The sequence below is a fragment of the Pyrgilauda ruficollis genome, unplaced genomic scaffold (genome assembly GCF_017590135.1).
Source record: "Pyrgilauda ruficollis isolate IOZ18807 unplaced genomic scaffold, ASM1759013v1 scaffold31, whole genome shotgun sequence".
Taxonomy (NCBI): Eukaryota; Metazoa; Chordata; class Aves; order Passeriformes; family Passeridae; genus Pyrgilauda; species Pyrgilauda ruficollis.
The window spans coordinates 7550508-7622596 of record NW_024524489.1 but is presented as its reverse complement, the minus strand read 5'-3'; the positions used below and the strand labels follow the sequence as shown (position 1 = coordinate 7622596).

The window sequence follows — 72089 nt, the reverse complement described above, 5'->3', positions numbered from 1 at the left end:
CATAACATTTTTTTTTGCCCTTTGGTTGGATGACTTCGGTATCCACAGGATAATCCTAGATTTACAATATTTTTATGTAGGGAACTTTAATTTTTTTTTTTTTAGGCTGGCTTCTGCCTGGAAAGGTGTTATATGAGTATATTTTGATTACATATTTAATGCCTGTACAGTGGTGGGAGTGAAAAACATCTTTCTAGGAACCTTGTAAGGAAAATTTCAAAGGCTGCCTTTTATTGTGAGGCCTTTTCCTGCAGGAACAAGAATACTCAGTAAAAAAAGATGGGAATTTAGAAGAAAAGTGGTTATGCTTAAAACCCAACTACAGACCTGCCATTGTTGGTGCTTTCTTACAGAACACCTCAAGTCCTGAATTTTTTAGACTGTATTAAAACCACATGTAGGGTATTTTAGTGCAAATTCTCTGTTTTAACATTTGGAGTTTCTATGTAGTGAATTTTGAACTAATTGATCCCTTGCATCTAAACTTATATGAAAGCTGTAAATGTGAACTTCTCAGCTTGTGAAAAATGAGGTTTTATGTAATGGAACCCCAATTTTTATCTGTTCTGAGCCATGAGAATGGACTGCATCCCATACATCATAAAATATTTGATCAGTAAGGACCTGCATTCTGCCTTGCATCACAATATTTGCTGCTAATAGTCTTGTTTAATTAATAGGTGACTTAAGAGGAGGAATCCAAGCATGGAAATTGAAGATGGAGCTATTTCTGGGGAGTGATTAGGCAGTATTAAAGCACAGTTTAGGAAACTGACAGTCTTCATTACTTTCAGTAGAACTTATTTAGCATTTGTGTATTTTGCTCTCTCACCTCTTTTTGGAAAGCAAAGTTTTTTTTAACACAGAACACTGCCATCCACTTCTACAGTCTCATTCTCCACTCCTTTTTTTGGATTTTTCTGACAGGTTTCTGTAAGAACTCCACTCTAACTGTGAGACTGTGAAGAAAGGGTTTATGGAACAGTTAGCTCCCACTCCCAAAACCAACCTGTATCTTTGAAGATAAAGTCTCCATTCATACACTCAAACACAAGACAATTGTTAAATACCACAGTCCTTCTTTCCACACAGGTTTGCAGGTGTCTTACATTTTGGGATAACTTTTCATACTGGATGACATATTATCACACAGAAAATATAATTCATAATGAATGAGGGCTGCTACTGAGGAATATTCTACTGACCTATTGGGCTAAGTGAGATGACAGCAGACCAGTGGTGCAGTGCTAAGTCTGAGATAGAGAATAAATTAGTTAAAAAAAAAAAAGCAAAAAAAAAGCTGTCCAGTTTTTACCCAGGGAAGGGTAAACATGCAAACACCAAGCTTTATTCTAGTGCAAAAAATGTAATTTATAGGACCACATTAACATTTGGCCAATTTATCCTTCCTCGAAGAATTCCAGATCCAAGTTTCTCAATGTGACAGTCTCATGATGGAGATGAGGACTTGCCTGTCTGGGACATGTTGTTTCCTGCATCTATGAACTGCTGTGGGACAAATTTGTCCCAGATACGTGCAAGGAAGTGACTGTGGTCTCTGCCAGATAATCAGTGAATTTATTGATATCTAGATAATAATTATACACTATTATCTAGGCAGTAGGTAATCACTGCTCTGTTATCACCTCCTCTCTCACTTTCTCCCATCTTCCTGAAAAGTGGCTGCTGGTCCTGTTCTTTCTGATTAGTCCCTGAATAAAAACATGGAAAGTTCCTGGACAGCTTTGAGGCTGAAGGTCTCTGAAAGAGCCACACTGAGAATGCTGAGGTAGCTGTGACATCTGGCTCAGACTGCTGGCACGTCAGGAAACCTGCTTTTTTTTTGGTCAAAGACCTGAAATAACCCTTCAAAAGAATAGGCTGCTAATGTGCATGTACCAGGAGAAAGAAGTTATGGCAAATAAATACCAGGAGAAGAAAGAAGATAAGGAATAGAGTGACTTTTTTGCTATGTATTTTTTATATAACCAGTGCTCCCCCGTCCTTCTTTTTGTGCAATGGAATTCTGGCCTGGAAGAGAAACTTCCTAAATTGTGTATTGATCTTTTCTGCTCCTGTAGGAAGTGCATTTATAGCCTGGCTCTGCTGCTAAAGCAAAAAGAGGGTGGCAGAGATACAGAGACTTGTGAACAAAACTCTAAGCATGCTGCATCAGAACTCACAAGACAGCAGCTCAAACTGTTCCCTGATCAAAATATTTGTCCTTATGGAAGTTTGGCACTACTGTTCTGAGCTCTTTTTCATTTTAACTAAATGGCATTATCATTCCTTTATTAAAGCTTTAGTCAAATTTCAGTGTCAGTGTGAAATTCATATAAATTAATTTCTTTCTCAGTTTGCAGGTACCAGCAGCACAGAAAATACCCTCAGAATTGGACAACCTTGTCAACCTTGTGGTCAGCTCAGCTGGCAGACCATTTCCTGCTGGCAACTGGAAGGCTGCCTAAACATTATACAGAGATTAGCAACAATTAGCACATAATATGGTAACTCTTACTAAAAAAATATATTTAAAAATAAGAAAAGAGGGGGGGGAAGCCATGTAGACTGTGATTTTCAAATAAGCACCACTTAGTGATCTTAAAAATCTGTAAGAACATTTTCCATTTTATGAGAGCTGAGCTTTTGCCCTAAAAGGCAGAAAATCCCAATTCTTTTAAAATAAACTCTTATGGCTGTTGAAGGCCTTGCCTTGTGCAGGATTCATTTTGTCTTCTGAGTTTCGTTTAAGATGTACCCACAAATGCTGATGTGCATCAGCTCTGCAGACCTGAAACCCAATTTCTAGTGATCTGCAGGGCTAGTCTAGGACACACAAAGGGAAGTCTTAGGATATACTTCAAACAGTATTAACAAAGAAGAAAGATGAGTTTTATTTTCTTTAAAAGCATGGATTTCACATACTTTGCTAGACAAACTACTAATGTTGGACTCCACTAAAATGTTCTGTGTGGCAATTTTTGAAAAAGCCAGAAGGAAGAAGCACATATTGGCAACAAATCTGCAGTCAGGTCCCTGGCCCAGCTGTAGGGATTTTTAGTTTCAGAAAATGAATGTGTTCCATGTAACACATTGAAATTCTTCAAGGGAAAGTATTTTGCCAACATCTTGGGAAAATGTTGTTGGTCCACAGCTGACTATGGCTTTTTTTACTACTGAAACATGTTTAAAGCAGCAAATAAAATAGACAGCTTTCATTCCACAGAACTTCAAGAGGTTCTGAAAGAGCAAAACTAGGAAAAATATTCAGGAGAAGAGGAAAATTTAGTAAGTTGTTATCCCAGGATTTTATTTTGAGAAAACAGTATTGTGATCCTCCCATGGATGGTTATGGAGTTATTTGCCTCTATCTCTCAGCAGCTCCAGGGAAATCAATAGCTGTCAGAAAATGCCCTTTGCCATCTGTCATTACAGGTTATTCATAAACCTGATGCAATGCTGAGGAAGAGTCTGGGCAATCAATGACTAAATGCCTGGTGCCTTGAATAGAAATATTAAATAATAATTAAAACTGTCAGGCATTAATGCATAAATACAAACACGCTCATAGAAATTTTTTTTCTGATTTTCATTTCCAGATTGCTGAAAGAATATTGAGCTGACAAAGATATATACCACTGATTGATTATTCATGCCCATCAATGTCCTCATTTCTCTGGGCTGGAAGACTCGAGCTGAAAGCAGCATCATGAATAATTTTTATATTCATAGAGCAAACTGTGCATTTGTGATCCAGTAAAAGGTTGCTGCTGTTGGCATTGATCATCCACAGGGGAAGGGAAGGTTCCAAGGGTATCTTGCTTTTATTGTCCATACAATACTTTCTGTTAATAATGTTGTTTAATTAATAGGTGACTTGAGAGGAAGCTGAGAGGAGGAATCAGCTGATTTGCCTCAGCTCTGCTCCCTCTCTCCCACAGTACTCAGGGGAGCTGATGGACAGGAAAGTTCACCTTAAGAGTAACTAGGAGACACCAGCAACGTTTCTCATGCAAGGTGATGATAAATAAACACCCCCACATGTTCCCTCAGACAGAACACTCCTGTGTGCACAGGGCAGCACCAACAGCCTCATCCTGCTCCCCTCTCTTTCTCCCATCAGGAGGAAGGTCCATTAGTGGAAAATATAAACAAGCATATCCATCACAGCCCCAGCAGCTGGCCCTTGGATTCTTCCAGCCCCATTTCCCCCCACACAGAGAATCAGACCTACAAACTGGTGCCAGTCAGCCCCAGCCCCTGGGCTCTCACTGGAAGCTGGCTTGGACCTCCTGGTCCCTGCAGTAGCCACCTTGTGATGCTGATCTCTGCAGTACAAGGGAGCTCCCTGCTCCCAAGCCCCTTGTCCCGCTTACCACTGGTCCTGCTTGATACTGCTGGTGACACACCTGGCACATGCAGCCAGGCAGCAGCTGTGGGTCCCCATCCCTTCCACTGGACACAGACACTGGATCCCCATCCCTTCCACTGGACACAAGGACATTGGATCCCCATCCCTTCCACTGGACACAGACACTGGATCCACTGGATCCCCATCCCTTCCACTGGACACAGATTCTGGATCCCCATCCCTTCCACTGGACACGAAGGCCCCTGTTGTGACCCATGGTCCCCACCGGAGCTGCTGGCATTGAAATGCACACACACAAGCACAGAACAGAATGCCTTCCCTCAGGACAATAGTCAGAGATGGAGTTTAGTGTCTGCAATGTGTCACATCCCCCCAGGAGATAACCTCTGAGGTATTTGGGCTTCCCCCACCTGCCATGGTGCTTCTGGGCTTCGTTGTGCCATAGACATGAGCCTTGGATCACATACCCTAAGAAAACCTGTTTAAAAAACCCCAAAAGTTAATTATGATTAATGTATTGAGTAAATTCTTATTAGATAGTTAACGATTTATAGGTGCTTCCTCTAGAAGATGTATATAAAGGTCACTTTCTGAGATACAGTTATTTTCATGTAGAAATCTGACAGTTCTCACTGATATTATAGGTATATTCTTAAAGGATTTCACCATTTGAAACCATATAAAGGACAAGGAAAGGGGGGTTTTAATATCAGGAAGCAATTCCTGAATTAGCACAACAGACCAGTTCTGCATAAAATCATCCATCAACAGAGTGATCAGGGACTTATTTTTCTCATCTCCCAGGAACACTGAGTGTTTATTTAATTTCTTTTGCTGACAATTTTTTAGTTAAATCCTGTCTGGGTCGCCTCTTTTGCAGGCTTGATAATTACTATGGGCATTTCTAATATAAATTACATCCTAAATTGTTGAATGCAATTTCAAACTGTTGGTCTAATTAAGGAGCTTCAGACTCACAAAACATTAATTAATCATGGAGTATCTGGGCAGTGTGTGTGTGTATGTTCATGCTCAAAATAAAGCAGCTAGAAAATCTTTCCTTGGTAGTTGTGCTTTTTAGACAATTCATTACAATGATCACTAGTTCCTGAGTGCAAAAGGCATTGTTTTCCTGGCAAGTTTGCCCAGACAAAAAAACCCAAAAAAACCAAAAAAACAAACCACATTCCCATTCCCAAGAGTCAGCAGGAGAGCAGCTTTGTGAGGTAGGAGTGCTTTGTTCCTCACCCCTTCACACTCACACACACACACACACACACATGTGATATCAAACACAGCAGGACCTGCCCTCTTCCCCTCCTTCAGCAGAACAACAACTCTCATCTCCCTGCAATCCTGGGAATATGGGAATTCTTTGCTCTGGCTGCATCACAACACCCTGCAAGTACAAATTTCTCCAATGATTAAGGGCAGTCTTGTCAGCCTCCAGTAACATACACCAGAAAAAGCAAAATGTATGAGAAAATTTATGAACTATAATGCTGGGGGGGGAAAAATGGGTATGAAAAACTGCCTCTAGGCTAAGTTAAACAGAAAAACATGAGGGTCTTTCTGGCATTAGAAATAGAAAAGTAAATTTTCTAGGCTGACCTGGGCACATTTAACAAAGCCACAGTGCTAACTGGAGAAGAGTACAGGAGATGTGGTCAAGCTGAAAGTGATGAAAGTGAAGTTGTACCTAATTTTGTCATTTACTGCTGTTATTCATTGAAAATGATAGGTTTCTCATCCAAAATCTCACCCTTATTTTATTGTGATTTTGCTCACAAAGAGGACAATATATTACTGCAAATATGCAATTAATCTTCATTAAAGATGATTAAAGTGGTTCAACAGCATGTTTTTCTTTGAAAAACAAGCAAGTTGAGTGCAAGCTATAACAAATTATTTTTTTTATGAACATTAGTTAGACAGAGACCACATTAATTAAAACAATGCAGAGGCCTGTACTCACATCTCATAAATTGGTTTCAGCCAACTGAAATTGATATCTCAGTGAAGTCCAGTGCCAATTAAAATATGAACATGAACATGTAGAGCAGTAGCAGGGGTGTGACAGCCTCTGTGTTAATGAATTCTAAGAACAAAGGTTATTTTTACTCAAAGGGCCCTTTGTACTCAAGAGAGAATGTATCATATGAAATCCATAAAATATGCCAGACCACTGCGAAACCACTGTATTCCTCACAGACCATCACAAATAAAAAAAAAAAAAAAAAAAAACAAACCCAAAAAAACAAAAAACCACCAAAAAACCCAAAACAATAAACCACATTCCCATTCCCAAGAGCCAGCAGGAGAGCAGCTTTGTGAGGTAGGAGTGCTTTGTTCCTCACCCCTTCACACTCACACACACACACACACACACACACACACACACACACACACACACACACACACACACACACATGTGATATCAAACACAGCAGGACCTGCCCTCTTCCCCTCCTTCAGCAGAACAACAACTCTCATCTCCCTGCAATCCTGGGAATATGGGAATTCTTTGCTCTGGCTGCATCACAACACCCTGCAAGTACAAATTTCTCCAATGATTAAGGGCAGTCTTGTCAGCCTCCAGTAACATACACCAGAAAAAGCAAAATGTATGAGAAAATTTATGAACTATAATGCTGGGGGGGGAAAAATGGGTATGAAAAACTGCCTCTAGGCTAAGTTAAACAGAAAAACATGAGGGTCTTTCTGGCATTAGAAATAGAAAAGTAAATTTTCTAGGCTGACCTGGGCACATTTAACAAAGCCACAGTGCTAACTGGAGAAGAGTACAGGAGATGTGGTCAAGCTGAAAGTGATGAAAGTGAAGTTGTACCTAATTTTGTCATTTACTGCTGTTATTCATTGAAAATGATAGGTTTCTCATCCAAAATCTCACCCTTATTTTATTGTGATTTTGCTCACAAAGAGGACAATATATTACTGCAAATATGCAATTAATCTTCATTAAAGATGATTAAAGTGGTTCAACAGCATGTTTTTCTTTGAAAAACAAGCAAGTTGAGTGCAAGCTATAACAAATTATTTTTTTTATGAACATTAGTTAGACAGAGACCACAATAATTAAAACAATGCAGAGGCCTGTACTCACATCTCATATATAAATTGGTTTCAGCCAACTGAAATTGATATCTCAGTGAAGTCCAGTGCCAATTAAAATATGAACATGAACATGTAGAGCAGTAGCAGGGGTGTGACAGCCTCTGTGTTAATGAATTCTAAGAACAAAGGTTATTTTTACTCAAAGGGCCCTTTGTACTCAAGAGAGAATGTATCATATGAAATCCATAAAATATGCCAGACCACTGCGAAACCACTGTATTCCTCACAGACCATCACAAATTCTTATCAGCCCTTTTCCCATCAAACAGCTCTTGATAACAAACAGCACCAAGTGCAGGGTAAGGAACTGCAGACCTGGACTTAGGAACAGGACAAGGGGCAATGTTTTTAAACTGAAAGAAAGTAGGTTCAGGTGAGATATTAGGACGAAATTCTTTGCTGTGAGGGAGGTGAGGCACTGAAATAGGTTTCCCAGAGAAGCTGCGGATGCCCCATCGCTGGAAGTGGTCAAGGCCAGGTTAGATGGGTCTAGGAAAAATGCTCCTGTCCATGGCAGGGGGGTTGGAACTGGATGATCTTAAAGGTCCATTCCAATACAAAACATCCTGTGATTAATATTAGGAAATAGTTTTTATGACAAATGACCATTATGTAAAGCTAATTTCAATTAGTTTATGTGTCAGGATATATTTTGCTGGTAAAAGAAAAAAGGGAGTTTTATCAAGCCATATAAACATCATCAGTTCATAGTTTGCATTTTGTGTTGCGGAAAAAAGATATCCACACTGCAAGAAGAATAAAACAGTTCTAAGTCAGTTTGGGGAAAAAGAACAATAATATGCAAAAGGTAAATTAATTATTTTAAAGAAAAATGTTGCCTCAACACTGCCTCTAGGGACATAATTCTGGATTTTTAACAAAAGGGAAATCCAGAATGTTAAGGCTTCTCCTCAAGAAGGTAAGAAACGGTAGCATCTAGTAGTCACTGATGCACAGAAGCACAAACCCCTCAAAGAAGTGACCACTTTCACTGCTGAGTCCCTTTAATTCTTTATGCAAAATTCAGGCTATGTTGAAGTTAATGAACACAAAAACAAAGTGAGAAAAAAGAAGAGTCAAAAAAAAACCCTAGAGGCCCAAGTCTGAGTGGGCAGAGCTGAGCCTCATTTGGTTCTCTGCACTGTTCTTCTGCCCCACACTTCCATCTACAGATCTTTCTCAAGCGTGGAAAGAACTTGTGAGGTCCTTGTGGGTGCACGATTTCCGTACAGCCTCTGAGTTGTTAAACCTGAAATCAGAAACACAACCCCCTAAGGCTGGAAATCCTGATAATATTGGTACTGCTGCAGGTATTCAGATGCTCTGCACCAGTGGCTGTATGATTGCCTCCATAAATAGCTAATCAGACCCGTTACACTTAATAAAAACAAGTCAAAGTTTAAGTCACCGTGGAACATCCAGCCCTTGGCTTCAATGCATGAATGAGTTTGAAAGGAGCAGGCTGTTACAATAAAAATAACAGATTTAGTTACTAGCTGGTTTTTCCAGGGAAGAAAGCATGACAGAGCAGTTTGGGCCTAGCATTTTTGATGGATTAAAAGAACAACTTTGGGTCTTATCTTTGATGTCACGTAATGTGGGATTTATAAGCAAATTTAATTAAATAACAGATACAGAATGATCAGACTTCAGTCATGACAGCAACAAGCTCCTGCAGTGCTTATAATTATCATTTATTCTGTGCCATGCACAGGTCTGATTAGAAATTGAAATGAGCAAGCTCCAGTTCAGCACTTGTCACGATTATTTCGCTCCTGTGCTCTGAATAATTGCAGTCTTCCCAGTCTCCACACTTGGAATTGTGTTTTCTTGGAACTCAGATGAGCAGTGAGAAACATACAATGGACAGACAGAACAGATTTATTTATCATTTCAAATTCCCCTTGCTATCTGTCTGTCCTTCTCCATTGTCAAGTGGATTTTTGCCTCTCTTCCATCAATTAATTTTGCCTGATTACCTGCCTGCTTCTCTCCTACCTTTACTCTTTCCTCCTATTCCAGAGCACAGATGTTGAATAAATGCCTTTATCACCAGGTCCTTCTAGTTCAGTGAGACACTATGAAGACCCACCAAATATTTATGAGTTCTACTCAGCTGTTGTGGTAATACATAAGTGAGACAGCAGCTCTTGGAAGCAGCAACTGCTGACCCTTGCCAGGCAACTCTGAATTCCACTTAGGCAGCTTTACATGCCAAGAAATAAGTCACAGTCTGTTGCACACGTTGGTTTGTGTGCAGATTTTGCCATTCACACAAGTGTTCTATCTAACAGTTAACTCCCTGTATACATCACTGTACAGCTGCATTTAGGCATCCACTTAATATAGACCACAAACTTAAATTCCATTTCATATGTGGTATTTCCTAAATAATAAAAAATCCCCAGAAAACTCTGATGTTTTGTTAAACATGTTTCCTCTTATTTGATTTACATTATAATGAAGCTGTCAATGTTAGTGCAGCACTTAAAAGGTTTCCTGATCCCTCCTTCTCCTGGAAGCCTCAGTCTGGAATATGAAGCACAGCATCTGCATTAGTATTCACTGTGTGCATGGTATCATTGACCTTGTGCCTCAAGTGGTTTTAATATTTTAGAGACATGAGGATTAAACTCCATGGGAACATAGAATGGAATAGTGGCAGAGCAAGAAGTGATGAATTAAAAAAGGTTTAAAAAAAAAGTCCTAAGTGATCAGACATCTAAATTAAAGTGATTTTACTGTCAAAACAATCAGTTAACTATGCGAGTAATTAGGCAAACGGTGTCATTATTCTTTAAATTTCTCTGAGAATGTTTGATGTGCTTAGTGGATAGCTGATAGAGTGACACTGATAGCTCAGGGGATAGCTGATGGCTTTGTTTAGCTCCTCCACAACCTGCTGTTCAATGCCCAGTGTGCCAAATGTCAGCACTTCTTGGGATGAGGAACCTGGATCATCACAGTCCTCAAGCAGGCAGCAAATGTCTCAGCAGTAAGGTGGAATTTTTAAAGAAGTTGGAGGGACATATTTGGAAGTCCAGAGTTTGTCCTTCACCCCTCTGACTTCTTGAATCTCCATCATGAAGTAGGGATAAGACCCAATGTGTGGTGTGGGAGAGACCAGCACTGCCCCTGCGTCCCATCTCTGGTACAACACCAACACCAGCTGGAAGGCCTGAGATTCTATGAAGTCAAGTACAGCACATGGTGGGTTCTGGGGTTTCAAGCCATTTTTGATGTTTTGGTGGGTTTCAGCAATTTCAGCACGTTTTATCAGAGCATTTTTAGCTTTTTTTGTGTTTGGAGTTCTTTTGTGTGTGTGTATTTTTTACCTTTTTTCCCATTTTTCAGTGGTTTTAGCAGTAAAGCTTCTTCCTTTTGCCTTTCCCAAGCTTCTTAGAGGCAATAAAAACAGCAGGGAAGTGAAACTGTCCTCTGGCTAATCATCAATTAACTCCTATGTGAAGATGAGCCAGCATATTTTCCCCAAGATACCACCAAAGCAACAGAGAAAAACATTTTCAAGAACAGTGTATCTTTTAAATGTATAAACAGAAATTAACATTTGTTTCTTATTTTTTTACCTCTTGTCTCTAGCAAGTGTTTATAAACCTTTCCCTCTTCAAATGACTGGAAAGAACTTGGAAACAAGAAAGCCAAATTAGGACCTAGGCAGAATATTCTCAAATTACAAATAACCCAATGAAGAGTTCGATCTCATTGTGAAACCAAAATTGTTTTGTCTGAGAACAGAGATATAAAATTAAGTTGTTTGGGATCCATCACAGCTTGGGCTCAGACAGTAAATTTAATGTAGACAATTAAGAGTAATTCTACTCTTACAACTGTTTCAGAGAACAAGATAAGATAGTAAAAGTTTATAGATATTGCCTCTGAAATATTTGCTGCTATGGAGATAGGAAGGGACTTGCAATTCCTACAATAAATGAAATCCAAACCAAATCAACTTTAACTCAACTATGTTCTTTACCCTAGGATTTTAAAGAGCTCTGGAAATTCATGCTTTAGCACATCACTGGTGAGAATCATTGAGTCCCACCTTGGGAGCTGCAGTGCAAAATTCAGAGAACAGAACTAGAACATCTCCTTATGGACTTGTCAAGAGTTAAGATAAACTTTTTGATAGCATAATAAATAGCCAGTATGTCATGACTTTTTTGGTTTTACCTGCAATTTTTTTTAGCTAGAAATATAATGGAATTGCTATACCACTGTGCAAGCCTAACTTGTCTAATAAATTAAATACTCCAAATGAAAATTAATGGATTTTTGATCCACTATAAGAAATTGTTTCTGTAAGTCAGAACTCAACCTGCTGTGCTGCTGAGAGCAAAAAGTGCACTTTGGTAATTGAGAAGACTGATCACTTGTCAGGCATCAATGTTGGTTATGTGAGTTTTCATTCTCAGATCCTCCAGGGAACTGATTTCCACAACACAAATTACAGGATTACAGGAGCACTGTTTTACAGAGAGTCTTTGTCTCCCCCTTTGCTTGATGAACGTGAATAAAACGAGATAACGAGATAACTCTGAGAACAGCCAGCCAAGCACCATAATCCTGGGAGCCATCCTGCACTCAGACCTGGAAAACTTCTATGCCCTGTGGCACAACCCTCATGTCTGTGGACTGCTCCTCAGAACAGCAACAAAATGCATTGGTTTTCTTGCAAGCAGGATCTGAGCAGATGAACTTGCTGGGCTATTATGCAAATAAGGACTTACAATTTATTAAAAACAATGCCATCATTTTCACAGTACCATTTTTAAGACTTCTGCTGCCAAGGCAGTTTTCATAAGAAGACATGCAATTTGTTAACCATTCAAAATCCTCTGAAGGGTATGCAGCACTTGTGAGCTGTGATAATGTGCTTTCCTCTCTGGTATTCTCCATCTGGAAATTTCCTTATGCATTACAAAGCAGGATGTTTCAACACTCAACCAAATTTGAAGAGAGGGGAAAATCACTGTCCTTAAAAATGAAGTGATGCCTCATTGACAATAAGTCACTAGGGTAATCAGAAATAAACCAAGACTCCCCTGTGAAGTATTTGAAATATTAAAATATGCTGCCTCTCTTCATTAGAAAAGGATTTTTTTTACTAGTGAAATGTGCCACATTTGATGCATTCAAATTCTTTTACAAGCTATAGATGAACCTGACAATGTGGTTGAGACACTGTATTTTAATCTCCATGGCAGGGATGAAATAACAGCAGTGTAGAAATTGTGGCTATTTGGCCATCATCACACACTGAGCCTGTGTCAGGGTACAATAGCTCATCTGCTTCTCACATTTGCAGCAATGACACAAAAAATCTACCCCAAAAAAGGTTAGGTGAGCCTGTTCAGATGATCACCTACCATTAATTACATTGATTATTAAAACAAAGCAGCCTCTTCAGATTGGAGGAACAGAACTGGCTGTTTGGGAAGAACAGATGTTTTGCTTTTGTCATACTGTCCTGCTTCCCTCCAAGGTCAATTTTCTTCATCCACTTCTGTGTTCCTCCTCTCCCTCTCCCTCTTAAAAATCTGCGTCTCCTGGCTTGAGAAATTGGGATGAGCAGTATTTCCATTTGGGGGTGTACTTGTCTGCTTCTGCAGAATCAGAGGCCAGAGCAGAGATTGCGAGGTATTTCAGTTTTAAAAGTAGCTGTTTTGGATTCAAAATCCAAGTAAGGAATTGGTCCAACTGGACCAGTCTCAGTTCAATCTGCCCAGCTGGGTATCTGCCCAACTGGCTATCAGAGTTGGAGAGCTCAGGGAAGACTCCCGCATGACAGCTGCAATTTAAACATTAAAAAAAGAAAACCACACACAGTTGCATGGGAAGTAGAACAATGAAAAACACAGAGAATATGAAAATGTTGCTCATATCACCCCAGCTAAAAATATAAGTAGCTATGGCATCACAGAAGGAGAGATGAGGCATAAAAAAATAGGTGTAGAAGCACACAGAATTCTGGTAATTCTCACTAATAAAAGATGTTATTCATCACAGAATTTGATAATGAACTTTGTAAAGGTGATACATCAGCATCTTCTGTCTTGCCAATCTCACAGCCAGATTACAAAGACCGACCTGTGAGAGTTTTCTGAACATTCTGGAGAAACTGCAGACTCAAAGTCAGGCTTACATAACACTTCCAGAATCATTTGGTCACCTGTTTCACCCACTATTGATGAAGAAGTTTCCCCGATATATTCACCTCTGCACATAAAGTCTTAAGTCATCAGTGACTGAAACGGAAATATTCATATTTGAGTAGAATTTATTCATATTTGGGTAGAATTGATACCTGCCTGCCCTGAGAGGATTTAAGGAGTCTGTAGCCTCATCACCAACTAGCAGAAACCCACTAAACAACACGTATGTTTTTGCTGCACCTCTCCAGTCTTGCTCTATCCCTTTGAGGCATTGCTGAACCGAACCACTGTAGAAACACAGCTAGAGCTGGCAGAGTAGCCCATCATTTAACAGGGTAAGAGAGCTGATCTCAGCCTGGCCAGCAGTTCCCCCTTGGGAACCATTCCAGCAGCCAGAATCAGCAAGGCAGGATGGAGTCCAACCAAGAGCACATTGCCCTCAGACATTGGCAAGGACGTGGCAAAGCTGCTCTGCTTCGTTTGGGCTTCACAGAGCGCCAGGAATCTTTTGTGGATTGCTTGCTCTGTCTTTTTGAATGGTTTGAAACAGCCATGCGGATGTGCCTTAAGTCTGGAGAGAAACTATATCCAGAGTTTCTGCAAGTCATAAAGTCTCAGGGCAATCTTCTTTTAAAAGGACAAGTTATTTTTGTAGCCAACAATACTGGTGACTGCAAAGGTTGTCTCAACAGTAAACAAATTTCCAGGTCTTTGAGTGCTCAGTAGTTCCAACTCTAGCCTCTAGCACAGCAAGGCACAAAAACAGGATGACAAAACAAGAAATGACAAAACTAATGTCCTCATTTGAGAACACACTCTTTATCTCTGATAAAATCTGCACCCTTATCTGCTGGAGATAGAAGTGTGTTTCATGGGTGTCAAAACAAGCTGCAGAGAGAAAAAGAGCCCTACAACCCAATGAAAAGAATCATCATCAATTCATAATTGCTCCCAGTGCTCCAGGATAAGAGATTGTCTCTAGATACTATCAATAGATTTATTATATATATATATTTAAAGAGATCACTGTGGCCTGGCAGCTTTTATTGGGATTTCTCTGGAAAATATATTTGTAATATACGGTACCTAGGTTTTCATTTACACCAGAAACACAGGGACAAGACTTTCTAATCTGGTGATGTATCAGTGCTGGGCTGAGTGCTCATAGATTAGAAAAAATTAGATACAGTCACAGCAAATTACTTCTGGACTTCTTTGAAGCTTATAAAACTGCTATTACAATCCAAAGGAAGCGTGACAAGGTTCATCAAAGATTCATTGTTTGTTGTTGTAGACTTCAAATGATGAATGAGAGAGGGTACATTAAAATTCTGCTGCTGCCACTGGCACTTCAGGAAGCTTTTGGAGGATAAATACTGCTTCTACTTAAAGGCAACAGGTTTTGAAAGAATGAGTCACATTTTCCAATACAACTTAACAATCTTATTTAATAATTAACATAAAGGGGCACTGGCTGCTCTCATAAGGCAAACATGCTAGAAAATACAACAGGTTCCTCCACAGATATTCAAAGCCAAAGCATTGCATGCTGCTGGGATTATGGCAGTGCTCTGGGTGACGGGCAGGACTGATCAGCTTTTGTTTTCTCCTGCAGAGACCTTGCTAACTGCATACTGGTTTTCAAGGCCAAGGAGTTAGAGAAGGAGCACATTCAGGGAATATCTTTGACATCCCTTGAGAAAAGGCTCTCAAATGACCTGAGGTGGCATGGCTTACAATGACCCCACAGCAGCAACTCTGAACCTGCCAGCAGCCCTTGTCAAAAATGTATTCTAAATTAACATGTTAGAAACACAGCTTCCTTTTCTTGTTTAGTATAACCCCATAAGTGATGTTACTGTTTGGACCTGCGTTATGTGGCAGATAAAACACAAAGATAACAGAGGAGCACTTCCTTTGTTCATTATATTAACAGACAAGAATTTATTCAGCTTTTAGATGGCCTGTGTGGGTATGTGCATATCAAGGAGCATGTAATTAAATACTGAAGTATTTAAAAGCCTATAAACAGACAATAAAGGGGATATAAAACCCACTTTATATTCCTTTAGAGTTTATCTCATGCAATGTCTTAGACAATATAAACATGTATCAATATGTATTAAAAAAGCCAGCTTTGGGCCTGAACTCGAGGATCTAGAACCAAAATGTTAGGTAGCAAAATTCAAGGGTGATATCATCTGTAGTGGATGAAACAAGGGTTAAAACAGGCGAAATGCCCCTGAGCAACCTGCACAACTCCACACCATGGAAGTTACACCAGAGTCTGTAAATGGGACATGTTCCCCTCTGTGAACACAGCTCTGCTGCAGCCTACTAAAATTTATCATCCTTTGCCAGATTGAGGCAACTTCTATGCTGCTGATCTAGGCCAATAACAAATTTGTGCTGTTGCACATTTAAACATCAAACTCCTGTACGAATGAGGCTTTATTCATTTTCCAGGAGGAAAGGATGTCTATCAAAATAGCTAATTTCCATTTGTACCTAGTTACAACCAAACTAGAATAATTTTATTCTCAAATAAATGTCCACAAGCAGATGAAGGATTTGGATTAGCACCAGTGCCACTGTTTTAGTCTGAGCTTGCACTGGGCTTGCTTTAAATGCAGCACTGAAAGATACATGAAACAGGATCCAGTGTATGATAAAGAAAGAGAATAAATGGGTAAAGCCAAAACGAATCAGGAGGGTGCAAAATACTGAAATGGGGAGCAGTTTTGATCACTGTTCTTTACATTTTAGTGCTTTCTGGCAGCATCAAATTACAGCACACGTATTCAGAGGCTGAAGCACACTTCAGTTTGTCAGTAGGCCCTGAGGCACAGCACGAGCCCAGGTCAGGTACCCATCTTGGTGGCAGTAGAACAAATGCGTTTTGACTAATTCCACTGAATTCCATTGTCTCCTCCCATGAGAAAAAGTATTCATTATTTAGGATTATAATACCATCTAGATGTGTAATTCCCAATTTCAGCTGTGCAGTAGCAGGCACTACTCAGAGAGAGAAATGCTTCCATCTTCCAAGAGCTCACAGAATACTGCGAGAAATCCTGCTTTGCTTGTTCTACAAGACTTGTACGATGTTCTACTTGTCCTATTAAGTACTTGGTACTTTACATTACTATGCACACAGAGCCATTCCATAAGACTGGATTACTTCTGTGTTATTTAAAATGTTTCCATAAATCTTGGGGTGCTCTGTAAAAGCTGTTCTTTCCAGTCAGCATTTCACACTGGTGATCAGTGGCTGCAAATCTGTTTAAAAAGACTGAAACTGTCAGAACAGTGGAACAGGCAAATTTCTTCATGTCTGTCAGGAGACTGCTGATATTAGGGATAATTTATAGGACAAAAGGAGCAACATCTCTTTGAGATTTAGACTAAAAAAGATATTTTGGCTTTTAATGCTTTATTCTGTTGCCATAATATAGTACCCAAATATGGGATTTCATTATTAGAAAAAAAAAATTAAAAAGCTCTTTACATTCCTCAGTCTTACTAAGAGTTTGACTTCACAGAAAGTCAAGGAGTTGGGTCACAGAAGCATATTTTCTCTTATATGGGAAGTTGGCCAGCAATTAGAGGTAATAAAATAACTACTTCAAGTGTGCAAGCACTAAAGAATATTTCTAGACCTGTGGTTTATTAAATTGCATCAGAATATTGTCTGCAGCAAAGAACTACATTCTTTGGTTGAGGTGTACCACTGAAACACATCATCAGAATTTTCTTACAGCATGTTCACATATTTTCTGGGAGAAAAGAAGAATATTGTATTTCATGGGAGAATTTTCCCTCCTTCCTACCTGCGACTGTGTTACTGAGCAGAACAAAAATAAATCAGAACAATGTGTTCATGAGCAATGGATGATGGAAAAACTCACCAGAGCAGGAATCTGGACTGAGATCACCAATGTAAAGTTCAGTGGAGCATGGATGGCAGCCTAGTATTTGTTGCTTCCCAAAGAATAAAAACCTCAACTCTCAGTTTCTTTTAACCTTGTCGTCTCCTGTTCTATTTGTAGCAACTCAAGCTTGATCTAACATCCAATAACATTCTTGATGAACTGAATTTATTGTATTTGTTTAGGTTTTTTTCTATTTATAATTTCCACCAGCTTCTTGGTAGAAATTGTGCAATGTTAAGTGGGGTTCACATGAAACTGAAGGCATGATTTCCATCAACCTCCATGTAGCCAGATTTTCACCACGTTGGTATAACTTTCTGTGGTAGCTTAGCATGAGCATTAGAATTTTACCTTTATCCCTCAAAAATGCAGGTTCCCTTTCCATTAACATGATTCAGTTTAATGGATGTGGCACCAAGATCTAAAGGATCCTACCAACAAAAGTCTAGAGACTTTCCAGTGTGAACCTATTCCCCATGTAGAGGGAATGGGCATTAAATAGAAACAACAAATAACCTCCAGTAAATTCAAGGATTTTGGATCACGTGCTGTGATTTTTCGATTTTTTTGGCAAAAATACCTGTGTGGAGTTGGAATGGAGAAAGGAAAAGCAATGGATTGCTAATACACTTGCTAACAATGTAGGATTACTCATGACCCCAACAGCATTGCCAGATCATAACAACCTCAGAGCAGCTTCTGTAAGGTGTAGGTTGAAGAACTTTTTCTTTCTCTTTGAGGGGCTTAGTGCAAAAGGAAGAATATGGCTCAAGGAAGCAGATGGAAAAACATTTCTGACAGCTTAAGTACAGTTAATTATTTGTAGGCGAAGCATTCTGCTATCATCACTGATTTGCTGTACTTGAAACTGAAACAGTCAGAGCAGCAACAATTTTATTCAGCATCACTGCAATTACCTGACTATAAATAGGAGACCTTGCCTTTCATCCCTTCCAGGAACAGGCAGCTAAAGGCCAGCACACTGTGTGGATGCCTCTTTGGGTAAGCAGCTCATCCAGGTCTCATCCTCTCCCATTTTTTTCCATCTCTTACCTTTTCCTTTTAAGCAGATTCAACAGTTACTGGAAACAGAAAAAAAAAAAGAAAAACGAGTACAACACTATGGGAAGAGCTCACAAGGTAAGTATCACCTCTTTCACTTCACAGATAGCACAGGTGAGGAAAATGAATACTCATTTAAGATTTTAAGGTGTACTCATTTAAGGTGTGCTCATTTCACACCTGCTCCTAAAGGGGCAAAGGGTGATGATGTGTTTTCTTGTGTCTTCTGGGATTTATCTGTACCATCAGATAAATCCCAGAATATTCTTCTCTCTGTGAGAGAAGAGAACTCCGCTCCTAAATAATGACATTCAGCCTTCTGGGAAAAGAGACAGGAAGAAAGCAGGCTTGCAGAGGAAATCTCCAGCCTCCACTAACCAACAAGGAGGAACTTGAGACAAAAATGATAGCACAGATTATTTCTCCCTCAAAAGTGTGATATAGGGAAGACACGTCCTTGTGACCAAAGATCACAGTATTCCTTTCTAATCTTCCCTTGCTTTGGTTAAAGCAGAAGCACAGAATTTCCTGAGCTGGAAGGGACCCACAAGCATCATCAAGTCCAACTCCTGGCTCTGCAGACTAAATTCAATTAAAGGGAACGTAATATTAATCAGTTTTTCCATCAGCTTTAAGATTCGTATCAAAGAGAAACAAAATGCTATTGAAAGCTGTGTGATTACTTTTTTGAATAAGTATTATTGGAAAGAACTGAGACTGTTAGCTTTCATTGTCCACTCACAGCAAGGACTAATTAGAGTAAGATACTCTCCAGAATACTCTGAACAGCTGTGATTACCCGCTCTTAAGAAAGATTAATTTGACTGGAAAGACAACAGAGAAACCCTTTAAAGAAGACATGGAGAATAGAGTTTTCTATGGGAGGACATGAGACAGCTCACTTTTAACAGAATGAAGGGTGAAAAGGACTTCTTTCTCTGTATATTGAAATCTTAAGCAGCATGAGAGAAAGTGTACTTAGGCTAATGTTGGCTCAAAAGCAAGTGGAATAAATTACCTAAGAATAAATTTATTCTGGAAATGCAAAAATTAAAAAAAAAAAAAATCAAATACCAGAGCAGTGAAATCCTGGAAACACTCACTCAAAGAAGTAGTGGGACCAAATGAAGTGTTCTGTTTTCCAGTGGAGTTCGGTAAGTGTATTGATGAAGTTGCCTGAAATAGAGAACCTCTTTCAAATGACCAAGCCTATCCACTCCAGTCCTTCAAGTACCCTGAGGTTACATTTGGAAGACCCACATAAACAACAACTTTTTGTGCAAAGTCAAGAATTACAGGCCAATGCCAGTCACAAAAACTCACAGAGCTTCTACTCAGCCCTGCAGGCAAATAATTGACCTCCTACCAGTCCAGCTCATCCCTGAACCTCAGGATTTGAAAATTGTGAGTTTTCAGACAAGAAGCCATCATACTTTCACCCATCCAACCTCACAAAATTCCAAGCCTTGCAATGAAACTGACTTGAAAGCATGTATTTGGAATATAGGGAACCTGAAGTAATTTCATCTCCTATGAAATCCTAGAAGATGCATGGAAAGATTCAGTCACCTGCTCAGAGCTCAGAGATGAAAGTTTTATGAGGTAGCAAGACGTCTAGAAGTTATTCACTGTGACTTGTTCCTGTGAATTTAGTTCCTATACTGCTGTTAGGATGCAGAGAAGAAATTCAGTTACAGACAATCATCAGCTTTTCATGGGCTGTGCATTAATTATTCCACTGCAGCAGAGCTTCACCATTTAGCTCTGTAATGATACAGTGAAGTTCCTTAGCTCAGGCTCACTCCAAGAGAACATATCTGTATTGCCTGCAGGGTCAGTGTGATTTCAAGAGCAGCTCAGCCACCTCTGTGGTGGGTGCAATCCAAATCTATGAACCATCAGAGTCCAAATCAGCTTCCCAACATCTGATTTGGCAGCCTTATGCTTCTAGAACTGGGTATACTACAATACTACATTGTATGAAGATAAAATGCATCCAACTGAAAATTAAATAATAAAACTACTGTAAATTAAAGAATGTCAGCCCTTGGGACAACTTCATATAAATATTGTTAGAATGATCCCAGTATAATGCTTGCACAGGCCAGCTAGCCCCATTCCAAGCAATGCCCAGGCAGGATTTGGGAGCTGGCGTGGTCCAGGAGCAGAGTTAGCATGCAGCCACTGTGCTTTGCTGGCAACAGGATTTCGTTTTGTTAACACACAGACCAAACCAGAGTGAGTCCTGGCACTGCAGGCACACAGAAACTCCATCTCCACAGGGAACATGCCAGACATGGGATGACTCAGCAGCCATTGTGAGACTGCATCTTTCCAGCTGAACTGCTGTGCCCAGCCCAAGAACACCTCAGAGCTTGGTACAGGATCAGCCTACTGGCTCTCAATAGCCAGACCAAAGGTGGTGATCAGTGAGCTCGTGTTAACAGGACCAGCTGTGAATAAGCCAGGGAACAGATGGGCCTCTCCACACTGTTGTCTGCCAATCTCTGGCAGAAACCCACCTTATCAGATCATTCCCAATGCAAGAGCCAAGCAGTGTCTGTGAAGGCTCTGGTGTTAGTCTTGAGTTTACAGCCTTGCTACTACCCACAGCACCAGTGACTTTGAGGGAATGAGTCTGGGTTCACTTGGATCAGCATCGAAATATATTTAGCAGCAGTCATGGACACTTGATGCCTTTGACCTGTCAAACAGATGGACCTAAAATGTAAATAGATTGCAAGTATTTATATAGATATGTATTTGTATGTGAATATATATATATATATGTATAAAGATATGCAGCCCATATAAATGAATTTGAGTAAGAATTCTATGACAAAATTTTAAAACCTTTAAATTATAAAAAACTGAACATCTTTCAATAGGAACCTCATACAAGACAAAGACATTTTCTCTATTTGTTCCAGCTTAAATTTTACAGCAGAAGTAAAACTGCAAAACAGAATTACAGACCACAATTAGCTGGTCCCGTATTTGCTATCCAGCATTGTGATGAATATAACAGCTAAGTTCTACAATCCTCTTTAAATATATGCAGCTTTTACCTGGTTTGGCTTTTTTTTCAGTCAGAGGAACACTATTCTGATAAGTGCTTGGCCTGATTAGGTTAAACTCAATGTATTTCTACATCTCACTGTATGGTGTTGGTGCATCACAAATGAAGTACAGAAATATACCGGATGCTCACCTGCAGGAATAGCATATAGTTAGAATACAGAACACTGAAACTGCAAATTCTTTTGTTATTGTTGTTTTGGTTGGGAAAAAAAACAAAACAAACCAACAAACCAAAACCATTGAAGCAGTTCCATGAGATTTGACATCTCTGTTTGACTAGTGCCATGAGCATAGCCCTGCAGGACAGTCACACATCTCATCCGAAGTCCACTCACTGCTTGTTTTCAGAATGTTGTACAGCTCTTCTTTCTGTGTAAGATCATCTTGTCCTGTGCTTCCTCAGTCCAGAATAGTCCTTAAGAAAAGAAATGTTGCTTCCTGGAAGACAGCAGGGACTATAGGCATTAAAGTTTTAATGAATCCACTAAACCAAGCAGCGTTATCCCTGGAAAGGTGAATAGTTGTATAATTTGGCCCATATTGCTGCAATTTTTTCTGTTTGCTTGGGTTTTGAAAATCATTTGCTGCAATACATTGAGAAACAGGAGACAAACAGAATTAACTCAGCCATTCTCCCATGGTATTCTGCTTCTCTTTGCTGGATGTCTCTTTCATGTACCATATTTACTGCTTGGGTTCAAAGTTTTCCTCTTTGCTTTTTTTAATCATGCATCCCTTGGTTCACTCGTCCTTGCACCTCCAGCCTTTGTTGTTTTCAGTCCTTAGTGATGATCTTTCAGTTAAGAGCTCACCAGAGTGTAGATCATGCTGAATGTAAAAGAAAGACACAATATGAAAGTATCCCTTTGAAGCATGCAGAGCACTTTGATTTTTATAACCCTTTGCTGTCTGTTCCTCAGGTCTGACTGTAATGACCTGTGCTTTCCTTTGCATTCCTTCTATCTCTCTAAAGCATCTTAATTATGGTGTATTCAAGATGGGTATCAAAAGGCACTCAAGAAATAACAAATTCATTATCGACATCCTACTGCACCACAAGCTGTGTTTGAGCTTTTTAAAGCTCAGTCTGATGTCTGGATTTGAACAGCAAAGAAACAAAACCATTTTGCTTTAGTGTGTTTGATCTTTAAAACTTCAACCAGCAACTCTCGGCAGGGCAGGCAAGGTTTTCCATAAAATTGCATTGTTTTGATTCCTTTGGAAAAAAACTCTGTGCACTAGAAGAAACATAAAATGCAGCCACCAGCTGGACTGAATCCATACATACTAAATGCAACTCTGAAAACTAGAGAAAAACCAGTATATATTGCCACAGCTCCATTTTGTTGCAATTCTAATTCTGCCAATACCCAGGAAAGCACTGAAAAAATGTCTGTAATTTATACTATTTTATCAAGCACCAGGCAGTGGATTTTGGATGGTGGCCATGTTTTAGATTGAAGGGCTCAGAGGAATCCGCACAGCAGTAAAGTCTCAGGAGAAATGCTACACCACACTGCTGAGCTGACTTTGATCCCAACACAAAAACGTGGAGTTAAAAAATGCTTTTTTCCCACAAACCTCAATAGCATTTAAAAGGAATATTGAGAAACAACAACATGCAGCAGTGAGTCCTCAAGATGTGGTGAACAGCAGAACAGGTCAGACACCAGTAATCAGAGGAGAAAAACACACTTTTCTTCCACCAGCACACAAACCTGCTTTGCAGAGGGATGACTACAAGACTGGCTTGAAAAGGCAACTCTGTGCAAATACATCATGGAGGAAGGAGTAGAAGAAAGACAGCTAAAGCATCACCTCCATTTAAAGTGTGTTAGAGGTTGTTGTCCAGTAGTTTTTATGGTGTGATTACACTGGGATCTTGACAAGGCCTTACGTTAAATGATCCTCACATATTTTTGCACTGGCATTTGTGCCTGTGCACTGAGGACATGTGACAGTTGAAAGGGGCAGGGGGACAATGCCCAATTGGTGTGCATATCTCCATGAATATACTTTAATTAGGGGTTTGGATCATGCACAGGCTTTGCCCTGTCATGAAAGGGAGCCTGTAGGAATGACTAGGGGCATGATGCATTCCATGTTCCCACCCAACATCTACCTACCCATTTATTTACCATCTTGAGTATTACTATACCAAAGGTATTGTATTTTTCTTATGTTCCTCTTGAATCACAAGGAATTACAGTTTTTTATTTGATGTAATGCCATTAGTACAATATTCACTATTTTACCATTCCAAAAGATCATACAGAGAAGCAAAAGTTATTTCCTTTGATTGGTGCTGGGGCCTGGCTCAGGTTTTAGGTAAACACTAAATATTCTGTACTGAAGTGTCAGCACTCAGTGAGAGTGCTTCCCCGAATCAACAGCAGAAGCAACCTTTTATGAGACTAAGGAAATTGTCCAGCTGGTTCCAGTCATTCCTAAGTGCAATTCCACAAGTGAAATGAAAAGCAGCTACTGTTCTCTTAGTGAAATGGCCAGACTTACCAGTAGAGATAGTAGAAGAAGGAAAGGAGGTAGAAGGCCAGCTTACACCAAGCCTCTTTCTGGCAGTAACTTAAGGTATCTGCGTTCATGACTGCAGGTGGATCATAGGCCAGCTCTGAGCTATCTGCTGGGCATCGAAAATACCTGAAAGAGCCGGAGAATACACCTGGAATGACTCTGTGGTAATCTGTGTTAAGTATGTACAGACACACACCTGACCTCCATCTTCCATGATACAGCAGGAATTCCCCTTTCTTTCCCAAGTCTCTATTTCCAGACATTGTAAAAATCAGGATGCTAGTCTAAGCACTCCTTTCTTACAGAACCAAGCAATTAATGAATGTGGATTTTCTGTGTTCTATTAATTCTTCAGATCAAAACATATCCCCTTCCTACAGAGTTATTTCTGGCTCATCCACTCATAACTTACACATTGTGAGTGACAATATATGGTGGTTTGTGATCACAGAGAAGAGGAAGGGCTTTTATTGCACCTACACAACTGATTTCAGACATGATGAAAGGTGACAGTCCCAACCAACTGGTAGCTAAGTTCCTCCAACTCTGAAAAGGAAAAAAGCCAATATGGAGTAATGTAGGAAGTGGCTGACCAATATTTTCTACATGTGGCACTGCTCAAGAATTTATCATCCAAATATTTTTCTTCAAAAATATTTTTCTTCTTACATAGGACAACTTTCTAACTATTCTCAGCAATGGCTGAGTGTTTGAGAAAATTGTGACAGAAGAACTTCTTTGGCAAAGGAGCTTTTGTCTCAGTCAGTTTGCAGTAAAAAGCAAAACCCATAAAGTCCTCAACAAAGTTAATTAACTACTCTAAGACCAGCACAAATCAGAGGAAATATTGTTATTTCTGCTGCTTTGACAAAGTAAGCAGAAGATTGCTGATTGCTTACAGATGGATATACAGATAGACAGGAAGATTTAAAAACACCAAGCAAGTGACCAGCAGCAAACTTTGAAAGGAGAGGTTCTCAAAATAACTTTGCCTTTTTCCCTTCCAATGTTAGTCACATCCACTTACAACCTCTAATAAGATTGCAAGTTCTTTTATGGAGAACCACAGGTGGAATCTTGCTTAATTCTACTCATTTGTATGAAGATATTACAGTGTATCCCCATGGTTCTGTGCAGAACTTTACACAACAAACCCAAACCTGCCTGTGGTTAAAGCAGGAATAATTATGGAGTATTTATAGCAAAGCACATGAAGAATCACAGAAAAAAAAAAAAGAACCAGAAGTTTTCTCCAAAGGTTGATATCATTACTCAGAATGTAGCCATTTTCCTCTTGGGAAAAAAAAAAAAATGTTTTTAGAAATTTTTTTAATGGGTGTCATTGTCACACTAAGGGCTGTTAACCCTTAGCAAAAGAGCAGCATAAAACATTATCATTTTTATTGCAGCAGAACAATAGGGAGAAAAGCACTTGTAGCTTAATTTCATTTAGCTTTCTAAGAGCTATACTGGCACTCTAATTTCTGAATAATACACTTTATCCTATGACTGCATTACGACCAAGCTTTTGCAGAAAAAAAAAAAAAAAGTAAAAAAGCTACTGCTTTTTAATTCCTGGTTGAGATGATGATTTTGATTTCTTTACAGAATTATTCTTCTGCTACCATATGTACCTTTGTAACACAAAGAGACCCTGACAGACAAAAATCATCTGTGCTTTTACAAACATTGTGAAAATGCGAAACTAGGGAAGTCTCCAGACTGACAACCATAAAAACTGATGTCTTTTGGTTATTTTCAGAAGCAACAGAAGGCTGATCCTCCACTAGAATGCAGAGGGAGATGCAGGAGCAGCAGCTGCACTGCCTGCTGGAAAAAAACAGCAGGTCTTACGTGATCAACTCTGGAAGCCCCTGCGTGAATATAAACACAATTCAGAGGTCCAGAGTGGGAACATTCCCCACTTCTTCACATGGGCAGGGTGAAGAAACAGCTCTTCACTTACTCCAATCCCTACTCCATGATTCTCTAAAAGAGGATTATCTTGCAGAACAGAAAATCCCTACTGTACAGAAAGAAACAACTTACTTTACACTGAAAAAAAAAAAAAAGTCAAAAAGCTGCCAAAGAAGATGAGACACAAAAATCTGTCAACCTTCCCAGTATTTCACAACTACAATGGAAAGGTTTCCTTGCTAGGGCTGAATGAAGAGGTCCAAGCTCTTTCAGATATGAACTGTCTTGCAACTCCCCATCTGTGAAGTATTTAGAGCCTCACCAAGTTCCAAATTCAGATTCCAGCCTATTTCACTTCCATGTTTTCACTTGTGATGAGTGCATCCTGACACCCTTCAGAATATTCATCTAAGTAACTGAGAGCCACATTGTATTATCATATGTTTTCCTTAGCCATTCTAGATCATGAAAAAAATTCCTTTTTCTCTGGAAATACAAGTTTCAGCAGCTTATAGGCAAGAGCCTCTAGGCAAGAGATGCTCATCTACACTCCGATCACTGTCCTTCATTGTTCACACAACCTGCATGTGTGCTGAGCTGACAGGCAAGGCTAACAAGCAGTCAGCATATAAAAGAAGGGCTTACCTCCAGAGGTGATAAAAAAGCAAAGGAACATTTAACCCCAGTGTGAGCCACTCCTGAGCACATAAAAACATTATGCAGAAAAGACTGTGGATGGAGTACTCTGGCAGCACCAGCTAAAAGGAAAGGAACAGAAAGAAGTCAGTAAAACAAACACCTCTTTGATTTTAGTCACCTAGGTAGTTTTTCAGAGAACAAATCAACTCTGCAAGTCTTGCAAGTCTCCTGTGTGTCTGTCCCTAGACACAGCTCAGCTGGCAGACAGCATGAGCAAGGAGCACAGGACCCAGGGCCAGGTTTGTTAAGGTTCTACCCAAGTTTGTACTCCAAGGGCTTGTTGAGAGACATGGGATAAATCACTTACTGTCCTATCTGGTGTTCCAGACCTATGTCTACAAAACACACATTATATTAATGCCTCCCTCACCAAAGCATTTCGAGACTAAATGAATGCCAGTAAAAGAGTTTGCAAAGAACGAAGTTTTATTACTGAAGCATTCAGAAAGGAAACAAAGCTATTCCTGAAGTTTTGCTTCTACATTGGAGGAGTGTCTTTGGAAAAACAAAGTGCTGCTTCTACCATTTTGATATGTTATATACACCATAAAGAGATCAAATCCATTACCAAGTCAGTCTTGCAAGCACAAACCCACTAAGACAGGAAACTCACTTCCTAAGAAAACCATGGCTCCCTACACTCGTCGTTTCAGAACCATGATGATTCTTTCTATTAAAAGAGAAAATGAGTGGGCAGCTGGCAGAAGCAGAAATGTATGTGATGTTGATTCAGAATAGTTATTTCAAAAGGCACTTTGCTTTCTTCACTGCTTTCCCATTTCTTAGCTGTCTTTCTTCTCTTGTTTTCTTCCCAGACCTTTTCTGAGAAATCCCTGTTTCTTTTCTTCAAGTCAGAGAAAAGACTAATTTCCAGCAGTGCATATTTCTCAAAGCTAGAGAAAATCATACACAACTCATTTGCATCCACTGCTTCACCTTGGAGATACACCGACCAAAATTAAATCACAAAAGGCATTTGGGGGCGTTTTTAGATGACAATTCATTATTATCTGCCAAATAATTAAAGTGAGCCCTATTGTTTTTTAAACAAGGTAGAATTTACTACACAGCTTCTCCAAATACCTACTCCCATACAGCTGTGCTGCAAGGAATTCCATCATCTTGGCTCTAGGAGTCTTTCCACCTCACATGGAACATACTGTTTTAACGCATTTCACTTCAGTATTTGAAGAAGTTAACAAATTTGGGCATCTCCGTGACTGTGCCTTCAACTTAAACATTCTCAAGGGCTTATTTTATGTGGATGAGAAATCATAATACAATTATATACTTCAGATTCCAGATGGTACTTATTTATCACTGCTGGATCTTTTTTTTTTTCAGTTTGAGAATGTGATTTATAACATGACTATAACCTTTCCCCAAAGAATGATTCATCTTCATAACAAATTGTAGGCAAGAAAGGCCTTCATGATGTACGTCTGCCCACTGAACATCACAACACTCAAAAGTGTATTACACTCATTTTCACATATTTGATTTCTGGATCCAGCACAATACACAAACTTAGCGAGACTGCAACCCTGGTGCCTGATCAGTGGGCTGGCTGGTAATAACAGGGAAGGAAACCCACGGTGAATATTTATGCAGAGCTTGAAAAACAAACCAAAAATCTGCAGTGAAATAAGAAAGGAAACAAAGAAAGCAGAGGACTCTCAGAAGTAGGCTCACTTTCCAGTCACAATTTCTGGTGTAAATGAAATCTATCTATACTTTTGGTAGAACAGCAAATGGGTCATTTATGTCTCTTCAACCTTTTCTTGGACTGGTATTTTCCTGTAGACATAAATAAGAAAGGATCATTGCTAATCACTGTTTCTAGAGGGAATTTGTGCAAAGAAGCAAACAAAGCCTAGTCTGCAAAAGCCAGTTACAGTCAGCTGATATACTTCAGAGACCAAATCTAAAAGGAGGTGAGAGACTTGGAAACATAAAGCACAGAAAGACACTAACTAACAGCAAGGCTTATGAGGTCAAGTAAGTAACTAAAATAAAACACTGCCTCAGTTCTTGGCTTTAAGAATCATCCTGCAATTTGACACTATGTCCTCTGAAAACAATGAAAAGTTGAAATCAACTTTAGCAAATATGGGATTCAGCTGCTGGAGAGAAGAAAGCTGGCCGAGAAACAAGCAGCAGTCAATCCTTGTTGTTCCTGCCGAGGTACTCAACTGAAAAGCAACTTCAGTGATACAGATAACTGCAACAGGAACTAAACCAACGTCTTTAATTCATTCCTGTGAGAGCATAGGAAGCTGTCAGATGGTAAACATGTTAGGATATAAATAGTACACTTCTATTTTGAACCAGGAACATCCTGATTTAAATAACGACCTCTGCTTTCTGACACAGCTCAAGATAAAGCTTGCGATGATTATGAAACATGAAGAAGGCGAAACTGGCATAGCAGCACAACTCTTAAGGGAGGCAACTTGGTCACTTTGAGTCCCAAGCTCAAATGACACTACAAATTTACCACCAGAAACTCAGCTGGCTGATATTTCCCTGTGGAAAACCACAGGAAAGCCTGAAAAGGAAGTCAGCTTCTAGAAAAAAAAAAATGCTGCTAATCAGAAATGCCTTTTGCTACAACATAAGCCAGGGAAAAGGAAACCACTGTAACTTTGTTAGTTTTGTTCTGATATAACTGTATAGTTAAGTAAATGTCCACATCAGTAAACCCTTATTCACACTTTATCATTGACATTTAAAATGTAAAACCTTAGGTGGGTATCATGCTCATTGCCATCTCACCACAAGAATTCATTCTCATACAAAGTAGTACACACACACTGCACATGTAGATTGATCCTTCTCTAATTCCACAGAAAATAAAGCGGACTTTGCTATGGATAGACACCTAAGTTTGGCTGAACTAAAGAGCAGGAAAACAAGCACTGAATGTAAGCACCTATCAGCAGCTTCTTTCTGTTTATAGGAATACAAAGACATCTTTAGAGAAGATCAGTCCCAAATAAAGTTATTCTGTTTCCCATTTCCTAAATCTGTTCTGTTGTTCTTATACAAAAGATAAACCTGTCTTTTTCTGTCTGTATCTTTCCTCCTTATTCTGTTTATTACAGATGGCTACCTCCTTCTCAAATGTAATTTTGATTTTACAGGACACTGTATCATTTTTACAGGGAATGACTCTTACAGTTTATCTCACCAGTGAACAGGGTCCATAGAATACCTCACAGAAAACAGAACTGGGAAGACATTACAGCAGGAATAATAATATCCCTTCATCATTGCTATTAAATACTCAGTGTTAGAAAATCAATTGCAACAACTGAATCAAACAGTTTTCCCCACTCTTAAGCCACTGAAATGTCAAGATGCTTCTTTCCAGCACTTTGCTTGGACCAATGCTCCTGAGTGCTACACAGTAATAATAACAATTCTCACAGAATTGCTGTTCCTTCCTCAAAACACCCAAGAGTCTACATCAGTCTCCCTCTGTGCCTGCCACCCTCCACACTGCAACCACAGATTTTACACTGTACTAGAAACTGCCAGCCATTACACACTCTACCCTACCAGAGCTTCTGAGAGTCTTCATTACACTATTAGAGGCTGAAACAACTTCCCTTCTTAATGCCTGCCTTCTCCTCCTACAGATGGCAGGAAAATCCTGCAGAGAAGTGGGGGCTGAATCTCCTTCTGGTGATTACCCCAGTGCAAACAAGTTGTTCACCTTAAAAACACACAAGCCCCTTCCCATCCACCTGAAAGCAACAGAAAACTGAAAGCATCAAGCATGTGTGGAATCACTGCCAGGCTCCAGATGAGGTCTGACCTAAGCGCACACTGCTTTATTGCAGTGGTTATTGCTACTGCATCTGCTTGCACTAGAGGATGGCTGCAGCTTGTCACTATGGGGCTCATTTGCTGCTTTTTCCACCACATCCCTCAAAAAAGCTCGGCCCTCGAAAAGAATCAGTCCTCATCAATAGCAGGGAAAGAGGGGGTGGATGTGTACCCAAGGTTTTCAGGACACAGGAGTTATTTCAATAGCACTTTAAAGCTCATCCCTACAGAGCCTGCCAGAGAAAACCTGGGTTACTGGGGAGTGTCAGCTGAGTTAAAGACACTGAGAGATCAAAGGGAGATTATTTAATGACTCCGAAATTCCCCTAACTGAAAAGCACAGACTGGAAAAATCAGAAGTGCAATGCAAGAAAGGGAAAAAAAGAAAGCAAAACCACACAAAAAATAGTAGTAGCATGTGCCTTAGCCCAGACTGTGTATGTGGAATGTACATACTCTGAAACAAATCATCTGTTTCCTCCTGCTGCTGCACAAACCAAATAAGAAGGGTCAACTATGTGTAATTTAAATACACAGACCATATATCTTAATAATTCCAACAGTTTTAAACATACTGTTTGCTCTGATCAAACAGACAAAACACTAAATTTTACTCTTGAAATACAAGAAGTCTTCCCACTTTTCTAATCTACTTTAAATGATTTGGGTTACTTGACTTCCAAAACCTCTTCTGAAAGGCTGCCCTAGAGCCCAATACAATGCTGTCACAGTAAATATACTAAGGTTTTCATCCAAATATTCAGGTTCAATTTATTTCAATTCTCCTGTTAAAATCCACACTTGCTTGTGTCTCTACAGACTGTTCCTTAGTTGCTAATTCAGTAGCATCAAATTGTTATAACACAAACATGTAACAAAACCATTTTAAGTAATTCAAAACCATGTTATGCAAACCTCTAGAAGTATTTAGCAGTTTGGTAGGTAGATTTGTGCACGTAGTTCAGAAGAAAATGCCTGGGAGATGGATTCCAAATCATCAAAAGGACAACGTGCAGTTGAACCTACTAAATTCATATATGCAGCTTTACATTTTATCTGGGGGAGAGCAGCAGCACATACATGCAAGACTTAATGTCACAAACAAAATGCAGAGCACAAATTAAAAAAAAAAAAAGGGATATAACATCTGTGTTTTCACCCCTCCACTCACTGCTCGGGATCACAAAGAAACAAAGTAGCAAAAAGCCACTGCTTTGTGAAGGCAATTTAATTATTCTAAAGAGCTATTGGAATTTCTTTAAACATTTCTCTTAAGTGGATGTGAACATAAGTCACTCCACAGCACAAATACCAGACAATGAAATGAATAACACAAAGAGCCTAATTACTAGTCTCACTCCATATCCATCTGTGACACAGTACAAGATCTAATATTAAAATACAGGATTTCTGGATGCTTTTTCCATCTCAGCTACTAAACACATTTATATTTAGGCCTATCATTTCACTTCTCATTGTCTCTTTCTCTCTTCTGCAACATGGGGATAATTATATTCAATTCTATATATTCCACTGGAGCTAGTTTATGACTAGAATATTTAAGCTTTTTCTTAAGACCAGTAGTAACTTCAACAGAACTGACAGATGAGAATCAGGTCTTTACAGGAGTATCCATAAATATTTCGGTATTGCAGAGCCCATGGAAGGTCATAGCAGCCAACAGGTAAAAAGGTTATGAAACGGATTTAAAAAAAGACTGAAAGGTCTGCAGGGCACCGGCACAATTCAAGAAGTGCCCCATCCTCGGAAGGCACGTCATTAGGGCAGATGTGCTGTGATCTTACAAGTGTATCTCCTCTGCAAACTGTTCTTTTCCACTCAGCAGGGATCAGGAGACATCTTTATGACCTTCCTTTTTCTAACGCTAATTCCGAACCAGCAACAGAAGCTGGGTTAGCAACCCCGGAGTGCAAACTCCTCTAATTTCCACAGTGCTGGCAGAAAACAGGGTAATAAACCTCTTCTTGCCCTACCTCGCTTTGGTATTTCAGGCACAAGCAGCCAGGACACCCCACAGCTGGGCTGCTCCAAGAGCTCCTGCCGCCTTTGTCTGCTCCCCCAAAACTGGGGAGAAGGGCAATTAGTGCGGCAGCTGTTCGTTAGGAGCTACAAAACCAACCCCAGTTCACAGGCAGGGCTATGAATGCACAAACCTCAGGGATGATCAAAATGAAGTTCAGCCATCTGCACGGCTCAGGAAGGGCCCCCAGGCCTTCTCCTGGGGGTCTGCCCAAGATTGACACTTCCATAAATGCTGAAAACGAAGTGTTTGCTGAAGGGCTGTTTCCATACTGGGTGTGTAAAGACTGGCAGTCTGAGGAAGCAGATTTGGTGCAGTGCAGACGTGGCAAAGACATTTCCCTCCCTGGCACTACAACAGCTTTGTGGAAAACATCAGCAACGAGATGCAAGGCAGGACATTTAACTCTCAGCAGAAAAAAACTTGCATCCATAAACAGGTATGGGGTGAAATCATTGTACTCTACATTTAGGAATTATACTGCTCTTTGTAATTGCACAGTAGCTTTACAGGGTGTGATTCCAACTTAAAGCCACACTGAACATTCTGCCAAACATTACAGTGACCTCTGGTTTAACTTCCTTCGTTTTATTAAAATGCAAATACTTACTTTATTGCATACTGAATTAGAGCAAATATAGGCCATTAGCAAGTCAAATTCTGCCAATATTTCAACACAGCTCTGAGGAACAGATGCATAAATCGCATCACCCCAAGTGGCTGAGAAGTACACTGCTCTCAGGAGCACAGTACAGACGACATTACTCATCTACATTTTTGCTGCATCTTCAGCTTATTCCACTGTTACTTGTGATGTTCTCCCACTGCAAGGACTTATGTTTACAAACCCTCCAGCACAGGACTGGGAGAAGCTGAATTGTGGAGCAAGAGGTCATCAGTTACAGAGTGACACTTTGTTTGGCACTTGGATTATTGACTAAACACTTAGAGATGAGACTAGAAGCAAAATATAGTCAGTTAAACTGAAATAGTTTCATACAGAAATATTTTAATGAGTAATAGCACTGTGAATATCTCCCTTCAAAGGATATTCCAGTTTTCGTCAGGCATCACTCTGGCAAATCCTACTTCCCCCCTGAAGAAGAGGAATAAGAACCAAACTGTGGCTGAGTCACAAGTTTGAACTCTTCACTCTTGCAATAGTTTTCCTAACTTCTCCCATTACAAGCTCCCCCTGCTATGAGCACCTGGCAGACACAGCAGGATCTATCTTCTCATTATCCCTAGGTAAGCACACAGACATCCTTAGGCAATTATTGCTAAAAATAACTATTTTTATGTTCTAACTTTTCAAAAGTGCTGAATTCAGGAACTTGTAAAATTGACTAAAAATAGTGTTGGCACAATTCACTTAATCAATGAGTGTCAGTAGTGAATGAACTGCCTGCCAGAAATACAACACTTCCTCTCAGTTCTTTAGTCCTATTTTAAGGGCTTTCTTTCCAGATATGATACTGTAGCCAAAGAAAGGACAAAAGGGATTATATTCTGTATTTTTACTGCAGTAGTAATACTTTTTTAGTAAATATGAATGCAACCTCTTTAAAATAAAACAGAAACTGTGAAGAAGAGATGCACTATCTCTTGTCAAGCAACATTTATGGAATAATTTGTGTACAAAGTATAAATACTGCCAGCTCTTTGATCCCAATTCTATTACCAGTTCTGCAAAATAGCTTCTGGACCAAGTTCCATTCTTTCAGATGAAATTCAAACTATGTGGGTGCCCCAAAGACTAACTGAATAGGGAATGCCCAATTTTATCCCATTCCACACTTCATAGACAACAAATGTAACAAAAAAGTAGGCAGAAAAGACCTAAAAGAGGGAAAGAGGGAAGCTTTAAATTATCTGTACTGAATTTTCTGTCAGAGTGCAGAATTGAAAAAGGCAGCTTGGTAACAAAGGTACTGAAGGCCTGGAAATCTATTACAAGATTCAGGGAAAATCATTATCCTTCATCCTTCTGGTGCAAACAAAACCTCTACCAAGTGTGAATCACTGTGAATATATTAACTCCCTCCTCATTTAGGCAAGCTGAGGAAAACAATTAAACCAACACAGAGCTAGTGAAAGTGTGTCATACTTCAGCTACAAATATTTTACTTGCTTTTCTTGTATCTCCACTTCTCCTGTCATAATTCTTCTTTCTTTTTTTCCTTGTACAACCTAAGGACAGCCTCACTGTTTACATGAACAGAAGATTTAGAATTTATCTCCTGCCTCTTTTGACTAGTGAGAGATGCTGTGCGAAAGTTGTCTAAAAAGAACTCCACCATAAGTCATGATTTTCATAAAATCAAAATCCTGTACTAATACATTTTTAGCTAACTTCACATTTTACCCTTGAACTGTAAAAAATACTCTCTCCTAATGTAAAAATATCTTGTCAGAGTCACTCTGAAGGCCAGAATAAAGTTGGCTTTATCATGCAATAAAAGGTTAGCAGTACCTTTCAAATAAGAATGGAGTACTGAAATACAGACCAGTTTTGGGTTACTCACACATGTTTAGAGTCTGATGTACTTTAAAAAGTTTTGGGGCACTTCAAACAAAGGAGAACTTCAATGAATTTAGTTTTATGAAGCATGATGCAATCACAGTCCAAAAACCCTAATGGACAGAGTATGCAGAGCATGGCAAGCTTACACCATACAAAATCTGCAGGTATAACTAATGCCTCAGAAACAGCAATATCCTTTATTTCAGTGGCTACATGCAAACTCTGGAATTTCTTCTGAGGCAGTTTGGAAGGTAATTTAGTATGTGTATGTATAGCAGAGGGGTGTAGCTCATACTCAGTGTGACATTGACAGAGATCTAATTCATCTTATTGTCTCTGTTCATTAGTATTTCTGTAGAGCAAACATCCCAAGCCTCTAAGCATACAACACCAGATAATTTCACTCCCAGCAATCTGATATCAATGTGACCACAGCAGTTTGAGTCTGACTCCAAACTGGGATGGATTTGAACAGCTGCGGTAGAGATCCAAGACCCCATGCAGTTATCAACACAACAAAACATCAGACCCCTCAAAAACAGCAAGCAAATTTTTACCTTCAGTTAAAAATAAAAGATTCAAGCTCTGCCTGCAAACAAGAAAACTTAAATAGGTCTCCAAAAACAAGATTTCTATCATCAGAACAACTGTGCAACATTTCCTTTCCTGTTGCGTATATGTCTTGTGAGTGTAAACAAGTGTTCTTCATATTTATTACCAGGTTTTTGTAGCATCTGGCACAACCAGGCTTTACTTATTACCTGAGACCAAAAGCACTGCTGTAACACAAACACCAACAGAAACATTATAGAAAAGGAGAGCCAAGTCTTGCTCAAAGTCATCTCTCAACACAACCTTTAAAACATCAAAGTATCCAACTAAGAGAACAGAATGCAAAATTCAAAAAGTGGCAAAATGTAAGACAACAGAACATCCACCTAAAGACAACAAAAGCAGAGCTGTATTATATTTTCTTCCAGAAAGGCAAATGTGTAGCAGCCTAAAACTACCCTTTTGACTTAAGACAGTTTTAAAACATGAACTTTTCATCCGATAATATTAACTCATAATATCACTGTAATCCCAGTAACAGATCATATGTTTAAACATCTAAAAAAAGGATTAATGAACATCTCTTTCACATTCCCACTGCTTATCAGGCCAGTTAATAGCAAGTTCAGATCTTGACAAAACTATCTAATGTGATCCAATCAAAAGCATTCAACTTTGTTCTGAACCACTGAAATTGCAGTGCAAAGATTGGGGAGGAAGAAAAAATGAAAGCATTTGAGATGATAAAAACAGTCTTTAAAATACATAGTATTTACTTAAATAGTTTTATACACTGCCTGGGTATAACCTTCTGTGTTGCCCTGAGTCACAGGGAGACACTGAATAACAACCTGGGTACCTGCAGTATTTTTTCTACCCCCAGAATTTTATATTCACTCTTCTGAAGATATCCACATTGTCTCTTGATTGGGGTTTATGCTCCCAATCACTATGTGGGAAGAGTCTCCTGACAGTTTTCCTATTGCCCAGAAGATTACTCAAAACTCAGCAGTTTCATCACATTGATGAGGTGTGAAAAGAGAGAGCATTAGATACATCAAGAAACATGACATGTACTGAGAAGCCAGCAACAATGGTGAACTCTTTGGTCTCTAATGAGAGTGGACAAAGTTCATGTGCTCCACCATTGTAACAATCACTGCTAACAGGAAAAATGTCACACGCTGCCATTTTTTGTTCCCTTTTGTGATCTTTGTTTGAGCAGCAGTTTGTCAGAACTCTGGAAACATCAGCCTCTTTCTCCTGCAAGGCAGAATATCACTGTCATTTCCACAGCCCAAAAATGCCTAATTATTAGACTGAAAATTCTGTTTTCCTCTTAGATAACACAAGCACCTAAGCTTCACAGATTAGTCCACTACCAGGTAAGAGGAAACCTGGGATATATTAACCCTGCAGACTTGTCCCTCTAAGTGTGGTTATGCTGCAACATTTTCTGTTAAGTCCAACTTAATGAGGAATTAAAACATTTTTATTGAGGTTGTAAAAAATGTGCAGCACTACCAAGGTAAAACATTGCTGCTATTCCCAGTTTTACAACAAACTAATTGTCTTGCTGCTGGATTTTCCACTTAGGAGATTTCTCAGCTGCAGGGAGAAAGTGTGATTCCTTCTTACAATATGGATGGTTATATACCACTTTCAAAATTCCTTGTGATTATGCATCAAATTTGCTAAATTTGCTTATATAAGCTCACATTAAGCATTTTAATGAGCCATGCTATAGGCTTACAGAAGGGCTCTGCTAATGACCATCAGCCTGCAGACTGGGTAAAAGAATGTTACACATCCATAAATCCCTAAATGCATGATGAAGCAATCAACAGACAGACCCAAACCCACACTCTTAAAATCCATCACATTATCTCAGGCTTGCCAGTGGCCATGAGGCAGAACAACAGAGAGAGTGATCCTGGCAATAACCAGCAAATATATCAAGAAGAAAAGAATGCGATCAGTCAGTTGAAATGAGCTACTGGGACACCTGACACTCCTCAAAGGAGAGTGGCCACTGTAGCTGCTGCAAGCAGGGAATGCCAGGATCCACTGGAAGGTGAAGGTCTGGAGCTTATCAAGGTCCAATTAAAAAAAAATTATTTAATATGGCAATTACTCCAGTGCATATTGGTCAGTCTCCTCCAGCCAAAATATGGGAGAAAAAAAAGTCAGCTGGATAAGGGTGAAAAAGGAAAGATGGAGCTTTTTAACAAGGTTGATTTCACATAACATTTAGAGATCTATAAAGGAAAAGAACCTCCATACTCAAATATTCCTCTTCTGCTATTAAGGAAAAGCCTAAAAGCTTACTTTCCCTGTTAGCGATCCAACGAGCTCAGTAATGTTTCACTGAACACATTGTGGGGTTTTGTCCAGACTTTGGGAGTCTGCATTCACTGCTGACAAACAGGCATGACACAGACACAGAACCAAGCCTTATCTCCATCCTCAGAATGCTCTGTCCACAGCTGAACCTGTGGTGTTAACCCAAAACTCTTCAAGCTCCTGTTTGCTCATGTCTCTGGATTACTGCTACTTGCACACATGTGAGTAATTTAAACTTTTTTTACAGAATATATAAATGTTGAAATGTATCAAAACAAAACTGTACAGACACTCTGTTTCTGGAATTGTGTATTACAATCACTAGGTTTTACATTTTATTTACACTATCTCAGTGTGATTGGAATGGCAATTCTACACTCGCTCTTTGAGGTACTGTAGGTTTGGTTATTTACCAAAACCTGTAAACACAGTAAAACATAACTATCACAGGTATTAGGGTATATAAAATGAAGTATGAATTTAAAACAGACATTTATTTTACTCTTGCAAAGTGGTAAAAGCCAGAATTAGACCTTGTAAACACTAGAACTACTGAATACAGAATAAATTTCCACCATTACCACAGCAGATCCAGCTCCACTGGAAACCACAGTGACAGAGGTACAAGACCAGACCAAGCACTGGCACTGCCCAACCACCTAACTAAAACATTAAAACTTGCTTCAAAAATGTTAGGTGAATAGGTTTTTAAGTTTGTTTTGTTTCAAACACCCCAGCTCCTGATTCTACTATATCCTGATTCTACTATACTACTGCTAGTACTGGAGTGCTGAACTGGCCGAGTTTGGTTATTTGAATACAGTCCCTGCAGGGGTTTTTGTCTGTGTGTTTGTATTCTTCAAGACAGTTCAAGTTCATCTGGAACATCTTTGAGATTAATGTCACCTTGCCTGTGGTTAGAATGCTTGCTGAATTTACTCTCTTCCCATCATCCCTTCAGGATTTGTAAAAAAAAAAAAAAAAAGCCAAAAAACCCCAAATAAAAGAAAGAAAAAGGATTGAGCTCTGGTACAGTATCTTCTTACACTTGCAGTTTTAGGAATTTTAGGCATGACTTAACTAAAATGCTGCACTACATTAGAAAAATTAGTACAAGTCTGTTTTTTATCAACTTCAACTCCCTCCCCACTAAGTTCCAGTTCTGATGTTCAGAAATCATTCTTACTTTAGCTTAATGGGCTTTAAAAACAAATATTTGCTGATAATTGGAGAAGGATTGCTTAAATTGCTGAGCAGTGTCTGGCATGAGCAAACCGAAATGTGAAATGAGCATTGAGCAAGAAGTTCAATCAACTCTCCTCCTCAGTGAGGATTTATAGAATTAATTCAAAAATTATGATGCATAACCTAATCAAAATTTAATTTAAATTTCCTCCAAGGTAAAGTAATAATATTGCAGTGCTTGATTAATAAATTTGACTGTATTTTAATCTAGGAAATTCCTAATTGTCCTTAGTGTTAACATAACTATCAATTAGGAGTTAAAAAATAAGGAATCAATTGGTTAGCTAGATTTCTTGAAATACAACTGCAATTACAATTAAATAATATGGCTGTCATCAGTAACTGGACATATTTTAACAGCCCCACCAAAATATTTGACCGTAAAAGTCATGGTAGACTTCACAGACACATCTTGGCACATCACAGGCACCCTTCTGCAGGGCTGATAAGCCCAAGAAGCCTGAGCTTCTCTGTACTGCTCTGCTCCCACCCACCACTGGTTTGTGGCCTCTGGACAGCACTGCAGTGAGCCATGGAATCACATCCTTAGGGAAACAAAGGCACTTCAGAGGGAAAAAGCTTCCACAGCATTTGCTCACACTGGTGTGTCCTGTGCGAATCACCCGACACTTGTATGGAACCAATGTTCACATGATGGGAAGTTCCACAGGAACACTTGTCATGTTCCTCATCAGGAACACAGATCCATCCCAGAAAACCCCACAGCACTGGATAAAATGAGGCACCTGTAGCCTGACAGGACCTCACATGGTGCTGGGTTCAGAAAAGAAGACTATTTCTCATTTACTTCAGGAGTGATCTGACTGTGGCTGTAAAATGTTCATAGTTTCTTTATTCTGAATCAATCATTATTCAGTAACCAGAAAATTTAGGCTTATTTAATCCTACAGCACTGTAGAAACAAAGACCCATGTGTTCCTGCACGTCTACATGCCAGAACCATATATACCTGCTTCACACAAACCCTGCTTCTTTTAATGATACAGAAACATTTTCCCCAAACCAAACATCAGAAAATGCCTGGCTGCAGAACAGTTGCATCCTCCACTCTATTTTGTAAAATGCAAATAAGTTATGTAAGTATATATAATATCTGGTGAAATATCACACACCTGGTCACAGTTTCTCCATAAACTTCTCCAAGTATTTTGGATATAAACCCAAAAATACATCCTTAAAAAAGTCTTTGCTCACTGGAATCAGATTTCTATGACATATTTAACAATTTAACAATTCCAAAGAACCCCTTCTAAAACCAGTGTATAATGAAATTGAACATACTTTTATAGCCCACCTCTAACCTCTTTAAAACAACAAATTTACATCAACTCTTAAGCATTAAGTTCTAATGTCATAAATAGCAAGATACCACTGTTTTCAATGCCCTATAAAAGAACTTCCTGACTTCAAAACAGGTATGCTGTTGTTTCATAAAAATAGAAACAGACCCTAAAGCCACACAATATTGAAGGATATATTTAGTACTTGCTGGAAGATTCCTAACAGCTATTTTCCTGTATCAATACAGCTGGCACTCAATTCTTTACTGTTTTTCCTCAATTTTCCTTTATGCTACATAAAACACAGCTATTTTTAGCAGTTGTCAGATTTGAAGGCTACAAATCTCTGTAGTTATTGCACCCTCCTCTTCTTGCATATAATCTCTCAATTAAAACAAATGTCTCCCCAAAGAACTTTGAAGAAGAGGCTGAATTAACAAACCATTTAAGTGAAACAGAAGCAAGCCAATCCCTTATGAATACAGAGTCTGCAATTAGCCAAAACGCTCCATTTTGCCGTTCACAACAAGGCCAATGTGCAATAAAAATTAAACATTGATGCAGACAAGGCATTCCCATGGGGCTCACATATATTAAACCATTACCACTCAACAGTTGCTTTATGTCCAAGAAACTGGGACACAGCTTGAGACTGGCTGGCTGCCTATTTGATAAAGTGGAAAGCTATTGGTGATAAGTATTTTCCCTTATTTTTGTATCCCAAGTGGCATAACCAGGCTCAGGAAGTACTCAAATGTGGCCCCCAGCAGCCACATGCTCACAGTGGTGCCAAACAGACACGACTCAGGTCCTGACTGAGCAGAGGATGGCAGCCCATAGGTTCTGCATGGAGTCACAGTTATGCCTTTGGATCAGCCCACAGTGATAATCCCCAGCACTGGCTTTCCCAAAACCTCTGTGGATCATGTTTCTTAAAACCCTATGTGAATTTAAGTCTTAGCTTGGTTAGGGTGTGTTCAGCAGTCCCCACTGCAGTGATGACCTTTTAAAGGAAAAATGCAGGATTTAGGTGGCTTCGTTACCCCTCTGCAGAACACAACGTATAGAAACTTGAAGACGGAGATTATTTTTACTTCAATGGGACACAGTCAGGAAAAACAAAAATTGCTTATGAAAGTCCTATTTGAAGCCACAAATAAGTAACCCACAATCCATCAGCTCCTTCAGACGTCTCAGAAGCTGAGGCTCTCAGCATCTCAACCGTGTCAAGCTGAAATACATAGTTACCAACTTTGCTATTCCATCAACCAGAAACCTTGAACATTAGATATGTAACTAATAAAAATACTAAGCCAGTGTTCAAAAATAAAGGGTATTTTTAAAGCCTGTACCACAACAGTAACAGCAGTTTAATAGGACTATAAAAGAACCTCCAGCTGCAACTGTAAAAGGACTTGCCACCTTAGAAAAGCTCATTCCAAAATAAATGGGCTGATGTTCTGAAGTTCAGTTTTTATCCAGACACCCTCTATTATGTCAACATTTTACAAGTTGTCTTGCTCTGCCCTTCCAAGGTCATCCTGACATTCACTTCTCAGTTGAATTCAGCTTTCCATCAACAGAGTGTGAGGATCAAAGAGAAAATAAATGCACATTGCCACTGGACAGTTTTAATTCTCATAAACTTCACAAATCCTTGGCTGGTTCACACTCACCTTTCGCAGGAGGAAGCAAATCCGCTCAATATTCCTCAGCCGCTCCCTCTGTCAAGAGAAAGTGGGGGAAAGGCAGGAGATTAGCTGGTGTCACAAATGGAGACAATATATCACAATTACAAGGGGTCAATGTTTTAATTAATGGCTGCAGTGAAGCAGCACATGTTATTAATCTAGATAGACAGCATTCACTTCTTACCCACTGCTTGCAAACCCAATGATTTTCCCATTTGTAAGTCCTGGTAAGTTATTTCTCATTTGTTTCTGGGTGTAACAATATCAGCTGGGGATTCAAGCCTGTGCTAGCCTTCAGCCAGAGGCTGCAACTCTTTTAAGTCATAATTTGTGGCTCTATCCAGTTATGCCAGTTGATACTACGGAGACTTGGTCTTGCATTTTCAGGCACCCAACTCTGGCTTCAAGATAAACCTGAGTGGGAAAAACAAAGAAGTTTGCATGGCAGCTCTTCCTCTGTTACTAAGATGGTGCCTGAACATTTGATACTAGAATTTAACACATTTGTCACATTCATATTTTCTGAAAAATCCTTTTGCCCAGGATTTTTCTCCTGGGAAGCTGAGAAGCCTCAGAGAAAAATGAGACCAATTTTATCTCGTTTGCTTCTCCTGTGTTTTGCTCCTTTGGAATGTGTTTGGAGATTGTTTCATTGGTTTCATGTGAATTGTTTTAACTCAATGGCCAACCAGTGCCAAGCTGTGTCAGAACTCTGGAGAGAGTCACGAGTTTTCATTAGTACCCTTTTAGCCTTCTGTATCTTTTCTATATTCTTTAGTATAGTATAGTTTAGTATTCTTTAATAGTATCATAATATAATAAATTAGCCTTCTGAGAACATGGAGTCAGATTCATCATTCCTTCCTGCCACGAGGGCACCCCGCAAATACAATACACATTAGTGAAAAATATCTGAAATGGCCTAGAAATGCCACTTTAAACAACAGATGCATTCACAAATACTGAGAATCACTGTAATTAAGCATTGTGACTCAAAAAATGCTCTAAAAACTCAACTCAGAGAAAGAAGACAAATCAAAGCCAGGCTTTCTTTTCAATGGCTCATAATGAGAAGCTCACCAGCAAAACCAAATTTCACTGCATAGCCCCTTGACTGGAGTCACTGTGAAAGATTCTACTTAGTATTAGTTACACTGCAAAAGACAGTGTGGGTTTGCTGTCCTCAGAAGCCTACCTGATATTTTCATTTAAATATGGCAAAAATATTCCAAACAATGAACATTTTTAAACAGGTAATGTGCTGTAACACTGTGAGAAGCCAACTCTCCCTGAGCTTTTTGCTTTTCAAGTGTTTTAAAACTCAAGGTTGTGGTAGATTTAATTCTAGTCTCCAAATAAGTGTCTTTTTCGCTTTTCTGTCCCCAAGTTTATGCTATTTTTTTTTAAAAAAGTATCATTTTGGAAAGACAATGAGGCAGTGGCAGCTTGATAGGCCCCAGAAAAAATACTGTGCCTCTTTTTGGAGCCTCTGAGCTAAAAGAGAGTCAGAAATTTTAGACTCACAATTGCAAACATGAGAATGGATGTGTGTGGATGTGCCTGAGAAGCTGCAGAAAGCTCCCTTGCCTTCCAAAGTGGAGAGGGAAAGACAGATGCCAACTGCAGCTGGCCTTGGAGAAGTGGCAAGTCTATCTCGGAACTGAAGGTAATAGAGAGCAAACCAGGACATTTGAATTAAATTCTCAGTACTGACATTGTTTTTGCCTCTGATTTGTCTTTAATTCAGCCTCCTCTTGTCAAAAAGGCTCTACCCTCTGTCATGAAAACATCGTGGAGGACACATGGGTAAACTTCAGACACTCTTACAGTGCAATAAGAGAAAACTACCCCACCAAATTAATGGAATATGGGCACAAGCAATGGTGCAGAGGGAAAAAAGAAAACACACTTGACCAAAAATATAAGAAATCCCTGCAAAAAATCTTCCTTTTATGACAATATAAAAGGCATTGACCTGTATACTGTGCAGAAAAAAAGCAATCTGAGATTATTGCTTGAATTATCACAGAAGGTTTAATGGAAGTCAAGTATGTGAACCAACCACAGAATACTCTGCTGTGCTTTACTTCATGATTCACTTTTTGATTCTTCGACTCATATGACTGAAAATGGGACTTGTTAATTTTTTTTTTTTTATCATGGACACCAATTCCATTACCATTTTAAAATAAAATGAGATTATCTCCATAGAGGGTCTCAACTTTCAGGAAATGAAAAATTTACTGGAATTTGGTACATATAAATTCAGTGTGTAGTTCTCAGATAGGAAGTAAAAACAGATAAAATGGATTGAAAATCAGATTACTTCCAGCAAATTCAAAACCAGATTACATCCACTGATGTCCTCTATAGGATTTCCTAATATAATTTTTTTCTTTTCTTCTCATTCTTTGCTTATGTGTTATTGAACAGTAAAAAAAAAAAAAAAATTATAGGATTATAGAGTTTATGCTTAAAATCATCAGTGGTCTAAGCAGTACATGTCCTCAGCTGAGTTATGAAACAAGGTTAAATGGCAAAGTACTAGCTACTGCATCTGGTTGTCAGTTGCAGGCAATTCAACAACTTGATACTCTGTAGAGATCAAATTCAGCACCTGTCATAACCCTTGTCATTCCCAGTGAGGTGATGGGGAGCAAGTTCTGCTCTCAGTTCTGGTGGTACAAACTGGCACGTGCAGCTGTAGTCAGCTAAATCACCCTAGATTACAGCTTTAATTAACAGAGGAATTTGGATATGCTTAAATCTAGGCTGCATTTCTGGTTCATTAGTTGAAACTGAGTTTACAGTCCAAGGTATTTAATGCTTTCCTATAGCAGATGCAGAAGAAAATTATATTTACTCCTAAAGCATAGGAGAATCTAGAGGCCTGCCATGGGACAGAGAGGTTCAGGCATGCAGCTCTTAACAAATTCTTTTGAGTTTTTGGCTCCTTGATACAGACAGTATGGGAGAAAGTGGTTATCCCATGTTTGAACACAGAGAAAGCAAAGTATTTCAAAAAGGAAAACTTGTGCCACAAAATGAAAAGGTGAAAAAGAAAGCATTAGCATCACATGACATTCTTCAGCTTTTGAATTTCCAAATTACTTTCCTGCCTCCTTCAGCAAAGAGGAAAGCCATTAACATAAAAATCGCCATCTGGCTTCCTAAGACTGGCCCAATAAATCAATTTTCCAAACCACAGCTGATTTCACAAGAGACTCCCTATTCATTTCCACACTCATCCTTCACCAGCAGCTCGGTGCTCCCCGTTCCTGGAGCAGCCCCAGCCCCCAGGCTGGCTGTACTCACTGCATGGGCCGGGTTGCACTGGTCGATGGGGCTCTTGAAGTCTGTCCGAAGCTCATCGAAGGCAATTATCTGAAAAACAATTTTTTTCAAGTGCTGTAATGAATGCTCCTTCAAACACTTATTTTCCTTAAGGGACTAATCAAATGCATTGCCTGCCTTCCTCGTTTTCAATGCGGAAAAATAGGAAATAGGGAATAGGGAATTTTTCAATAGGGAAAATATGGAAAAATAGCTTCCCTGACACACTCCCTTTAGAAGTAAGTAGTTAAAACAAAACATGGGATACTCCTACGTATGACACCTAGAACTCATTAATCTGTCACTCTGCAAAATCATATCTATAGCCTTTTCAGTGCTGCTACTTTCCATATTTCTTCCCTCATATCAGCAAGATTTATTTTTTTCAGATTTCCACACGACACAAAACTACTTCACAAACAAATACATCTCCAAATTTGATGGAAAAAGTCATTAGCTGCCTAAAACACAGAGATGCATCTGATATGACATTCCAGGTTTAGTACATAAACAGCTTTTTTCATTAGTTGTTAAATTTACCTCAAATATTAATTCTGAATTAGTATCAGCTTCACCATTAAGCTGCTATTCATTAACAAGCACACTCCTCAAAAGGCAAAAGCACTCTAGAGCCAACATGCCCTTCCTAAATTCTGGCAGGTTTTAGAACTTTACTTCAGACCTCATTAATGGAGAGATGCCTTTTGCTCAGGTCCTTTGGCTTCCTCCATTAACAGATGGATTGAGACATCCTGGTAATCACTGGTGCTTTTAAAGTACAGCAGAAATATTGTCTATAAAAATAATAGTGTTTGATAGCATTTTCTTGGAAGATCTTGTGTTAGAGCTAGTGAAGAGCTAGCATTTTCTTGGAAGACTGTTTTCTTGGAAAGAAAACAGCTGTAATAATCCTCAGCACACTTCATTCAAAGATCTCAAAGCACATTCTTAACTTTGTTTTTGCATTCTAGTAATACCTTTTCTGCTGCTTTTGTCTTGCTTCACCCAAGGAAGGAAAGCTGCCTGACAGGCACCACATAAACAGATATTAAAACAGTGATTCCTTTTTAGACACTTTACAGCCTAAAGTGGCTGTTCTTAATAAAAGATGATGGAAGTACAAGGCAGCAGGTCTGGTAATTAGTAGATGAGTGCAACAGCCATTCCTTGATGTGTAACAGCGTGCCTCCAGCCTGGCTGTTCAGAAAGAAATCAAATGGGTGTCAGCACAGATCTGCTGCATAGCCAAAACACATTCATTTAACAGAGATGCAAGGCAGGAGCAGAAAACCTGAAAATGGCCTGTTCTTGGATCACAATAATGTGAGAATAAAACCCAGAGCTACAATCCATGAATTTCAGCACCGCTCCACATCCTGCTCTAATGCTGCATTCATCCCACTGAAACACATTTAAAAATCAAAAGTGTGGCATTTTACAAGAGCACTCCACAGAATTCAATTTATTCAACTACGACAAGTCAAATTGGCAGAATAAACCACAAAAGGGTTCACTTGTAATCACCAAGTCAAATTGGCAGAATAAACCACAAAGGGAACTATAAAATGTGATTACAAGTGAAGCATTTCTCCCTATGGATGCAGTATCTTTCCAAGTTAGGAATTAGATCTGCAATGATAAAAGAGCAACTAAGAGAAGCAGTGAGGGGCTTGCAGTACATTTGTGAAGAATAAGGCTCACGACACCTCTGTATTTAATATTTCTTGGACAGGTCTTCATATCCTCCAGCTGGACCAACTTCTAAGAGGGTTACACGTAAGTCAGACACACATAGAACTGGGTATCTCTTTGCAACTGGATATCAGCATCAGCACTGACAGAAAGGGGGAAGGATGGAAAAGAGGTTAGCCTCAAATATACTGCACACTTATGCTTATATTTTCCTTTTTTTTCTCCTTTTTTTTTTTTTTTTTAAAACTTCACCAACATTCCCAGCTCTGTAGCCAAACCCCTACTCTTTTATTTGCTGGCACATTATTTATGTTATGCTTGCATTATACGTAAGTGCACTGAAACACATCTGACAGGTATTTCAGCACATGGTTTTCACAGAACCAGTAAGTTTAAATGCAACAGTCTCACAGACAAACTTTTGAGATGCCTGCAAGTTATGACAATGTTAAGAGCCATTCCTGCTACACCTGAAAGATATTGAGATCTCGTTTCAGGCACACATGACTGGAGGAAAGTTTCTTCAATAATAGTTTCAATGTCTCTCTGGAAGGAGGCTGACAAAAATTAATTAATTAATTAATTAATCCTCCTCAATTTATTTCAAAAAAAGTTCCATAATATTTTTATATTCTGTTAAATCTCCAGAAATAGAAGTCTAGTGATGACATGAAAATACCTATTTTAATTTATGAAAAACCACATTCCTGTTTCCTATTTCTCAGTTACAGTGAAAAATATAAAGCATAGGCAGGCTCAGAATTAGAGGAATGTAAAGAAACTCCCAAAGCATTTTGGGGGCATGGTTTTCTTCTGTTTTGTTGTTGGGAGTGGGGTGTTTTGGGAGTTTTTTCATTGTTTTTAGATCTTACAATGTGGTTTGTCCTAAATCTAAAGCCACAACTGAGTAAAACTGTAGCTTCTTAAGATTAGCAGTTGCTCACAATACACCAAGTAACTGTGCAACAAATTAGATTATATTACTGAAAATACAGCTGGGCTGTGCTGCAGCAGGGTTTGCATAAGTAATTAGGAAACATCTTCCTCTTTCACTTATAACTCTCATTCTGTGGCAGTTTAATGGCCTGGGGCATTGAGCGGCTGGAGCTGCCACTTTTCCATCCCAACCCCAAATAACCAAGTACTTGTTTCCATGAAGTATTTCACAGAGCTGTCAGGGGAGCTGCAGTGCTCTGACCACAGCCAGAGGAACAGCCTCGTGCCTGCTCCCTTTTGAGCTGGATGCAGCTCATCCTGATTCCCACACATCCTCTGAGCAGAGCTGCTCAGTGCTCCGGGACAGCACCTGGACACGGTCAGGGACTGTTTCACCTCAGAGCCTGCCACACTTACTGTGGCCACATTTCTCTTCACAGAGAAAAGCAAGGCACAATTTTTCCCAAGGATTTCCTGGGAAAGGCAGAGAGAAGCTTCAGAAAAGAGAAAAACAATTCTTATCTCTATTCTCTACTGCTGTTGTTTTACACAGGAATGTGTTAGAACATTATTTACCTAAAAAAAATTTAGTAATTAAATTCTACTAAAAATTGTTTTGCTACCTTAACCAATCACCAAAAACTGTATCCTGACTGTCAACAGACAGTTACGAGTTTTCTTTAGTATTTTTCAATAATTAGAAATAAATATTATATATATATATATATATCTTTAATAGCATATCATATCATGTAACATAATATATGATATGCTATTATTTTTAATAAAACAAGTATTCAACATTCCAAAACCTTGAAATCAAATACCAATCAATTCCCTTCATCGGGAGTCACCTGATTTTACTATAACTTGCAGCATCTTGAGCTGAGCAGTTCATCTCATCTCACCTTGAGACAATGAAATAGATCCCAGGCAGGGCACTTCATAAGAAATGCCATCGTTTCACCTCTGAAAATGAATGTACTTTATAAAGCATTCATTATCTTTCAGCTATCCAATCTAATTTGATGGAGGATGGCAATCAAGACTACAAATCATGCACATGCATGGACATCAGCAACCCAATCTCTGCAAAGGCCACACAATAAACACACTGTTCCAAAGAAAAATGACCAGCCCCTGGTCACAAAGCTGAACAGAATTTGGAAACACGTGCTAGGGGCTGGTTCTCACAAAAAGGAGAGATTTATTTCTATTGGTAAACATTAATGTTGTACACAGCTTCATAGACAGAGAAAAAGGACCATCTGACATTTATTTAGGAACTTGAAGGAAAAAAACCCCAAAACACCAAGTTATCTGTTGACTTGCAAAGCCCTATGGGGGAAAGAAAAAGTGCATCATGTTTAGCAATATTTTTTTATAATTACTGCAGAAACAGGCCAGGGATTGAATGGACAATGGATATTGCATTACCTTTTGTCTTGGGGAATTTTCCCTGTGAATCCACATTGCAAATCACTGCAGGAAATTTGTTCTGCCTCTGCCCTAGCCATGCTTTTTCCTGGTGAGAGAAGTATACTTGTGTGTGTTTTCCACCTAATAAAACTGAAGTTCTATAAAAATACTTCTTGCAGTCTCTGGTGATTCACACCATCTGCAAATCTCCAAACTCCCAGTACAAGCCAGCAAGGATTTTGCCCCAATTTATACACATCAATGAGATCGTGATGACAATACATGTTTCAATTGCAAGTATATCCATAAAATTTGTTTTAATTGCCTGCACTCTCTCTGCTTACCAGAGAGACCATAACAGCTTTGAATAAGGAAGTATTCACATAAGACCAAACAAGAATTTTGCTTTCTTTTTATGCTTATGTACCCATCAAAATGAAAATTTCACTTGATGTTAGAAATTAGCTATGATATCTCATTTTTAGGGAAGATACTTTTTTTTTTTTTTTTTTTTTTTTTAACTTCTTATTTTAATTGAGAATGTGGTGGTTTAGGGTGGCAGTGAAGTTGGTGTAGGTGTGAATGCAGTGACAGCAAAGAAGTTGGATATTATTGCCTACTGGCATCTCAGGAAAGTTAAGATAAAACAGAACTTGATGACAACCACACCAACCACAGAACAGAACAGTAACACCTAACATATGCTTCCTTGTCAATGCACCACCATCCCATATTGGAGGAACTGTCTTTAATGGTTCATTTAGATAATTTGTCTGCCCTCCACTCTCCCAGGCAGCTTTCACAGCACCCAGGCCTGCAGCTCACAGGGTGACTGCAAGTCAGCACTTGGACAGAAGGGAGGCAGGATTAGGAGCAGGCTGTGCTCCTCAGCTTCATGCCTGCCCAGCACAGAGATATTAACTGTGTTGGGAAAATGTGTTTGAACCATGAGCAAACTGGCTGAGGTACTTTGCTGGATTTTGCTGGGCAGAAGCAGCAACTGGAAAGATGTCAGTCAGGTAAGAGTCAGCCAGGGAGGAATGAAAAAGGACCTGGAAGGGAAGATAAGTCACTGCCTTGATGTGAGGAAGCCCATAAAGAGCTACAGAGAACAGGGACAACAACAAAGTGACAGATTGAGAGAATGTTTTTTTTGCTACCCAGTTCTTATCATGATATGAAATGAACCTGAACAAGAAATTTATCTGTGAGATGTTCTTCATCCCTCTTTGTTCTTTGGTTGAGTTTATCTGCTTAATGCTACCAAGCATGAAAGATATTTCAAAATTGTATGAATGGAGGGGCAACCTGCCTCAAAGTCCAGTGAATTTTATACTTTTTATCATGTTGTATTTCCTGTCTGTATCCATTTGTTAAGCATCTCCTATTAAAAAAGGAAAGAAGTCTCTAGTCTTGGTTTTCATCATACCTCTCTATGCAACACAGTAGCTTCCCAGACCAGTGGATCTGACACGCTGGTGTTGATGAGAGCCTTAGCAATACAGCCAAATCAAGGCAAAGAAAAAAGTGAGATGGAAAGTATTCCTTTCTTCTGTTCTCTTTCATTTTTGGAGTATTATAGTTATTAATTCACCACATATTAATAAAAGTAAACAATGATAAATAACAGTGCTTTGCAGTTATAAATCTGCCTCCAAGACAATGAAGGTCTTAACAAAGGAAAATATAATTTCCATTTTTTATACAAGGGAAAAAATGAAGCTCAAAGAAATGAAATTATTTACAGAATCGGTGGCAGAAGAACCAAAGTCTCTGGATTGTTGCACCATATAAAGTTTAAGGGAAAGAGAGAATACTGTCAGTACACTAATAACATGAGAAGTGAAACCGTGCACTTCTGCCTGATTATTGTGCTGTTGTTCATCTCTAGAGCAGAACACTGCTTTAAGCAGAGCCTTTTTGGATTAAGTTTGCAAATGGTTTTAAGTCACTCAAGGGTAGAAAATTGTTCTATTTGTCAGATTTCACAGTAACAACTGTATGGCATTTCCTTGCTCTACTTAGCTTGAATTTCATGTGCTGCCACCATCAAACAACCCTCCACACAGAAATCCAAAATGTGGCTCTATCCAGTGCTGCACAAATGCCTGAGCACCCAGTCTATATCCCTTTACTCAAGTTCTTTTGTCTGTAAAAGGATGCTACATTTAGGACAACATGATTTAAACTTTTTAGGCTCTAACTGGAAGCTTAAGCTAGTTAAAGTCATGAAAATCTTAGTGTAAGTTCTCCAATATTTAAGCCAGATCCTAATAGCTTTTCCAATAGGAAGTCCAGTATGCAAATTTAAAAATGCATAATCTCCATTGTCTAAACACGACTCAAAATTATTCCCTACCTATCAGTGGAAATATAGAGGTATAATTGTACTGCTGTAAGTAAATACTGATGAAAATCCACAGAGGAAGGCTCTTTTGCTGAGAGCATGTGTGCACAAACATGCCAGCCTGCACTGCTATATTTACACCTCAGTTTTTCCCTGCATAGATAAAAACTACGCAAGTGAAAAAGTAGCAAAATTAAAAAACACCCCAGCCCTATAGAGATGGGCAAAAGCAATATTACTGCATCAGCTACACTAAATCAGATTTCCAAGCCTGCAGTGAGGTGCAGGGGAAACCACTAAGAATTAAGAATACCTATTTGGCAGTCACCCGAAACAGTCCACACCTATTAGCACAAGCATGAAAAACTCCATCCACAATGGGAAAAAATACAGAAATTTATCTTAGTAAAACAACCACACTGTACAAAGCTTTGAGTGCCTTGATTGGAAAGTTACTGTGTCCATGTACCAGCTATTATAGCAACACTGCAGATCACAGTTTGGAAAAGCAACCTGATTCCTGAATGTAAAGAATTCATGTTATTAATTTTGACAAAACCACTAAAAAACCCTCAGCAACTGCAAAATTCTGTTGTGCACACAATGTTTCCAGAAGGATGATTTGACAAGCATCTATTGACAGATTTCTACAACTCGTATAAAATGGGCTTTTAAAAATAATTTCATCTAACTGCAAGGTGAAATAGTTTTTACTGGCTAACAACAGGATTCTGGCCACAGATTTCACTTGCTCACCACAGATACTGAAATATCTTCCCCAGTCATCCTGAAACTGCGATGTCAACCCCCTCCTGCAGCAGAGAGACAAATGTCCCACTGATTCACCAGAGACAGAGGTGACCTGTGCTTTTATCACAACTTTATACCCACTCGCTGTCTTCCAGTCTACACCAGCTGAAATCCAGCCAGACAAAATTCAGCTGTGCACATATAAAGTGCATTTTGTTAAGAGAAGGAAGACAAGCAGCAAGCTGTGCAGGAGGGATGATGCTAATATAGCTGTACAGAGCCTGTTTCTAAATAGGTTAATAGTTTTGCTCCCTGCAGCTAGAACACATTTCTAAACAGACCGCAAGCGGAGGAGGAATTTTTAAGGTATGTCCAGACTGCCATCCTTCTTTCCCTCCCAAAGGATTTCATCATTTTGTTGTCCCCATTCTCCTTTTTTTCCTTTTTTTTTTTTTTTTTTTTACACCTTACTTTACTGCATTCACTACAGGGAACCAGTTCAGAAACCAGCAGTGTTCTGTGAATCAAACACTCCACAACTCACCCCTCAGTGGGACACAAACACTTGCTACCAATAGGAAGAAAAAAAGCCCCACATTTTCAATTAGCACCTAAACTGGTGAACACACCACATTGTTCAGAACAGAATGGAGGCTTTTTTGGACGTAGAGATGCAACACTTCCTTTTAATTGCATTCAGTGTGGTAGAAACTATTCTTCTACCTCAGCTGGCTGAAGACTCCATAGGTCAGTGGTGAAGTTAATGTCAGGGTCTGAACCAAAGGCAGCAGGTATGGTTGGCATTCCCAAGCAATTGTATGTGTGCTCTTCTCTTTTTCCCAATAAAATCTTACAGAGGATTTGACAGTGTTTTCCACCAGCCGCAAAGGCACAAAATCTATGCATCATTGTAGGCTGGGGGAAATACAGGTGGAATCTCTGCAGCAATAGGGAACAGAGTATAAATCTCCCACACTCCTTGTGCTTTTGACACAAGTATGCCGCCAATATTCTCTTCATGCATATGGTCTCCTCCTCCTACATGCACTGGGGTATTTAATGTGGATTCCTTATAAAACAAACAGGTTTTTCGATTTAGATAACAAGATCAAAACCTTTTAAACATTTCATCCTCTAACTGCTTCTGATCTCTTCAGTTCAGTGCCAAAACCCCAAGATCAGTTACTCACAGAGCACCAGTGACATCAAACTGACATGTCATTACTGGGAATGCTGTCACTTCTTAGTTAGGTATTAACTTGATTTGATGGTCAGGACTTGAAAAGCAAACAATCTGCTACAACAAGGATTCCCAGTCACAGCCACACATTCAGCAAACTAAGAAAAGGTATCACAGAGCCACAGAATGGGTCAAGGTGGAAGGGACCACAGTGTGTCATTCCAGAGCACACGGCACAGGATTGTGTCCACGTGGTTCTGGAATATCTCCAGTAAGGGACACTCCACATCTCCTCTGGCACAGGAAAGTTCTTCCTCATAGTCTGGCTGAACTGAAACATCAGTTTCTGCCCATTGCCACTTGTCCTATTGACTGGCACCATGAGAAGAGCCTGGCTCTGTCCTCTTGGCACCCTCCCTGAGACACTGACAGACATTTGATGAGGTCCCCCCTCAGTTGTCCCTTCTTGAGGCTGAACAGGCCCAGCTCCCTCAGACTTTCCTTGTAAGGGAGATGCTCCAGTGCCTTGATCAAAGCAAAGGCCATCGTAACAAAGTCAGACAGATTCTTGCACCAGCTTTTTCTTCTGTCCTGGAGAAGATGTAAACAAGGACCACATCTGCAGATAAACTGAACAAGCATATGTACAAATTTAGGCCAAGACTTCACCCCTAGTCTTGATCTCTTCAATGGGCCAAGAGGAAATGATGGGAGTTTGGATCCAAGCTTTACAGCTGAGGTGTCAAACTCAGATCTGTGGCTATGGTTCAGGGAATATCTAGTGCAGATGAATTGGTTTGCAGATCCCCCAAGCACGCAGGGGGAGATGAAAGCAGTGTTATTTTCTATCCACGTCCACGAGAGGCTGCAGAACTCTGATTTCAGCACAGGAGGTAGCATTGCTTTGCACTTGCTTCTCTTTATACTAAACTCCATATCAACTAAGAAAACACAGTAAGAAATTAAACAACTCCAATGCCTTTCTCACAGCCTCTGTATCGCAGATGCATCACTACAGATTTGTACATCTACTACTTGCATAGGCCAAATTCTTCACAATCCAGTTTTTTCCACACCAAACTGGGGACAGGCTAGACATGAGTTGGTGAAACACCTGTACAAGAGGCTGGCCAGGTGCAGAAGGGAGGAGGAAAGGTGGTCTGGTTACAGTGGATCAATAGCTGGTTTATTCTGTATGGAAGCAAGATAACTGCCCACCTATGGAGGTGAGAGGATTTATTTTTCTAATCTTGTTTTTCCTCAAAATTACAAATAATCTGTAATCTATCTCACCTTAAATTCAGTGCGCTCCCATGCAATGTTTCTACTTATCTTTTAATTCTCATCAAAATTATAGTATATGCAAGGAGAAACACACAGATGCATTACAGCCACCAAGCTCCATCTTCATAAGTTATTCTCAAAATGAACTGAAGCGCTTTTTCTATTACTTAACAGCTAGGAATAAACAGACTGTTTCTGCAGAATAAATTCAGGGAAAGGGTAGTAAACAGATGGGGAAATGTACCAAAATAGGTACAACTAGAAAAAAAATATTTGCCCCAAAGAAGATGGTAAGAGAATGAGATCAAAAGAGAAGATTCTTTTCAGTATCAGTAGACAAAAGTCATGGGTGAGAGACTGGCCAGCTGGCTGGTGCTGTCTCTAAGCAAGTATCCAATCTTATCACCACAACACAATTTGTTCTTTTCTTGAGCTTCTAAAGACTCCCACATATTGCTATAAGTTATTATTTTGATATTTTAAAGTTCTGTTATGCTGATAGATGCCTGGGAGAAGCATTACCTTCCTTTCCCCCACACACTCCTTAGTTTTCCTCTCATTGCTGCTGATAATTTTTTTCCCCCCTCTTCCATGTTCTCCATTCCTACGAGCAGCAATTTATGCACATTCACCAAAACCCAGGAGTCACATAAAGGAATCTGGGTTCTGTCACTAAATCTGTTCAAGCATGTCACACATTACACCATACCCACACAGAAGACTGATGACACGGGCTGTCCAAAAACATCCACCACCTGAATTAACCACACCTTCTGGCTACAGGCAGCCTCTTCTGCCCAAATAATTGCCTCCCAAATGAGAATGAGAACACAGCACTCTTCCCTCTTGTTAGTCCCCTTGCTCATACATGGATTTTCTTCCTCTCATTTCCTCTTCCCTTCAGATCTTTCTCCCTGAAGTCCTCCCTCCCACAGTTCCATTTTCCCCCTTCCCACGCCATTTTTATTCCCCATTACCCACTCAGCAGTGGGGTTCTACTAAAGCTGTCTCAGAAAGAAGCCCGTGGGAGGCAGAAATTCTGCTGGATCTGTGCTTCCTGACTTTCAGGGGCACAGCAGGAACCCACCTGGACCAGCAAGAGACAGGACAATGGAACAGAGGCTCTTCTAATGGAGGCTGCACATTAAAGACCTTCCCAAGTTTTTTTTCTTTGCCCAAAAAGAGGCCAGGCAGAACTTGGAGGAAATAACTCCAGGGCCAAGACACACATACAGACATATGTGAAATGGCCTTCAGCCACACAGCTGTGTTTGCAGAGCTAAAGCAAGGGGAAGCAATAAAGTAGCACTGGAGCTGTGGTTGCAGAAAAGAGGCAAGGGGAAGGGACACAATGTGTAAAAGTGATCAAAAACTGAGATTCAAAGAACAACACCCAAAAACATCCTCATCTGTTCAGCCATGTTCTCATAAAACTCCTCAGTTTAATTACAGGAGCGTGATTAAAGATAAAGATACATTTCAGCACAGCTCCAAACAGGCCTGTCACTTGGATGATCAGCAAATCAATTTTCTAAAGGATGTGCTAATAGTGTTTATATAATACTGAGGGAAGAACAACTCTGAAGCACATGCAATCAAATTGATTTCAGTGGAACCTTCATTATGTTTGCTTATAAATGCCCATTCTGTGAATGTATAAAGAAGTTTCTAGTTAGATGGTGATACAATGTGAACTATTTAGCCCAAACTCATAGCATGACAAAATAATAATGCAACAGAAGATTGACTAAACAATTACACACTTGAAACCGTGACTCACACACAGCGTGAAGATGGTTGGCATTTAAATGCATTTTAAAAAATCAAATGTCATTCTATTAAAAAAAATGGTGCTTGTATCAACAATGCCTGGCACTTGCACACTATCTGGTACGAGATAATTGCAATGGCTATAAGTTACTAGTTATTACCATTTTACTGTCAGTTTCCTTAATTCTTTTAAGCTTTGGTTTCTCCAGCAATGTGCTTAGACTTCGGATGTCTGTAAAAAAACCCCAACCTATATTTGACAGCTAGAATATGACATGACCTGCAAAAGCATAGAAATACAAAAGGACCCAAGACCAACTCAGATTTTTCATGACCTTTTACACTGGTGAGGGAGTTGCAAGCCATGTACAATGGGAGAACTCAGTGATGGCACTACCTCTTCATCTCCCTTATGTTCTGCTTCATGTGGTCACATTATCAAGACTGGAGCCACAAGTTCAGCACTCCTGCAGTATCTTGCTGAGAAAACCTACTTCCATTGTAAATGTTTTGTGATTTTAATGTAACTTTCCACAATGACAATCCTAAAATAAATCCTTGCTTTATAGCAATACCTTTTCAATGGGAAGCTGAGAAAAATGTAAAGACTTTTGTCCTGCCTTCACAAAGTGCACTGATGGATCTCTGAATTTAAACCTACCCTCTGTTCTATGCCATTCCCTCTTGTTCTGTTCCTTGTAAAAAGTCCCTCTCCAGCTCTCTTGTAGGCCCCATTCCACTACTGGAAGGTGCTATAAGGTCTCCCTGGAGCCTTCTCTTCTTCAGGCTAAACAATTCCAATTCTTTCAGTCTTCTCAGGGTGCTCCAAACCACTGAGCATCTTCATGGAACTACTCTGGACCCACTCCAACAGCCACGTTCTTCTTATGTTAGGGACTCCAGAGCTGGGCACAGCACTCCAGGTGGGATGTCAGGAGAGCAGAGTGGAGGGGGAGAATCCCCTCCCTTGACCTGCTGGTCACACCTCCTTTGATGCAGCCCAGGACATGTTTGGCTTTCTGGGCTGTGAGCACACATTGCCAGGTCATGCTGAGCTTCTCACCAAGCAACACCCCCGAGTCCTGCTCAGGGCTGCTCTCCATCCACCCATTTTCCACCCTGGCTGTACTTGTGCTTGGGGTTACCCTGACCCAGATGCAGAATCTGGTCCTGGGCCTTGCTCAATGTCACGAGGCTCACACAGGCCTACCTCTCCAGCTGTCGAAGTCCCTCTGGATGGCATCCCTTCCCTCCCACATGTTAACCACACCCCATGGCCTGGTGTCATTAAACCCACCAAGGGTGACTTTGGTCCCACATTCTATGTCACCAGACAGGTTTAACAGCACTGGTTCCAATTCCAACCCCCAAGGAACACCACTTGTCACTGGTCTCAACAATCAAGCTCTTGACGACAACTCTGAGAGTGCAACTATCCAGCTGATTCCTTATCCACTGAGTTATCCATCTGTCCAACCCATGTCTATCCAGTTTAGAGGCAAGGACGTCACTCAGGACAGTGTCAAATGCTTTGCACAAGTCCAGGCAGATGACACCTGTTGCTCCTCCCTCATCCATCAACACAGTAACCCTGTTGTAAAAGGTCACCACATTTCTCAGTGTGATTTGCCCTTAGTGAGGCCATGCTGGCTGTCACCAACCATTTCTTTCTTTTCCATGTGCCTTAGCATGGCATTAAGGAGAATTTGGTCCATGATCTTGCATTCAATTTCCTGGGGTGGGTTCCACAGAAGTTAGCACAAAACCTTTCTCAGGGGAATGCACCATGAGGACAAAGTAAAAGTCAGAAGCTGCACCACAGAAATTCCAGCCATGTGTAAGAAAACAATGTTCACAGTGCAACGAGTGAAGCACTGGAACAAGTTCTCAGACTTGCAGAATCACAGAGTGGATCAGGTTGGAAGGAACCACAGTGGGTTTCCTGGTCCAACCTCCTGCTCAGGCAAGGTCATCCCAGAGCACAGGGCAGAGGATTGTGTCCACATGGTTCTGGAATATCTCCAGTGAGGGACACTCCACAGTTTCTCTGGGCAATTTGTCCCGGTGCTCAGTTACCTGCAAGTAAATTTCTCCTTCATCTTCAGGTGGAACTTCCTGTGCATCAGCTTCTGCCCATTGCCTCTTGTCCTATTGTCTGGCACCACTCTAGAAGAGCCTGGTCCATCCTCTTCACACCCTTCCTTCGGATACTAACATGGATGAGTTTCCCTCTCAAGGCTGAACAGGCCCAGCTCCCTCAGCCTTTCTTCAGAAGGGAGAAGCTCCAGGCCCTTGATCATCTTTGCAGCCCTCCACTGGACCTGCTCCAGCAGCTCCACATCTCTCTTGTAATGAGGAGCCCAGAAGTGGACACAGCACTCCAGATGAACCTCACCAGAGCTGAGCAGGGAGGCATGATCATGGACCTTGACCTGCTGGCAACAGTTTTCCTAATGCATCCCTTGACACCATTCATCTTCTTGGCCACAAGGACAAACTGATGGCTCAGGGAAAGCTTGCTGTCCAACCAGATCCCCAGGTCCTTCTCCACAGAGCTGCTCTCCAGCAGGTTGGCCCCAGCCTGTACAGGTGCCTGGGGTTATTCCTCCACAGGACCCTGAATTTGCCCTTGCTGAACTTCAGGCAGTTCTTCTCTGCCCAACTCTCCGTCCTGCCGAGGTCCTTCTGAAGGCTGCAGAGCCCTCTGGGGCATCTGCTCCTTCATCCAAGTCATGGATGGGTAAGTTAAACAACACTGGGCTCAGTGTCAACCCTTAGGGGACACCACTAGTGACAGGCCTCTCCTGTGCCATGGGTTACAACCCTCTGAGATCTGCCATTCAGCCAGCTCCAAATCCACCTCACTGTCCGCTCACCCACTCCACACTTCCTGAGTTTGCCTACGAGGATGTTTTGAGAGACAGTGAGGAAAGCCTTGCTGAAGTCGAGGTGGACGATATGCACAGCTCTCATCCATCCAGGCAGTGTTTCATCTCTCCACCCATGGAGAGTTCATAAGTGATCTGGACAGGACCTTCAGCAGCCTGGCCTAACTTTGAAATTAGGCCTGCTTTGAAGAAGAGATTTGACAGGATGATTTCCTAGATTCCTTCCAATCAAAATTATCCTATGAACCTTTTACTGTTTCTTTTAACAGGAACAAGACATTTCTGAAGTTGTAATTACTATCAAGGAATACAGGAACCATTCTGTTAATAAAATTGCTTCTTGCTCTCTGCACACCATCACACTCACAAGTTGAATTTTTAACGGGGAGCTTCCAACTGTGAAACCCTGGAAGGTGACCTAGTAAATCAAACAGTATTTGACATTCTTCTGCCTTTACCCCATCAGCTGACTGTCCTGTGACTTTAAGTGACCCTTTTCAGAGTGGAAATAATAATAATTCTTACCTGTTTCATGTGGGAGAGATACTTTGTTTCCACAGAAAATGGAAGTGTTTTCCAAACTATCATCACCAGAAGAGTAAGCCTCCCAGCATCCCCAGTTTACAACTTAAATGAGACCTAGTTCCATTGCCAGGTAGAGTCACCTCCAGCTGTCAGCAGCCACACTGGTTATAAATGAGAGGCATGTCACAGGCACTGACAAAGAGGAATGGGTCAAAGAGATGTCTGTTATCTGTATGGAAAACATTCTCTGCTGAGCTTCCTCCTCCTTCTGAAAAATACTTTGCTAAAAGGATATTTATGTTGGGGTGAGGGTAATCCACTAAGCCAGAGGTCTGAAGGCTGAATTCAATGTTTTAAATTTGATTTAATGTAGTATGTGGTGGCTGAATAAACAAACACATGTAATGAGCTATAAACTCATGCCTCCAACTCAAACTAAGAGTTTTACTCATGGTCTAACAAAATATGACAGCTATATTGCCTTGCTTATTAACAAGCATAGCAGTTACTTAAAAGCACTAGAAATACATTCTTTACCAATTTGGATATAAATCCCTTTAGTAAGTAGATTTTACAACTAATCCTAAGACCAAAAACCCCTCGGATACGTGACAACCAAATAACATTTAAATAGCTCTCTGCACATATTGTGGGAGGCACGAGACTCCACAGAATAATTTATTTTAAACAGATAATGGAGTCACTGTGACTTGTGAGGCATCCAGAATTACAGCCAGTGGCAAACACACACAATTTAAAATCTTTCTCCAAATAAATCTCATCATGACAGTTCAAGCATACACAGAGATCCTGCTTAAGTCTGTGCTGGAGCCCATAGACTGACTTCTATGATCTTTATAATTATTATTTAAGCATGGCAAGGTTACTAAACTGAGATATACCTCTTTCCCAATATAAAAGATACCATTTTCTCCACAGCCTGTGCTGCCTGGCCTAATATCTGTCTGTCAGCATTAATGTGACAAACTTCTGAAAGAAAAGTTGTAAGGGAACTGTCAAGCTATGTTATAGCCAGAGCAATCTGGCTGTGCTCTGTCTTTAAAAAGAGTGGAAATATCAGACTCATTCCTTAAACTGTCCTGACTATAAAACCTTGAGGGACAATGTGCTTAGCTGCTTAGGCAAGAAAAAACATTTTCAAGAAATATGTATAACACACAGCGATAGCATTTGTGCTCCCCTTCATCAAGCCTTAATCTGATTTTATTTTTAAGCACATAATTATCCAACATTCTCAGAGAAATGCAGTAATGACTCATTAGAGAACAGTACTGAACTTCAATGTCTGAAAAGAATTCAGGCTTGACCAGAAGTCTGTAAGGAAATTACTTTCTTTTCAAGACAGGCTCTAAAGCATTGCAAAGAGGTTAAATTGAGATGGCTGATAGCCTTCACTAGAGAGAAGCACAGGTTCAAGTCACATCACAGATCTCTTTACAGGTTTCAGGTAGGGCAGAGCTCTCCTCCAAACCTAAGTTACAGAAACAATAAGACACAGACACACAGAGAACATTGATAGATCAGCACACAGTTTGTGACCAAAGTGTTTTGCTCAACCGAATTTGCTATCAAGCCAAGCTTATGTGCTTTTTATGTATCTTCAAAATTAAGGCCGTACAATTTATCAAAAATTAGGCTAGGAATTTTATGAGGAAGCCTAAGTAAGACAGAAACCAAATACTCATCAAATTCTACATCCATAACTCTTTGAGAGCTTTTGAATTTTTTACCAGAGCTATTGAAACTTGAGTGCTAATAAAACACAGTCCACATCACTAGGATGCTACAGTGACAAAAACCAGAAGTGGCAACATCTTACATGTGTATAGCACCTTCTGTCAGAAAGCAAAGACATTTCAGGAATAGTCTTAAACAAAGTGACAGGCAGTACTTGCAGTTTGGTTCCATTACTCACACTTAGCAAATGAGAAAACAAGGCATAGATAACTCAAGGTACCTGATAAACATAAAGCACACAGCCATTAGCAGAAACAACACGGAATACAGATTGTAAGGGCTTAATTCCCTGGTGTTTGCAAAAAAAAAAAAGATGCTTTGATTAAAACTACAAGTCAATCTTAGCCTATATTACTCTCTTCAGTCACAGCCTACCAAAGTTTTTAGTCCTACTTGTGAACTTGTAACTGTAAAGTGAAGCCAAAATTACATTAAGGTAGTTTATCAAGAATAATGCTATCCTCACACTTTAAAAGAAAAATAAGGTGGTGTGGGGCATAAACAAAAAAAAAAAAAAGCTCCATCTTCTGCTGCAGGGGTCCCAGTTGTCAGTTTCTCTGGGTCTGGGTTGAAGGCACTGGAGACGGTAGTAAAACAGTCTCACAACCTGAGTTCAGCAGCTTTTTATTAGCACAAAATGACTGACAATCTCTTGTACAAGGTCTTTTAGGACTAAACGATCCAATTAAGAACTGACACCTAGATTATTTCCCCTTTTAACCCAATAACTGGAAATCCACAATGTGGACTTTTCTGTAGAGTTACAAAACACCACCCAAACCCATGAAGAAAAAGGAAGAAGAAGAAACCCAGGATGACACCCTGTGCCACAACATACTAAAAATCCCAAAACCTAAATTTCTCAAGTGATACACCTACACTACTGTGTATAATCTATTTCACACTTTTGTGGATTCTAGTCTATCTTGAAGTCTAGGAAACTTTCTCCATGAATGAGGGTCAAAGTCAGTGCTCCCCTGGGGGTCAGGACACCCCAGAGCAGACAGAGAAATATTCACTGTGCCTTGGGTTTTCACATTCTGCTGCTTTATTCTCCTTATGCTTGGCTCAAGTAGCTGCCATCACTTTCAACACACACCGCTCTTGTTGTGCCAAAGGGCTGTTCCTGGATTTATCTGTGTTCTCAACTACATCAAAATACCCCAAAAAGCATCCAGTGTGGTACAACTTCTCAGACTGGCACTGCCAATTTTTTTGCTGGCATGATACCCCTGAAACTTTCTGGCAATCCTTAGGTTATGAAGCAGTCATATGCAAAGATATGCTTGTACGACTTGAAAAAGAGATGTCCCACCACAGAAATTCTTGTTTTTAACAGTAATGTTCTTGGTACTAATTGTTTTGCTGTGGTATTATAAGATGGACCACTTTGAAAAGCTCTTTTCTTATAGCATTCCTTTAAATAACAAATCTCAAAGCAAGTCTTTTCATCTTAAAATATCACCAGAAGGGAAGGACTCAGATTACTCAAAATCAATATGCTTTAAGAGAACATAGTGCTGCAGGACTCAACACAAGCATATCCCTTTTTAACTGAGGAGAAATAAGGCACAACTTGGTCAGCTTCAGTTAAGTTCACTCGAGACACAACTCAGTGGAGCTACACTAGAAATGAATGTGGTGTGTCAAGTCTTGTTGGGAGTTCAAACAGACCTGACATGGCTCCGTTCAACGTAAATAAGAAGCTAAAATCTTCGCTCAAGATCATTCAGGAATGGGATAAAACTGATTAGTAAAAAGATGTACATAAAGAAGAAAAAGAGCTGAGGACAACAAAACAAAGTGCCTGTGATAGTAGGAAGACTAACACTGTCCTTGAGCTTACAACAAGATCAGATGAGAATATCAAATTATGTCGTTAGTAGAGCAAATTCTGCTGTTAATTGTATCACACACTTCTATAGGGTGTTTCTAATACTGTGACATTAGGTAAGGACAAAGGTAATGTGGTCACTAAACAACGTAGATGCTGTAAAAATTCCTGCACCACAGAGTGTCACATTGGTTTAATGTACTACATGAAGATTTTCAAGTCCTTTTCTTCCTTTTAATATATGTGAGTGAAATTACAGCAATAATACATTAAGATAATTCTTGTGCAGCGTTTAAACAAATGTTTCTGATAATATCTGATTTGGTTTCATTGGCAGGTTTTTTTATGACAGACACCTCTGGCTACCTATACAAGAAAATCACTGAGAGGCAGGAAAAAAATTACAATATATTCCAGGTATCTGGAGGACTGTGTGCATCTTATTTACAATTCCTTTAAAATGCTCTGACCAGCTTCATTCTATCTGTTTCCAAAGAGTAAGGAGCACAGGAATTTACAGACAGTCTAACTTCGTAGAGGAAAGGTACCAGAAAAGCACAGTGTCCAAAAATAAAAATCCGCATCTCACTCTCTTGTTTTGGTTGTACAGTTTTTATTAAACTTATTAGATCAATATGAATGAAACTCATAATTCATCTGACTTGCCAGCAGGAAGAAAATGAAGTTTTATTTGATCTGCTGTTAAATCATTCCAGATATATGCCCAAACCTCATTCAGCTTCAGGTTAGAACAATATCAAGTTGAAATGCTACAGTTTTTTCTCATCCTTTAATATAATTTACAAAATATAAATTCTTGTTCTCAGAAATCTTCCAAAGTGATAGGACACTCAGATTATTCATCAACTTATTCTCAGCAGTAGAATGTCTTAAAAAAATAAACAGAACAATATAATTATTGGAACACTCCTCTGCCATTATTAGAACCTATGTGCAATATATTTACTGTCCCTTACCAGTATATTATAGTGGAAGAAAAATCAGGTCACAGGGAAGGAGTAGGAGTTTTGTTTCTTGGGAAGATTTTCACTACTGAGATGTTTAAGGTGAAAGAAACTCCTATGACTCAATACATAACTTAGAGAAGAAACCAGACTGCACCAGTTCTTAGAGAAAGGACAATAAAAATGCTTCTGTTCTGTGTATGTGGATAACATGGACGCCTAAAAGTTTATTTTGGCAGAGTGTTAAATCTGTTATTCCATGACTTTCCTTCACAAACCATGCATTTCAATAGAATTTTTCTATTTACTAGAAAAGATAGTGCAAATTCTTTCTCTCTTACAGCAGAAGAGCATTTCCAGCCATTTTCCATTTCAATCCCCAACAATTTTTAACAGATGTAAGAAACATGCAGCATAAACATATGTGTATTGAGAAAAGGTTTTCTTTCCTAGTTGCCTTTAAAGAGCTCTTGTACTGAGGGACTGCTCTTCATGAGTTTATAGACTGAAAGTTAAAAAATGTTTCACTAGGAGTAAATTTGCAGTAACTGCAGTCATTTATGGGAGAATTATTTGCCAGATTTGCTACAAGTCCTTTATGAATTCACACGACATCAACTCCAGACTCAAAAAAAGAGGACACAGTGACAGACTTCAAACACATAAAACAACCATTAAAATTGCTGCAGTTTGATTTGTAGCTAGAGATTCAAAGGAGAACACACTTCTAACTCTAAGCCCCTTGAGAAAGCTGTGGAATTCTCACTTTTGGAGACCTAAAGGTTTGCAGAAGAGGAGGAGAGAAAACATGAGTAATAATCTAAATTTTACTACTCCTTTTTTCAGAGTAGTGCAGTAGCTGGCTGCTAGAGAACCTTTCCAGCCTTGCAGTACTTGACATCACAAAAGCATCTGGCACTACCATCACACCTTTGTGGTTTCCTTAATAAAAAAAAACCAATAAAAAAAGAACTTGTAACAGTCCCACGAAGAGTACAAAATAATTAAATTTCAAAGCATTCTTGCAACAGAAGGATTTCTTTCAGAGTGCAAATACAACTAAGCTAGCAGCTTTACTTCCATTTCAATAAAAATAAATTCTGCAGCTCCCTTGCTTGTTAGTCAAAGGAGGGTTTTCTTTTAATCATACTCCATCAGGTAGCTGTAGAACCATCCATGAGACTCGCTCTACATTCCAGCTTATCCTGCTCCATCCTGAATGCTTACAGCACGGAGTTATCGCGTAGCACACACGAAGTGTAATTAATTCTAAAATATGTAACAGTTCAAAAGAATTGCAAGTTATGCATTAGAATGATCTCACATCTTCTGAGTTACAGGTTTACGCCTACCACAGACACCCAGAGAACAGTAAGGAACGAGCACCAACCCTGTTGGTGTGAAACTAACGAAGCTGGACCGCAATATGCGGGTCATGTACCAGAAGGACGAGAGAGTTTCTCATCCAACTTTTTAGGAAGTTATTAAGGGAAAACGCCGTATCTGCTTCATCAGACACGGGGCGGTTTCCCCGCCACAGCGCTCTGTTCGCAGGCAAGAGAAGCAGACGATGTTACCTGGAGAGCTCCCGCCTGGGCACGGCCGGCGCTGAGCCGCCGCCAGCGGGGACCGGGCTGCCTCAGACCCCGAGCCCCCACAGACCCCGAGCCCCCACAGACCCCGAGCCGCCACAGACCCCGAGCCCCCTCAGACCCCGAGCCCCCACAGACCCCGAGCCGCGGCTCCTTGCGCCCACAGCAGTGCGATAAACACCGTTCCCCACGCAGAGGTCTCACGGCCAGCTCCGTCCGCCCTGGCCCCACCGCGGGACGCTGCGCCCCGGCTGCCCGGGCCAGGGGCTGCTCGCCCCCGCCTCAGCCCGCCCCGCCGCCCCGCTCCCTCACGGCACCGGGACCCTCCACACCGGGGCTGGAGCCGCCTCCAGCGCGGGGGCTGCGCGGCTGGGGTACTCACATGCCAGATGGCGAAGAAGATGAGGGCGGCGCACAGGACCAGCGACAGCATGTAGCAGAAGGCGGCGAAGGTGAAGGCCATGGCGGGGAGAGCCCTCCGCGCCCCCCTCCGCCGGGCGGGAGGTGCCGTGAGGGAGCGGGCGAGCGGCGACCCCCGGCGCGGCGAGCGGCGAGCGGAGCGGGCAGCGCCTCACGCAGCCCGGCCCGGCCCGGCCCGGCCCCCCGATCCGCTCCCCGCGGTGGGCGGCCACCAGGGGCGGGTCCGGGGCGGGATGCGCTGAGGGTCCGGGGCTCGGCCGGGGGCTCCGGCTGCCGCTCGAGCGCCTGCAGTGAGAGAGAGCCGCGTGTTTCTGACTGAAATGCTGTCACGACAGCGTGAGAGGAAGGAGCGTAGGCTGGGATCAGTTCAGGCCAAATCTTGAGAAGATAATTATGTGCCTAAACTTGATGTGCTTTGATGGGGGTTTTTAAGTTTTTTTGGGTTTTTTTTCCTTTCAGGGACAGCTACAGCGGGTGAAGCATTCCCCAGGCTCAGTGGGTGGAGTGTCCATCCTCTGAGGCACAGGGGACAGGAACCCAGCCCGAGAGCTCATGGTCCAAAGCAGAGTAGCTGAGCAAAGCAGGATCAGTCTGCCCTTTCCCATCGGGTGAAAAAGGCATTTATTGTTTGAGTAAATAAATAAAGCCTTTCTTAACTGCCACTGCTTTCAGGTATATGCAATATGCAAATTGCTGAAGTACATACGTAAGATAACAAAGGAAGAGCAAGCTCCTGCCTTCTCTTATTTTTAATGGATGGATCCATTAGTACCTTGTCGTTAGCAGCATCCACAGTGTCTCCAGACACAACTTAGTGTTTCTGCAGATCTGGTTTAAATTTACCGTCAAAAGTTCTTCTACTTCTTTGGAGCACAGAAGCTGGCACAATAGAGCAGGTTTGCAAGCAAAAAGTTTTCATGAGAAAATACCAGAGAACTATCAGAAGTCCCATTTAAAAATATCTTGAAAACCATAGATGAAAGTAATGTATTTGAAACGTCCTTACAAAACAGAAACAGAATTTCAGCTCACAGCATTTCTTTTCATTCATTTTATAGATTAAAGGGATTCAGTAACAACACTGTTTAGAAATTTGCCCATGGTCACCTGTGAAAGTCAGACTTCATGGCACAAGAGAACATAATTCCATCAAAGCCAAGTCCAGTGGAAGATTTCTTTGTAAATGTTTCCAATATATTTTTGTTTTAAAATGCAATATATTATTTGTAACATAATAACCGCTTCTATCCTGAGGAAAGAGTGTTGATTGGAATCAAGAGTCAAGGCCAGCAATTAATAAACCAATCAGGAAAAAACTGATGGATCTAACCTTTTCATAATTGAGCTGCTCCAGTCTGTACGTGTGGTCTGATGTTTTAATTGAGAAGGACAGGACATGGCAAATAGAAATGAGATTTATGTTATACAGGGATGCAGTAAACCTATTAATTGTAATTCTCTAACCTTTTAATTTTTTTGTACCTGAAATCCTGTAGAGCATATACTTGTGGATGTTAATTGTTTGTTCATCACCATACATTTTGAAAAGAACAATGAATGAGGTACAGGAGTCATCTTTGGAAATATTTATTTATTTATTTTGCCATGGTTACTTTAATATCTGGATATATATTACCCGTGCTAAGATTCAACACAGAAAACACCTGATGCTTCCAAGAAAATGAAAATAAAACATTTCTTTCTGGAGCACTTATATGTCTACACCTCCACAAATATATATGCATACATATGAAAAATATAAATTCACTATAGCTATCATAAAAGTATGAAACAGAAACAACCCTTAAATCTCAGTTTAGCACCACACTCCAAGGTGAATATTCCCCTGTTTTTCACTCATCTTCATTAATATTCCAGCTGTTTATTTGGAGTTCTTCAAGGAGCACACAGGCAAAACACTTGTTTCTGATTTTGCAAGGAGACAGTTCCACAGCCAAAGACTTCCCAGATCACAGAGGCTTTCCTGATACTGACTTTGAAACATACATTGCCCCTAGCCATATTGCTAGCCATTAATCACTGCTAGTGGCTGTCAAGTTACAAAAGATTCTGACATACAGTGAAGGCAAGAAATCCATAAAGATGCATTTAGAACATTTTTGTCTTACTGAGTTCTTCTTACATAATACCATGAGAATACCTTAAGTATCCTCAGATGTTTAAGCCATGGAGAGTGATGGAAAGACATACCCCTCACTCAGCACATCTCTGATTTGCACTCAGAGATTTGTCTGAGTAATCACAAAAAATCTTCCTTATCTCCATCTCGTTACAAACTCATTACAGCTCTCTGTGGTATGAGGACCTCACAGCAGGGAGCTGTTTCTTTGTCATTTATGAATGAGACTACTGCAAATCATGAAGCAAAAGGTGAAAATAATATGGATGTGCCTGACTATTTTCTCGCTGGTTTAAGCCCCCCGTGAGCACAGCAGGAACACCGGTCTGTCTATTAGCTCCTCATGCACTTCCATGGTCTTGGTCCTAACCTTCAAATAAACTAATGGACTTGATCTGAGCTGCATGAGAAATTACAGTCCAGCACCCAGCTGTGCTCCTTTGAAATGATGTACAGCACAGCAGCCAGGATGAAGGGTGAGGGAGCTGAGGGTGGGGGGTGTGGGAGCTGAGACTGCAGCATTATCTGCTCAGGGGACCTGGAATGGGCAAAACAGATAAACACAGAGCATAAGATACATATTTTATATACATAAAATATATTTTTGCCTTGATGAAAAATTGTTGCTTTCAAAACCTGTTATTTTAACACTTCTTGAGACCCATGTGGATTTCTACTACTAGAAATAAAAGGCTCAGAGGTTCTGCAGCACTCTCAGGAAATGCAGTAATTCCTGCTCTCTGATGTTCAGCAGCTCATTTTAGCAGCCACAGTCTCAGATTTAGCACTTCATCTTTCACTCTTCCATCCTCAAAATCTCACCAATGCTCCTGCTTCTTCCATGGTATTCCCAAGCCATTTCCAGTAGGGATTGCTGCTCTCTCTCTCCCTGTGGCTCACACCTATAACTCAGGAATGCAACAGAAAAAATTTTCAGAAAGCTGAACCATGAGATGAATTGCAGACCACGTAGACAGTTGGTAAGAAATGGAAAGTAAATTCTGTTCAGACTGATTTAAAAAAGGTTTCATCTTTAACGAGAGGCTCTTTCTTTTAAATATATTTGATGATGGGTACACAAGGCATTTCAAGCTTGACAACAGTTCCTAGCACAAGTTTTCACATGAGCTGGCTTTGTCCCACAGTACCCACAAACAGATCATGACTGCATATGTAAACTGTGTGGAGAAAAGGGTTTTACAAAAGATTGTGAGGGTTCGTGCTTTCCTTGAGCAGATTAAATTTTGGAATGCTAGTTATCCCTCTTTGGATCTGGTGCTTGTAAACAGAAAGAATTTCTCTTTATTTTGCATATTTGTTGAAAAATATGATTGCAGTACAATCTGATCCCAATTTCACACGGAGTCATCACAAGCAGATAGATGGTGGTGCTGCATTTGTACATGATGTACAAGTACTGAGATGCTGATTTTCAAAGCTATCACTCTGCAAACATGGCCATAGCTCAAATGATCAGGATCAGGGATTTTTTTACTCAAAGATGTTTTTTTACTTTGTGAGGACCTCTATAAAGAGACCATAAAAATTCAGTCACTAGGTAAATAATAACAGAGAACATCTGGTGAGCAGTAGACAGCCCTCAAAAACAAACAACGCCCAATTGTGAAAACAGATTGTGGAAACAGATTTAATAGATTCACAAGTTCAGGATGTCCTTATATTAGCAGGTCTCAGAGCACTTGATTTTATGTGAAATGACCTTTTGTGCTAGATAATGAAAGAATTCGAAGGTACTTAAAGAAATTTCCAGTGGCTAATTTACAGAACAGCATCCGAGATGAGAAAGGACTGCTAATGAGTCCTTTCAACTCCCAAATAATTACCACAACTGGATAAACCTAAAGGACAGTCTTTATAAGGCTTGCAGTCCCTGAAGTGGGAGGCTAAAATCACCATAAATCCACCCACAAGGTGATACATCCTCAGCCAAAGTAGTTCATACTTTTATGTATTATTGCTACATGCTTGTTGTTTAAGTGTAACATGTTACTGAATGCCTGTTAGAGTAAAAGCAATTTTATTAATTATAGTAGAGAACTCTCATTCATGGATTATTTTTTAATAATACATGTGACTCTCTCTTTTGTGAACCTTAAGTAATACTAAATTATTAACAATGCTTAAATACAAATTGCCATCATTGGGCTTTACTGCTAATATCCCACAGAGATTAATAGAAGCATTTCATACCCTTGTGCATTATTATTTCAGATTATCTGCAGATTCTAGATGAAATTACTCTGTTATTTCATGGTCAGTTCATTTTCAAAAGGTTACCTTTGCAATAATAAAGGCAAGTGACATTTTGTTAATGAAGTCTCATTTTCAGATACCAAGAATAAGATAGTTCACAAACCCACTGACAATAATCTCATTTTACTGCCAGCTGTTCCCACCTTTTTTTTTTGTAGGACCTGGATGAATAAATTAAAAAAAAAAAAAAAGAATAAATTAAAAAAAAAAGTATATTATCACAAGATCACAGGAAAGTTTATGTCAGAAGGGACTTCAGGCCATCTCTAGTCCAACCTCTTTGTGCAAAGCAGTGACAAAGGCAAGGTCAGGCTTATTGCTCAAGGCTTCATCTGGACCAGTCTTGAAAACTTCCATGGACAGAGACAGTCCAGCTTCTCTGGGCAGCCTGTTCCACTGCCTGTCTCAGGCCAACTCCAGCAGAATTGTCAGGTCCCAGAGCCTTTTCATCGCCAGGGCTTATTCCCTGCTTAGCACACAACTTTACATTTGTCCCTGGTGAAGTTTGTAAGGTTCCTGTTAGGCTATAACTCCATATTATAGAGTTATAG

The 72089-nt window shown here is 40.0% G+C and overlaps 1 protein-coding gene across 1 annotated transcript; it reads right to left on the bottom strand.

Annotated features, from left to right (window-relative positions):
- Window positions 1-21594: 21594 nt before the first annotated feature.
- Window positions 21595-67270, bottom strand: CNIH3 (cornichon family AMPA receptor auxiliary protein 3). Its single transcript, XM_041474030.1, has 6 exons — window positions 67087-67270; window positions 45747-45815; window positions 42417-42464; window positions 26850-26962; window positions 24270-24413; window positions 21595-22583 (listed from the first exon to the last, which is right to left on the bottom strand). The coding sequence occupies exons 1-6, from the start codon at window positions 67165-67167 to the stop codon at window positions 22556-22558; spliced, it is 483 nt and encodes a 160-aa protein (XP_041329964.1). The 5' UTR covers window positions 67168-67270; the 3' UTR covers window positions 21595-22555.
- Between the last annotated feature and the right edge of the window lie 4819 nt (window positions 67271-72089).

Bases quoted from the DNA above. Each gene is read 5' to 3' on its own strand.
- CNIH3 (XM_041474030.1), bottom strand. From the start codon at position 67,167: ATGGCCTTCACCTTCGCCGCCTTCTGCTACATGCTGTCGCTGGTCCTG. The intron at 26,963-42,416 runs GTGAGTGTGAAC...CTTTCCTTTTAG, and splicing joins TTTGCTTCCTCCTGCGAAAG to CTGGTGCTGCCAGAGTACTC. The intron at 22,584-24,269 runs GTAAGTCTGGCC...TTTTACATTCAG, and splicing joins TTCTTCTACTATCTCTACTG to CATGATCTACACTCTGGTGA.